The 69731-nt window shown below is 36.9% G+C and overlaps 15 protein-coding genes across 17 annotated transcripts; 9 read left to right on the top strand and 6 right to left on the bottom strand.

Moving 5' to 3' along the window:
- Positions 1 to 5022: 5022 nt before the first annotated feature.
- LOC129808138 (zinc finger protein 700-like) lies at positions 5023 to 6892 on the top strand. The gene is made up of 2 exons (XM_055857894.1): positions 5023 to 5105; positions 5167 to 6892. Exon 2 carries the CDS (start codon positions 5192 to 5194, stop codon positions 6410 to 6412), a length of 1221 nt encoding a protein of 406 aa, XP_055713869.1. The 5' UTR covers positions 5023 to 5105; positions 5167 to 5191; the 3' UTR covers positions 6413 to 6892.
- Positions 6893 to 11284: 4392 nt separating this feature from the next.
- LOC129808134 (zinc finger protein 117-like) lies at positions 11285 to 12812 on the top strand. Of its 3 annotated transcripts, none has more exons than XM_055857890.1 (2): positions 11285 to 11370; positions 11426 to 12812. In XM_055857890.1, exon 2 carries the CDS (start codon positions 11451 to 11453, stop codon positions 12699 to 12701), a length of 1251 nt encoding a protein of 416 aa, XP_055713865.1. In that variant the 5' UTR covers positions 11285 to 11370; positions 11426 to 11450; the 3' UTR covers positions 12702 to 12812. The 3 variants fall into 3 exon arrangements, with proteins under 3 accessions (XP_055713865.1, XP_055713863.1, XP_055713862.1); XM_055857888.1 differs by having other exon boundaries at positions 11291 to 11370; positions 11445 to 12812; XM_055857887.1 differs by having other exon boundaries at positions 11291 to 11370; positions 11436 to 12812.
- Positions 12813 to 24667: 11855 nt separating this feature from the next.
- On the bottom strand, positions 24668 to 25904 carry LOC129808143 (putative zinc finger protein 730). The gene has a single exon (XM_055857900.1). The coding sequence runs from the start codon at positions 25780 to 25782 to the stop codon at positions 24730 to 24732; it is 1053 nt and encodes a 350-aa protein (XP_055713875.1). The 5' UTR covers positions 25783 to 25904; the 3' UTR covers positions 24668 to 24729.
- Positions 25905 to 26250: 346 nt separating this feature from the next.
- On the bottom strand, positions 26251 to 26736 carry LOC129808157 (histone H2A). The gene has a single exon (XM_055857920.1). It carries the CDS (start codon positions 26662 to 26664, stop codon positions 26290 to 26292), a length of 375 nt encoding a protein of 124 aa, XP_055713895.1. The 5' UTR covers positions 26665 to 26736; the 3' UTR covers positions 26251 to 26289.
- A 222-nt stretch (positions 26737 to 26958) lies between these two features.
- On the top strand, positions 26959 to 27377 carry LOC129808159 (histone H2B). The gene has a single exon (XM_055857924.1). It carries the CDS (start codon positions 26990 to 26992, stop codon positions 27359 to 27361), a length of 372 nt encoding a protein of 123 aa, XP_055713899.1. The 5' UTR covers positions 26959 to 26989; the 3' UTR covers positions 27362 to 27377.
- Positions 27378 to 28228: 851 nt separating this feature from the next.
- On the bottom strand, positions 28229 to 49231 carry LOC129808165 (histone H3-like). The gene is made up of 2 exons (XM_055857932.1): positions 48811 to 49231; positions 28229 to 28585 (listed from the first exon to the last, which is right to left on the bottom strand). Exons 1-2 carry the CDS (start codon positions 49157 to 49159, stop codon positions 28269 to 28271), a joined length of 666 nt encoding a protein of 221 aa, XP_055713907.1. The 5' UTR covers positions 49160 to 49231; the 3' UTR covers positions 28229 to 28268.
- LOC129808164 (histone H3-like) lies at positions 28904 to 49897 on the top strand. Its single transcript, XM_055857931.1, has 2 exons — positions 28904 to 29316; positions 49541 to 49897. Exons 1-2 carry the CDS (start codon positions 28968 to 28970, stop codon positions 49855 to 49857), a joined length of 666 nt encoding a protein of 221 aa, XP_055713906.1. The 5' UTR covers positions 28904 to 28967; the 3' UTR covers positions 49858 to 49897.
- Positions 30017 to 30531, bottom strand: LOC129808160 (histone H2B). The gene has a single exon (XM_055857925.1). It carries the CDS (start codon positions 30478 to 30480, stop codon positions 30109 to 30111), a length of 372 nt encoding a protein of 123 aa, XP_055713900.1. The 5' UTR covers positions 30481 to 30531; the 3' UTR covers positions 30017 to 30108.
- On the top strand, positions 30726 to 31180 carry LOC129808156 (histone H2A). The gene has a single exon (XM_055857919.1). The coding sequence runs from the start codon at positions 30806 to 30808 to the stop codon at positions 31178 to 31180; it is 375 nt and encodes a 124-aa protein (XP_055713894.1). The 5' UTR covers positions 30726 to 30805.
- Positions 32435 to 33191, top strand: LOC129808151 (histone H1-II-like). The gene has a single exon (XM_055857913.1). The coding sequence runs from the start codon at positions 32465 to 32467 to the stop codon at positions 33113 to 33115; it is 651 nt and encodes a 216-aa protein (XP_055713888.1). The 5' UTR covers positions 32435 to 32464; the 3' UTR covers positions 33116 to 33191.
- On the bottom strand, positions 42978 to 43724 carry LOC129808152 (histone H1-II-like). The gene has a single exon (XM_055857915.1). The coding sequence runs from the start codon at positions 43702 to 43704 to the stop codon at positions 43054 to 43056; it is 651 nt and encodes a 216-aa protein (XP_055713890.1). The 5' UTR covers positions 43705 to 43724; the 3' UTR covers positions 42978 to 43053.
- LOC129808163 (histone H2A) lies at positions 45420 to 46016 on the bottom strand. The gene has a single exon (XM_055857929.1). The coding sequence runs from the start codon at positions 46008 to 46010 to the stop codon at positions 45636 to 45638; it is 375 nt and encodes a 124-aa protein (XP_055713904.1). The 5' UTR covers positions 46011 to 46016; the 3' UTR covers positions 45420 to 45635.
- Positions 47409 to 47842, top strand: LOC129808158 (histone H2B). Its single transcript, XM_055857923.1, has one exon. It carries the CDS (start codon positions 47435 to 47437, stop codon positions 47804 to 47806), a length of 372 nt encoding a protein of 123 aa, XP_055713898.1. The 5' UTR covers positions 47409 to 47434; the 3' UTR covers positions 47807 to 47842.
- An 11087-nt stretch (positions 49898 to 60984) lies between the features above and the next one.
- On the top strand, positions 60985 to 61359 carry LOC129808155 (histone H2A-like). Its single transcript, XM_055857918.1, has one exon. The coding sequence runs from the start codon at positions 60985 to 60987 to the stop codon at positions 61357 to 61359; it is 375 nt and encodes a 124-aa protein (XP_055713893.1).
- Positions 61360 to 61384: 25 nt separating this feature from the next.
- On the top strand, positions 61385 to 63936 carry LOC129808150 (histone H1-II-like). The gene has a single exon (XM_055857912.1). It carries the CDS (start codon positions 63208 to 63210, stop codon positions 63856 to 63858), a length of 651 nt encoding a protein of 216 aa, XP_055713887.1. The 5' UTR covers positions 61385 to 63207; the 3' UTR covers positions 63859 to 63936.
- The last annotated feature ends 5795 nt before the right edge of the window (positions 63937 to 69731 follow it).

The following is a 69731-nucleotide window of genomic DNA, read 5'->3' as shown; positions in this document are numbered from 1 at the left end:
TATTTATATAGAGCAGTTTAAAAAGAGAACCAAAAAAAAGAAATGAACATTTTTGGAACGCCAGAATTTTCATCAAGAAATTTCCTTTGTAAATAGATATTAACTTTTTTCGGACCGCACGCAGCATATGCTGCAAGTCAATTTCATAATTTTTTAATCAAAAATATCTAAGCTCAGAAAATAATTGAGGTCCTACAAAAAATATCTTACATTTTGACATTATTATAGTTTGTAAATCATCCACAAGAATCGGATTTTTCTCAGTTCTAAATAATAATAAAAAAAAAACATTGTTTTTCACAGAACATTCATATGCTGCTTTGGGTCCCAAAAGAGACGAAAGAGTTAAGGAGACCCCTTAAAGAATTCCAATTGATAGTTGGTATGTTCTTAAATTTGTAGGATAACTCAATAGCTTTCCAACAAGCCCTCATTGATTAATTTCTGATCACTAGAACATGAATTAGAAGCGAATATGTGAGTTGGTACATTTTAATTTCTGAACATTTTGAACTTAGGGGAGACCGGGGCAAAATTAGCCACGTATAGTATTAGATAGTGGTATCTCATAGTTTACCTTCGAAGGAATATTGAGGAAACCACTCTTTATTCTAAATATATACTTCCCTTACTATTCATTGAAATATTTATCAACCTCATACAAACATTTTTTGTACAAATTATACGCAATGATAAATTTCACTTGGTGGCTAATTCTACCCCGGTCTCCCCTACCAATTTTTTTTTTAAATCTATTTCTTATCCGATTTCAATGAAATTTTGCAAAAACATTGTCCACTAAATGAGCAATGTTCCTCTAAAATATTGAGAAGAAATTCTCAATAGTCTTCCGCAGAGAAATTTATTCCTGGCGAATTTGTGAATTTTCGTGATTTTTCACTACAAAGATTGCCGTTGAGGAACCTCTAAACAGCGTCCAAACTTATTCTTGTCTAAGAAGCATTTTATTGTCTCATCATATAGAACAATTTTCCGGCCGGGCCAAAAGAATCTATTTTTTTTGAAACACCCTACTGACCAGCTACCTAACTTCCAAATACATACAAAATGGGGATTCTGGAAGTTGGGATGAGGATCTGGGAGACTTTGACGGTTGACTGGGAATTCTCATGTGGTGCACCAGATTCGGTATCTATCCCACTATCATCCTGCATTAAAATCATTGAGTAAGTTTTTGCTGGTGCTGACCAGCTACCTAACTTCCAAAATGCTTACATACAAAATGGGGATTCTGGAAGTTGGGATGAGGATCTGGGAGACTTTGACGGTTGACTGGGAATTCTCATGTGGTGCACCAGATTCGGTATCTATCCCACTATCATCCTGCATTAAAATCATTGAGTAAGTTTTTGCTGGTGCTGACCAGCTACCTAACTTCCAAATACATACAAAATGGGGATTCTGGAAGTTGGGATGAGGATCTGGGAGACTTTCACGGGTGACTGGGAATTCTCATGTGGTGCACCAAATTCGGTATCTATCCCACTATCATCCTGCATTAAAATCATTGAGTAAGTTTTTGCTGGTGCTGACCAGCTACCTAACTTCCAAATACATACAAAATGGGGATTCTGGAAGTTGGGATGAGGATCTGGGAGACTTTGACGGTTGACTGGGAATTCTCATGTGGTGCACCAGATTCGGTATCTATCCAACTATCATCCTGCATTAAAATCATTGAGTAAGTTTTTGCTGGTGCTGACCAGCTACCTAACTTCCAAAATGCTTACATACAAAATGGGGATTCTGGAAGTTGGGATGAGGATCTGGGAGACTTTGACGGTTGACTGGGAATTCTCATGTGGTGCACCAGATTCGGTATCTATCCCACTATCATCCTGCATTAAAATCATTGAGTAAGTTTTTGCTGGTGCTGACCAGCTACCTAACTTCCAAAATGCTTACATACAAAATGGGGATTCTGGAAGTTGGGATGAGGATCTGGGAGACTTTGACGGTTGACTGGGAATTCTCATGTGGTGCACCAGATTCGGTATCTATCCCACTATCATCCTGCATTAAAATCATTGAGTAAGTTTTTGCTGGTGCTGACCAGCTACCTAACTTCCAAAATGCTTACATACAAAATGGGGATTCTGGAAGTTGGGATGAGGATCTGGGAGACTTTGACGGTTGACTGGGAATTCTCATGTGGTGCACCAGATTCGGTATCTATCCCACTATCATCCTGCATTAAAATCATTGAGTAAGTTTTTGCTGGTGCTGACCAGCTACCTAACTTCCAAATACATACAAAATGGGGATTCTGGAAGTTGGGATGAGGATCTGGGAGACTTTGACGGTTGACTGGGAATTCTCATGTGGTGCACCAGATTCGGTATCTATCCCACTATCATCCTGCATTAAAATCATTGAGTAAGTTTTTGCTGGTGCTGACCAGCTACCTAACTTCCAAATACATACAAAATGGGGATTCTGGAAGTTGGGATCTATCATCCTGCATTAAAATCATTGAGTAAGTTTTTGCTGGTGCTGACCAGCTACCTAACTTCCAAAATGCTTACATGCAAAATGGGGATTCTGGAAGTTGGGATGAGGATCTGGGAGACTTTGACGGTTGACTGGGAATTCTCATGTGGTGCACCAGATTCGGTATCTATCCCACTATCATCTTGCATTAAAATCATTGAGTAAGTTTTTGCTGGTGCTGACCAGCTACCTAACTTCCAAAATGCTTACATGCAAAATGGGGATTCTGGAAGTTGGGATGAGGATCTGGGAGACTTTGACGGTTGACTGGAAATTCTCATGTGGTACACCAGATTCGGTATCTATCCCACTATCATCCTGCACTGAAATCATTGAGTAAGTTTTTGCTGGTGCTGACCAGCTACCTAACTTCCAAATACATACAAAATGGGGATTCTGGAAGTTGGGATGAGGATCTGGGAGACTTTCACGGGTGACTGGGAATTCTCATGTGGTGCACCAGATTCGGTATCTATCCCACTATCATCCTGCATTAAAATCATTGAGTAAGTTTTTGCTGGTGCTGACCAGCTACCTAACTTCCAAAATGCTTACATGCAAAATGGGGATTCTGGAAGTTGGGATGAGGATCTGGGAGACTTTGACGGTTGACTGGGAATTCTCATGTGGTGCACCAGATTCGGTATCTATCCCACTATCATCCTGCATTAAAATCATTGAGTAAGTTTTTGCTGGTGCTGACCAGCTACCTAACTTCCAAAATGCTTACATACAAAATGGGGATTCTGGAAGTTGGGATGAGGATCTGGGAGACTTTGACGGTTGACTGGGAATTCTCATGTGGTGCACCAGATTCGGTATCTATCCCACTATCATCCTGCATTAAAATCATTGAGTAAGTTTTTGCTGGTGCTGACCAGCTACCTAACTTCCAAATACATACAAAATGGGGATTCTGGAAGTTGGGATGAGGATCTGGGAGACTTTCACGGGTGACTGGGAATTCTCATGTGGTGCACCAGATTCGGTATCTATCCCACTATCATCCTGCATTAAAATCATTGAGTAAGTTTTTGCTGGTGCTGACCAGCTACCTAACTTCCAAATACATACAAAATGGGGATTCTGGAAGTTGGGATGAGGATCTGGGAGACTTTGACGGTTGACTGGGAATTCTCATGTGGTGCACCAGATTCGGTATCTATCCAACTATCATCCTGCATTAAAATCATTGAGTAAGTTTTTGCTGGTGCTGACCAGCTACCTAACTTCCAAAATGCTTACATACAAAATGGGGATTCTGGAAGTTGGGATGAGGATCTGGGAGACTTTGACGGTTGACTGGGAATTCTCATGTGGTGCACCAGATTCGGTATCTATCCCACTATCATCCTGCACTGAAATCATTGAGTAAGTTTTTGCTGGTGCTGACCAGCTACCTAACTTCCAAAATGCTTACATACAAAATGGGGATTCTGGAAGTTGGGATGAGGATCTGGGAGACTTTGACGGTTGACTGGGAATTCTCATGTGGTGCACCAGATTCGGTATCTATCCCACTATCATCCTGCATTAAAATCATTGAGTAAGTTTTTGCTGGTGCTGACCAGCTACCTAACTTCCAAATACATACAAAATGGGGATTCTGGAAGTTGGGATGAGGATCTGGGAGACTTTGACGGTTGACTGGGAATTCTCATGTGGTGCACCAGATTCGGTATCTATCCCACTATCATCCTGCATTAAAATCATTGAGTAAGTTTTTGCTGGTGCTGACCAGCTACCTAACTTCCAAATACATACAAAATGGGGATTCTGGAAGTTGGGATGAGGATCTGGGAGACTTTGACGGTTGACTGGGAATTCTCATGTGGTGCACCAGATTCGGTATCTATCCAACTATCATCCTGCATTAAAATCATTGAGTAAGTTTTTGCTGGTGCTGACCAGCTACCTAACTTCCAAAATGCTTACATGCAAAATGGGGATTCTGGAAGTTGGGATGAGGATCTGGGAGACTTTGACGGTTGACTGGGAATTCTCATGTGGTGCACCAGATTCGGTATCTATCCCACTATCATCTTGCATTAAAATCATTGAGTAAGTTTTTGCTGGTGCTGACCAGCTACCTAACTTCCAAAATGCTTACATGCAAAATGGGGATTCTGGAAGTTGGGATGAGGATCTGGGAGACTTTGACGGTTGACTGGAAATTCTCATGTGGTACACCAGATTCGGTATCTATCCCACTATCATCCTGCACTGAAATCATTGAGTAAGTTTTTACGGTTCGTGGTCAAACCCCCAACTTCCATTTTGCCTGCATACCAAATAAACTTCCTAGAGCAAATATTATATATAAAATTCTCAAAATTGTGGTCTGGATCAATTTTTTTATTCCCTAATATTTATTCTTATATTTTTTTAAAGTATTTTAATTATATTATGAAATTAAATATCTTTTTTCACTTCTTTTTGTGGAGGTATTTTATTCTGTATTAACTGTCATTTTGAAATTGCTCAGTTGTGCTCTTTTTGGGTATGATTTTTGAGTTGGGTAAAAATTTCAGGGTAGTAAAAATAATTTGTAATTGCAAAAGTAAAATTGATTTGAGATACAATTTTTGAAAAAAGTGAATATGACTGTAAATTTTTATGAATATTCACATATTAATATTTATTTATAATTTTTAGGGTTAAACTGTGGATAACATAAAAAATGGATGAATGGTCAGTCTGCAGGCTCTGTCTGCAATCCAATGAAGATACTCTGAAACGATTCCCGGAAGGGGCATACAACATGGTTCCATATTTGAACATCTTTTTTGAACTAGTCGGGGTTACACTGAGAGAATACCCATCTTTCCCCGCATTAATATGTTCTACATGTGAGAATCAAATGGTTCAGGCATACAAATTCCGGGAGAAATGCATTGAGACTGAGGATAAATTGAGGAATATGTTGGATGAGAGGACTGGAGAAATGGATACATTTGAGTTCATAACAGATGCGAAGCAAAATACTTCACTGGAAACTAAGTTAGTCGTCCAAGATGATGGTAATGTAAGTGAGAATCAGAAACTTATTGAATATTGCCAGAGGAGGTACATAAACTTTGAGAAGAAATTTGCTCCAGAGAAGATAGAGAAGCTGAAGAAAAAAACCATTCAGTGCAAAAGATGCAATGGATTCTACAAGGGTATAGATCTCTTTAAGTTTCACAAATGTTTTGAAAATCCCAGTGAAAGTATCAAACCGAAGAAAACTTTACCAATTGCCGAACAAGAATCCGAAGAAGCCAAGGCTGAGGGAAGAAAGAGGGCCCAGTATGAAGCTTCAAAGAAAATCTACAAATGTGACCAATGTGATGAGACATTTAATCATGTAAGCACCTTCCAAATGCACAAAGATAGGCATGAAAATTACCTAAGATATGCCTGTGAATATTGCGACAAGAGATTCATTTCATGGATTCAGCGGAGGACTCATACCTACAAAAAGCATCTCAAGAAATTCTACTGCACATGTGCCCATTGCGGCAAAGGATACTACACAACATATTCACTAAAGCTGCACATTGAGAGGAAACATATTGTCAATACCTATCAATGTGAATTGTGCGGAAAAACATTAATTACGCGAAAAGGACTTAAGAATCACAGATTGACTCATAATAACACGACAAAATTCACATGCGAAATGTGTGGAAAGGAGCTCAAGAGTCATCTTACTCTGAAGCAACACATCAAAACCCATTCTGGAGAGAAGAATTACATTTGTCCTGTCTGTTCTCGAGGATTCACCTGCAATTTCTCTCTGAAGACGCACGTTAGGAAGCTACATCCGGATAAAGTGCATCTCCTGCCACCTGATGGAACAATTGCTAACCAGAAATATTTGAAAAAACTCGCCGAAGAGCAAGAAAATGATAGTGATTAAAAAACTACGAAAAAATAAACTTTGAAATCCCTAAACGCCTTAAGGCCGGATCACAGATCTTCTACATAATTTTATTTATTGTTAGAAATTTTCTGGTAATGGCAAATCCTTAAGGAGCAAGGACAAAGTGTTATTACTCGAAATATTCAACCATTAAAGAACACAGCAAATTCCTTCAGCATTGTAATAGGGTGGCGGCATTACTGTGCCCTTTGTCTTTACTTATGGCCTCCTCGCAAAAAACTTTACAATGGCACAAAATGATTTCGAAAAATCTCAAGATTAAACATATTTAATGTGTTATGATGGAGAAAAATTACGACAAAGCCATAAGTTTAGTCGCCACCCTAAGTTTTCGATATTTATAGCAAAATAATCGAAAATTAAATTTACATCAAAATTATTGCAATTTATGAAATGTGAGAAAATATGAATTCCTAAAAATTAACTGGAGAATAGTAATTTGGTTTAACTACGAAAGACGCAACGTTGTTTTAATTCATATTTGGCTTATTGAATAAACTTCACTCTGAAATACTTTTAAGTCACACCCAGTGGCGTTATCTAGATACTTATGCGGGGGGTACAGTTGTACGCGAAGGCGCCCTTACCACGGTAAAAATTGTTCGAGCGGGGGGTTTTACTTTTATTCCTTGAAAAATGTAACTTTTAATTTTGAGTTTAACAGGTTTAATTTTGGAAATGCAGTGAAATTTTGAGTATTTTTAATATTAAACGCAAAAGTGGAAGCTCTCCTTTTCAAGAAATGTAGTACTCAATATTGATCAACAGTAAAAATCAAAATTTTGAAGAATAGTATTTTGATGAAGATTATTTTGAAAACATGTACAGCTTAAGCATGAAATGGTTAATGTTGTACTGAAAACATGCACAGCGGTTAGACTTCTTAAAACAAATGGTGCTCGTCAAAACCTGCTATTTTTCACGTTTTTTTTTTGTTGATTGATATGGTTCGTTATTAAATAGATTGCCAAGTCTCACAGGGTTTCCCACCTGTGAGAACTGATGAGGGATTGATAGAGGGAAAACAGGGGTGGAATGATAACTTTTCGACACTATCGAATCGATAGTATCGATAAATCTATATTTGTTATATTAAGTGAATGTCGACTTTTTGCGCATTGCCAATCCATTCATTGTGACATTCTTAAAAGAATTTGGCTGTTGATAAATATCTATATTAGTCACAGGAAGCACAGCTATCGTTTAAATATTCCAGAATCGACAGTCGATAGTATCGAAAATAGGTCATCATGTCAGCCCAGATTCCGTATCTATTTTTAAGTTAAATCGATTTAGAACTGAAGTTGGGGGACGCCATTCAGTTAAATTAAATCAAATTCGTGAAATTATACAAATTTTGTATTTAAACCAAAATATCAAAGATTCGGATGGACTGACAGAAAAGTGATATATGGGTGAAATGTAGACCAGAATGTTCTCTATAATTTTCCCATAGAACATGATCTCATCGATTAATCAGAAGCCGAGATAATCGAGGTTGTTTGTTTCTCAACTCGTTTTTTCGACCAGATTGCCCCAAGTGTTGATTTGGTCAATTTCAACTATATGAAATAATTATTGTATTTTGTGAGACTTTCCATTTAAAACCCTATTTTAAAAAATCAATTTTTTCACACTTAAACGACAAAATCGGACAGATTCCATTATCTGATCGAAAAATGTTGTATGGACGAAATATAGACATAAAAGTCCTCTACAATTATGTCGAAGTAATCATCAAGATCGGTAAGGCACATGTCGAGATAATTGAGTTTATGAGATATTAAAATTGGTTTTTGGATTGTGGCGCCTCTGGTGTTCATCTCACAAAATTCAAATGTTCTAGAAAGTTGTTGCATTTTATTAGATCTTTCGTTTCAGCCCTCACTCATCAAAATCGGTCAAATAGAACCGAAGATATGATTTTTTGAATTTCGTGAACTTTGACCCCTTATATCTCCGGTTCTATTTTAACCACAGCAAACTCACGCCACTTTTTTGAAACGTCATAAACTTGATTACAACACTCTAAAATCTGACTAACTCGCACAAAAGAATTTTTGAGAAAAATGAGTTTGAATTTTGATGAATTTTGACTCTATCGCAGCGCCACATGTGGTGACTTTTTGAACTTCCATCTGAAAATGCTCATCGAGACGAAACCAAAAACCAAAATTTAGCTCGAAATGTTAATTAGAACCGGAGATATAGGTCGGTCAATTTTCGAACTTTGACCAATTATATATATAGCTCGGGTCAGGGTTATCGATCGACTTAAGTATTTTTTTTTTGTTTGATAGGTATAATGTGCGGCTACAACATACTAAAATCTCAGCCCGATGCACAAAGGAATTTTTGAGTTATTTAACTAAGAATAATTGAAACTTGAAACATTTTCTTTTTAATAGTAGTGCCCTTTTCAGAGCTTTCCAAAACGCCCTCACTTTTCAAATTCTGACAATTAGAACCGGAGTTATGGGCATTTTAAGAAATTTTATTTGGACCCTTATAGCTCGGGTCAGGGGGGTCAGGGAATCTTAAGTTTGGTACTGATACAAAGCTTTAAGACCCAGCTATAACATACTAAAATTTGAGCCCAATCGATGCCATAGGGATGGAGCTATTGAGAAAACAAAAAAAAAGAAGGGTATCAAAATGGCGGTAGGAGGGGTGGGGTGGGGGTCAATACACAAAGTTGCAATTTTCACCCGATGTAGGGTAGCGGCATTACTTATGGCCACATTAAGGACATATTTGCTCACAGCTTCTTTTCTTTTTGACCATATAAGATAAAATTTTAACTGTAATTTCTTTAAAGTACCTCCTTTCGATATATCCCGGTGAATGTATTAGGAAATTTCCTTAAGCCTCAGAAAAAGTATGATTTTTTCAAAAATGTAAAATTCATAACTTGTGGCCACTTTTACGAACTTATGGCCGCTCGTGGAATGACTTATGGCCACAATGTAAAATGATGCAAAATAAACTTAGAAATAAAATATTTTAAGTGCAAAAGAAAAGAAAAATATTTTAGGTAGTTTCATAAATTTTTATTATTTTTTTCTTAAGTTTTTATAGTTTTTATTCATGATTGTAGCACTGCACTATTAATTGCTTCTCATACTTCTATTCACTGAAGCCAACAATCCGTTTTTCATTACGAAAAATGCATATTTGACTGAATGAAAAACCCATCTCATAATTCCCTCTGTCTACTTTTGTAAGGACATTGGGAAAGCCTTCGTGGTCTGATATTTCTTCCGGATCCTTCCCGGAGATTTTATTGAGGAGAGTTGTGAGAGGAATGTGATACACCTGAAATACTCTGGTCGCGGTCATTGCATTATCAATGCTTGTGAGTTGAATATTGAGGCTCTTTTTAGTTTCTTTATATTTTTTTACTGGTATCATTGTCCTAAAAGAGTGAAAAAGAAAAGTTTGGTTATCTGTAACAAAATACAAATTCATGAGATAAATCTGCAACTCTCGAGGAATCTTGAAATCAGATTTTACACCTCATTTATTTATAAACAATTTTATATTACAATTCCATTACTTACTTTAAATTTCATTAAATGTTTGCCATAAAACACTGAACTATTGAATAAAAACAATACAATTGACAATTCTCCAAATCAAAATAGTGTCACATATGGTGTGAGGGCGCCACACGTGAAATACCGTGGCCACAAGTCCGTAGTCCTATCAATTTGGTCATAACTTATGGCCTCATCTTAATTTTATATTTATTGTTTAAAAATTTATCAAAATTTAATAGTAAAAGAACATATAGTTATTAAGGAAAGAAGTTTTGAAAATTAGTACTAAATATTTTCGATTGAAGATACAATATTTAGTTGTTAAAATTCTTGAGATCGTTATTAAATTTCTTAACGATTTGACATATTTTTAATCGTAATCCGCATCAGTAAAATATTTTCCTTAAATTGTTTATTATTTTACCGAAATATTAAAGTAAATCAATTTAAAATTTTCATTTAATGATAGCACATCGATTATTGGTAATTTTGTGGTCCTTTGAAATTATTTTGTGAGAAAAAATTGAAGATTTTTGCGAAGAGGCCACAAGTATAGACTGACCATAAGTAATGCCACCACCCTATAACCTTTCAATTGATCAGCAATTGTTACTTCCTTATCGCCTCGTCAGCAGTTGGTGTACAGTGTATGTAATTTTATGTTGTTAGAAGTGCTGATGGAGCGATGAGGAAGTTACGACAATTGCTGATCCGACTTACGATCTTTCTTAGATTGATAAGCTCCAAAGAACGGCCGGACGGACGGACGAGAACAGTTTTTAGCCATCCATTTACCTTGAATTGTGAAAATCTGGAAAAGCTGTCTTGATTAGTCTGGCAGTACACGAGAGAATGTCGATCTGCTCAAAGGACCAAAGCAAAGATAACGTCTATGATTTTTTATGAACTTTTCACTCTTATCACATTGTGGTTTATTATAATTAATATACTTAATTCGCTTAATAATCCTTTTTGGAACCGGTCATCTTGAACTATAAACTTCTCTAGTTCTGACTGCTTTCCACTAATTCCGTTCAGCACTCTACCCTCTACCCGTCCGGCTGTTTAAGGACACTATCCATTACTTTCTTTCGTCGTTTTGAAGAGAATAACTCTCAATTTCAAAGTTTTATTGCTTCACACTGCACACCTGTGCTGGTCAGAGCTAAGCACAAAATTATAAATTTTACTTATTTTTCTTGCTTGTAACGTGTTTCTGTCCGTTTATTAGAGCTTTTTCATTTGTTCTCCTGTGAATCGGGAAACTGGAAAGCGGCAGACTTTCCAGTAGTATTGCCAGATATGACATGAAATGTCAAACAAAAAAAAACAAAAAAGCTTTTGCTAGGTGTCTATTGTTTTGCTGCCTATTTTCCCACAAAATTCTCAAAATAGGTGGGTATTTGTAGTATTTTCTGTAGAGAATCCTAAATAATAATGTTCAATGAAGAATTTTAAAGTATTTTCAGTGCAGAATGGAAGATTGGACTGTGTGCCGATTATGTTTACAATCCAGCGAAGATCCGCTTAAATCCTTTCCGGACGAGATGTTTGAGTCAATACCCTTCTACAATATTTACTTTGAGATTGTTGGAATAACTCTGGGCGACTATGATGCATTTCCAAATAAGATCTGCCTTGTTTGCGAGGAAGAAATGATCCGAGCATACAAATTCCGTCAGAAGTGTCTGGAGACTGAGGAGAAGTTGCGGGATTTACCGGGAAAGAGGGATGAAAGGATTGAATTTGTTGCACCTGTGGATCAAGGCTCATCGTCGCAGGGAGAATTTAAAGGGCTGGATATTGCAGTGTATGAGAAATTTATGCAGGTGAAGAGAGAATTGGCTGGAAGTACGGAATTATCCAGTCCCCGGACAACTTCGAGTGTAAAGAAGGAGGGTTCAGCGGAGAAGATAAGATGCAAACACTGTCGAATAGTTTTTCCCGGACTTGAGCCATTTTATGAGCATAAATGCTATGATATTGCAAATGTAGAGGTACCTGTGGATGATCGCAAGGATCCAGAAAAAACACCTAAGCCTGAACCCCGTCGCATGTTCAAGTGCAACGAATGTGGTCAGACGTTCCAGATGCGTTCAAGTATCCTCAGTCACATTGAGAAGCACAATAAGTCCAAGAAATATGAATGTCAGTACTGCAAGAGGCGCTTCTACAAAGCCTCCATTCGCAAGGCTCACATCTACAGATTCCACTTGAAGCGCACGTTGGAGTTCAAGTGCCCACAGTGCCCCAATGAGTATAATAAGAACAGCGAACTGAAGCAGCACATCAAGGAAGTACACAAGGAAGAGATCACGTTTCAGTGTGATCGCTGCGGGAAGAATTTCAAGAGCTGTTCCATCCTCACCAGTCACATGAAGATCCACTCGGATAAGGTCACTTGTGCCCAATGTGGCAAGGAACTGAAGAATCTCCGTACTCTCGAACGTCACATGGAGATCCATTCGGGTCAGAAGAATTATATCTGCCCTGTGTGCTCGCGGAGTTTTACGTGCAACTTCTCGGTGAAAAATCATGTGAGGAAGATTCATCCGGATGATGTACATCTCCTGCCGCCAGATGGAACTGTCGTGAATAAGCGATATCTCGATCGGATGGCTGCCAGTCACAAGCGCAAAGAAGAGGATAAACCCGATGAAAGCCAACATCTTGATGGATGTTCAAGCGATGCCATTAATCCCATTAATCCTATCATTAACACTTAAGTTTAACAGGATTGATCCTAGAGGACAGAATGTCCCAAGAGCATAGACTTTACTTATTTACGATTTGTGTGGCAATTTTCAGTAATAAAATGATGGTATTTCTAGTAGAAATTTCAATTATCTCTCTTTAGGATTGAAAGATTTCGTGAAATTCACGTCCTCAAAGATAAAAAAGAACATTTTTAATATCAAAGGGAAAAAAGGGACAGATAATCCTAACCGGCTTATGTAGGTGAGATTCTTAACGTGAGCTAGCTCGGAGTGCATGCAAATTCGATTTAGAGCTGAAGTTGGGAGACGCCATTCAGTTATCATGAATCAAATTCCTGAAATTATACAAATTTTGTATTTAAACTAAAATATCAAAGATTTGGATGGAGTGACAGAAAAGTGATACAGTGCCCGCTTCGTTATCCGGATGATTGGGGGACAATATGACAGATGTCCGCTTCGTAATCCGGATGGATTTTTTGAATTCGTTCAACGTCTTGAAAATATAATGCAAGTTTTTTTTGTAGAATTAGAATAAAAGTGTTAAAGAAGATTAAAAACATAATTAGAGAATTTTATACTATTATACTTCATTTATTAAACAAAAATATCACAGGATATTCATTTGATTCATTTTCATTGCTGAACACACATGCATACATGACCTCAAAATTATTTGAAATGTAACCGTCGATAACTTGTCCGGATTACGCCGATCCGGATTAGAGAGCGGGCACTGTATATGGGTGAAATGTAGACCAGAATGTTCTCTATAATTTTGCTGTAGAACTTGATCTCATCGATTAATCAGAAGCCGAGATAATCGATGTTGTTTGTTTCTGAACTCGTTTTTTCGATCAGAGCGCTCCAAGTGTTCATTTGATGAACTTCAACTATATCAAAGAATTGTTGTATTTTGTGAGACTCCATTTAAAACCCTATTTTAAGTGTCTTGATCGAGTAGAAGCAGTCAAATTGGCATCTGAGTAGTTTCAAAGAGTTATTAATGGGAAAAATCAAGTTTTTTCACACTTAAACGACAAAATCGGGCAGATCGCATTATCTGATCGAAAAATGATGTATGGACGAAATGTAGACACGAATGTTTGCTACAATTATGTCGAAGTAATCATCAAAATCGGTTCAGCGACCGTCGATATAATTGAGGATATGTGATATTGAAATTGGTTTCTCGTCTGTGGCGCCCCTAGTGTTGGTCCCACGAAGTTCAAGTGTTCTAGAAAGTTGTAGAATTTGGTGAGTTCTTTCGTTTAAGCCCTCACTCATCAAAATCGGTCAAATAGAACCGGAGATATGATTTTTTGAATTTCGTGAACTTTGACCCCTCATATCTCCGGTTCTATTACAACCACAGCGCACTTACGTCCCATTTTGGAAACGCCCTAGACTGGACTACAACACTCTAAAATTTCATTAACTTGCACAAAGGAATTTTTGAGAAAAATGAGTTTGAATTTCGATGAATTTTGACGCTATCGCAGCGCCACCTGTGGTGACTTTTTGAACTTCCATCTGAAAATGCTCATTGAGAAGAAACCAAAAACCCAAAATTTAGCTCGATATGTTAATTAGAACCGGAGATAGAGGCCGGTCAATATTCGAACTTTGACCCCTTATAGCTCGGGTCAGGGGTTATGGATCGACTTAAGTATTTTTTTGTTTGATAGGTATAATCAAGGGCTACAACATACTCAAATTTCAGTCCGATGCATAAAGGAATTTTTGAGTTATTTAACTTAGAAAATTGAAAAATCTTCTTTTTAAAATTTTATGTTTGTACTAGTAATTGATAAATTTAACACGATAGTAGAATATTTTATTTAATTAACTCATAAATTCTACATCCTGTGGTCCAAAAAAAATCATATGTTTGGGCAAAAGTTGGAAATTAAGGAATAATTTTACAGAATATTTTTATTATTAGTATAAGTATCTTAATTGAAAATTACTATCCATGATAATATTGAGGTCCATTTATGATGTTAAGATAAGGAAATGGTGTCTTAAAGATTTCTTTTTCACTTTTTTGTTACAAGAGCTCCGGTAGATAATTGTTGAAAATTCTGATGCAATTAACGTTATTAATTAGAATTTATTTTAAACTTTATTGTATGAAGGAATAGATTGATAGTTGTTCTTTTCCTTATGAGATGACTATGGCTCTAAACTTCACAAAAAGGGTAATAAAACCAATTTTCCTCATTTTCCTCTTATTCTGAAAAATGGGCGCTAAATGGTTAGAGATATCTACTTGGAGTCTTTAGATGACCCCCTATTAAGTCAACCTAGGGATTATTATTATGACCCTCATTTCCTCCCTACCCTTCCTCTTCTCACCAAAATGGTTTTTGTGCGTATATGGGAAAACACGTCATACGGGATCATAGGGCTTAATCAAAAAATCTTAAGCAAGAGAACTTTCAATCGGTCAAGTCGCTTAAAAAGAAATATTTTCAAAAGCTATTATTTGTGTTAAATAAAACATCAAGCCTTGCATTAAGCATTGGGGATTTCAGTGGCGTAAGTTTGGTATTGGTACTTTTTTTATTTATTTACGCCATATCGAGCTTTATATCCAAAATATTTCAGAGAGATGCAGAGGAATAGAATAACTTAATTTCATAATATTTGTGTATTTTTGTCTCTCATATACAAAATTCAACGTTGAATTTCAATCGTTATTTTACGACCAAGTGGAGCTGAGTTTCTGTGAACTCTTGATAAAGAATCACAGCTGATTGCTAACATTATACACACTTGCACAAGACTTGAACAATATATCAACCAATACATTGGCGCATGTGACGTAGAAATAGGCATAAAATATCTGAGGTATTATGGTAGCCTGGTGCCAGTGGAGTACAAATTGATGCAATAGTAGTCAGTCACCATTTTGTTGGAATGTGACCACGGGAAGAAGCCAGCTATTGGCCATTTTCGAAATCGACACTGTCTATTCGCTACTCGAAAAATCCCTCGGATTGGTGCTGCTCACAAATAATTCCACAAAATATCCCCGGCAATCATAAGAAATTGCATTTCATCTAGAATTTTTGAGTTAGAACTATTTGCAGAATATACATTTTTTGTAAAACATTTGTCCTATGTCCTACGAATGAATTTACTAAACTATTCTACAGTAAAGTTTCAACCAGGGCATTTTATAATAAATATTTAATGTTTTCAATATTCATGAAATGTACCCAAAATATGAGAGATTTTGGTGAAATTTTGCCGTTTTTTGAAATTTAAAAATCCGGCATTTCCGCTCGTGAAATTGCCAGAATTGTCCCCGGATATTTTAAGCATCTATCCCTGAGTTTCATTGAGACGGATAGACCAATTTTGTGATTTATTAAGAGGATAGCAGGAAACAGCTGGTTTTACATTTCAAATACTTAACAGGGTGCGTAGTATTAAATGCTAAATTAACACTGAAAAATCATTCTTAATACAAAATAGTATGGTGAGATTGTTATGAATCTCACCTTATAAATGTAAAACTCATGCGAAATTTACCTTTTCTGTTCAAAATAATTACAAACATATCTGTTTTTATAAATTGTTTGGCTAAAGCTCCATCGCTGACCATATTTTTTTAATTTTTTTTTAAATATGACTGTACGCAATAAAAATAATAGTTTTTTTTATTAAGGTAGAAAAGATTTGAAATACAGTAGACTCTTCGTTATCCGGCTGACTGGGGGACAAAATGACATTTAGGTTTTTTGAATGATCAACGGTTTTTCTATTTTGTGCAGTGTGAATTTATTTTCTGTCTCACAAAGAAAAAGAGAATTTTCTTCATGGTGTGCTTATGTTTCATTTTTTATCACAATTATGTATTAAAAACTTCGATACAATGATAATAATACTTTAATTCACTCTGGACAAACTTCATGTTTAGTGAAAATAATTTTGAATATATCAACCGCCAGTGTTTGGCAGCTGTCACCCGGATAACGAAGTACCGGATATCGAAGAGTCTACTGTATTTATTAACTACAAATCTTTATCTTCAAAGTTTTTAGTTAACTTTAATAAACATGCATATACCATTGTACATGAGAGATCAGGTTCATAAAAGTTCAGCAATAAAACCCAGTTTACAATACTTACAAACCTTTACCTCCAAGTTTATGACTGAATAACTAAACAAAAAGTTAGCTGAAATTTTATAATCACGTAACGACTAACAAAAATTGTTGCAAACGAAGAAAACAACAAAAGCGGATTTGCGGAAGAACTAATATTGTGAAGGCCTTACTCTGACAAATCAGTTTGTACACACTTACTATATCAACAAACCTTTTCTGCAAAGCTTGAATCGAATAAAAGGAGTTTGGCAAACTATAAAAGCAATACATTCTATTTGTAATCCACTTTAATCAAACTAATGGTCTTTTCAGACCTGAGGCTTATACAGTACAAGCTTCAGACCATTCATCCATAGGTTCATCCATATAGCCTAACTATTCTTGTCAATTGTAAAACACAAATTTTCACTAAACATGGTATTAAGGCAGAGGTATGCAAGAGCCGTTTGAAACCGAATAAACGTCAAAGTAAGTTTGTTAGTAGCGTTTTGACCATTGACGTACAAGTTTCATTTGACGTTTGTTTGGTTTCAAACGATTATGCACACCACTGTATTAAGCGGTATTAAGGTTAATTTGGTCCCTATTATATTTTCAAAAATCAGTGCAAGTGCTTGTTGTTTAGAAATTATTAAATTTCAGAAACTATGGACTAAACTTCTTACTTGAAGAACTCTTTTATTTTCAATCTATTATTTAGAATGAAAATGAAACAATAATAGTAAATAAACTTAGCGCGCGAAGCTTGAAAGCTTTCCCCTACAGCCTTAATTTTAGGAAATATTGGCCTAAATTCTGAGACCAATATCAGGATCAAGATCAAGAAAATTTAAAGATTTTGGCATTCTGAAATCAAAAAATCAAGATCAAGTTGTCAAATGTCTAGGAATTTTGAAGTCCAAGACACAAACCGTGTAGATATCAAGATTAGCAATTCCGGAACCAATATTTCAAGATTTCAAGACGTCAAATTTATTGTTTTCTTCAAATAATTCCAAGAACCTCTTGGAGGTGCTTGGAATTTCAAGATACAATAGAAGTAGAATCTCGCTAATTCGGCTCTCTTAAGATCGAGCTAATTTTTAATTCGAGCAGCAGTTAAATACGAAAAAAGTTTGTTGACATTTTTCAAGTTTGATTATGATTATCGAATGAAGCAAATATCCTTAAATTTACCATGGTTTGTCTTAGTTTTGATGTGATTTTGCATTGTTAGTAGATTTTCATGAAATTTACAATATATCTGAGAATGTAAACTTAATATGTGCATGCAGATGAACAAAAAATCGTTGCATTTTAAAAAATTTGTTGCCCAAATTTCTCCCTAATTCGGGTGACATTTCGGTCCCAAAAATGACCGAATTTGAGAGAGTCTACTGTACTAACAATTTGAAGAGTTTCGTACGAAAATAACTATTGATGAGGAATATGTCTTATAGAGATGTTGTACAAAAAGAGAATTACTTTGAAAAATACTGTGTTTGATCTTGTAATTTAATCGAAATGGTACGTATTTCTAGATGTACACATTGAAGTACACCAACTTGAGTACCTGCAAAATAATCACATTTTGCATAAGCATTTCTTGGTTTATCACAGGTCACAAGTTTGGTTTGCACTTCCTGTACTCCCGTTTAGGGTCTCTCATTTATTCTTTAATACGTCCTATAATGTTCTTAATTTATATGACGAAATCTCAACAGAAATGAAGATATTTGTCAGAAGTGACGTTTGGTTAAGAAAAATCTTGAAATATTGGTTCTTATCTAACAAGGGAAGTACTCGAGTCATCAAATTCAGAAAAATCTGAAACTTTGCTCAACTACGCATAAAGGCATCAAATTAAACGTGGTATATTCAAAAAGTGCGAAATCGGGTTAATTTTTTTTTAAAAATTCCCCAAAGTTGAAAATGACACCTTACGCAGCACATAATAAAGAAAATTCGTATGGGACTGCATGCGGCGCTGGCTCAGCGGTAGCGCACCGGGCGTTCAACGGGAGTGCCGCATGCAGTCCCATACGAATTTTCTTTATTATGTGCTGCGTAAGGTGTCATTTTCAACTTTGGGGAATTTTTAAAAAAAAATTAACCCGATTTCGCACTTTTTGAATATACCACGTTTAATTTGATGCCTTTATGCGTAGTTGAGCAAAGTTTCAGATTTTTCTGAATTTGATGACTCGAGTACTTTAAGACATTTTAAGTTCCATATAAATACTTCGCGTCAGAATACGAAATCTTGATTTTGGAAATATTTGACAGTTTGAAATTTTGATCTTGATTTTGGTCTCAGGTCATTGTATCCTTTATTATGCATAAATAAATTTGAAATTGAATTGAATTGATATCTTCAGAAACAGAAGTGAGCTTTTAAAAGCCATGAGTCCAATATGTATAACTTTCTAATTCGGATTTATCATCGAACTAACCGAATTCGTAAAAGTCCTATAAATTACAAATCTATTTATCAAATTTATAAAGCACTTATAAACGAAAACAAAATTTCTGAAGCCTTTGAAATTTGAATTACAAAGTTTTCCACTTTTTTAGCAATCAGAATTTTCGGACTTGCGAAAGCCATATGCAAACCAATTTGTAAAACTTACAAACTTTTAACAACCCTCCCCCCAATATTTGTTAAGTCACAAATTTATCTCAATTTTTCAATAAAAACACTTTGTGTAATATCATTTTCCGTTTTCAAATGAATTTTGAATCAGTTTGAAGTTTGAATTACTTGGAAATTATAGTCACAGAATTTTTTTGAATTACTATGAAGTCTTTGTGTTTTTTCTTAATATTGTTATTAAAATATGTGCATTAAAATAAATAAAATTAATTCATAAAACTAATAGATATAAATTCCCTTTTAGGAACTGAAACTTATTTAATAATCTTTTTCAAGTTAATGTGGTAACATTTTAGTTAACGCACCCTGTGCATTTTATTTCCTTGATTGCTGAAAAATTGATTTGCTGATTTTTCCAACAATTCTGTAAATTCAAAATGCTGAAAAATGGAAGAGCAGTCGCGAGCGATGAAATTTTCGACGCGCAAGATTTCAAATGAAGTCTTTCGCAACTGGGAAGTCATAAGTTCCCTATTTCTTTTTCCCCCAATTGAAAGCCAAAAATGAATTAATTGATGAAATTCCCGCACTTCAGACACTACCCCGCATGTGCTGGTTTTTCCGAGGGAAAATGGGAAAATGCTCTCGTTAGAATCATTGCCGCCGGATAATTACGTGAGCTACACGGGAGTATTAATTAGTACTTCCCCATTTGGTGACGCTAAAATTTTTAATTACCTCTTTTTTTTTTGCTCCACACTCTCTGGACTCTGTGCCTCTGATATGATTAATTCTAAGAACGGAGTGATATAAATTATGTCGCAAGACGCGTTTTGCAGTGGGCAAAAATAACAAGAAAAGAACCTCACAGTAGCACCAGGTGCTCAAAATTGGGAAAAACATCTTTATTCCTGAAGAGGACGCACTGGCTGAAATCTCTGTTCTACTTGTACATTCTAAAGCTCAGAGGCTGGCCATCCAGACTATCCCGTGGTCAAAACTCCCTCAACACAGCATACAAAATACATTTATTATTCAATTCACATAGTGGATTTATTTGTGATCCATATTTATGGAATCTTTGTATGATTGAATTCAAAAATACAATCTCATGCGGTCACATGAAATTTCAACTCTTTGAATTTTGTGGCGAAAATATCGTTACTCTGCAATCCTGTTCATTTTTCACATCTTCCTCATTTTACCTCGAGTCACACCTTTAATTTCAACTTCTTAAATTTGATTCAAAACCACCAATGTGAACTAAAGGGAATCGAGAAGTTTATTTTTACGAAAACGAAATTAAATTTCTCTCAATACTTTTTTTTTATTTTTTAAAGTCACTTCAATTTCTATAAAATATTTATTTTTTTATCAGTATATTTTTGTTATTCGATTAAATGAAATTGTATTATTATTAAACGGGTCAAGGCATAAAATTTACACATGTCTTGAGAAATACCGGGTCACGTCACGTGTGTTTTTTTTTCTGACACTCAATTTTAGCGTCGTGGTGGAAGGATCAGTCAGTCCCCGGGGACTGTCCATATCCATGAGCACCGATTTAATTCCGAAAAAAGCTCTAAAAATACATGTAGAGGTTCCTTCCTTGCTCCCAATGAAATTCTAATCCAAACAAATTATTTAAGAAGCAGAAAAAATACTGAGCGGACGATTAGCAAATTGATAAATCTTCTCGAAGATCAGAAAGACTCTGTTTGAGGTTTTATTCGCGTCTGGATTATGCATCTATTGGAATTATGCAAACACTACTATGTATGCATATTTAGCTATCATTCCGAAATAGGAGAGATTGGGGTAAAAAGTCACAAAACGGATATTTTATTTTTTTACAAGCTACCCTAGTGCCCCAGAAATTTCTAATTAGTGCAGTTTTATATGAAATTTATTGCTCTACAACTTTGTGAAAGTAATTTTCCTCTATTTTGTAAGGAAATACGTTTATTGAGCCGATTTCTAAACGGTAATTTTGTGACCATTTTCAAAAATGCTGGGGCAAATAGTACCAGGTATGGGATATTATCATATTTTGTTTTGCTTTTTTACGGGCTTTCGTAAATTTAAAAAAATAGCTAGGTGACATATTTTTATAGAAAATTTATTCCTCTACATGTTTTTAAAACACAGTTTTCTCTATCTGAACGAGAAAAGCGTTTTTCAAGCTATTTTAGAAAAAAAACACACAAGAGACTGCTAATCGTTTGACCTATGCAAATAAAAAGCGGCGAGATGCGGAAATGATATTTCTTCTCGCCGTGGAACATCAGAAATTGTTTAGGTTTTTATTACTTTTTGCTCCATACCTTTTGTTACTTTTTACCCCAAGTGGTCATTTTTAATAAAAGGATTTCTGGAGAAAAAAATCTTTGTAAAATTCTAAAATAGATAGTGGTTTCGTATGCAAAGAGTCCAAATCATTTAGGAAATATTTACCAGTGCATCAATTTTGGAAAATAAGTAGGTCAAAATTGATATCTGCTGTAAGGAAAACATTTTAAAAATAGGGCTAAAAATTTCAATATTTTTTATTTTCAGAAACCCTTGTTCGAATTCTAAGAAACTTACGATTTTGTAGAAGGTCTATGGAGGCCATCTATGGAAAAAAAAATTTAAGCCGCTACCTCTTTTATCTTGGAAGATATTGAATTTACAAATTTTCAATTTGTGACTTTTTGCCCTATCCTTAAGTTCTACACTCTCAGAAAAATTTAGTATCAAAAACCTCATATACAGTTATGGAAACTACAAAATATAGTAAGCATAGACCCATCCATATATTTAACTAGGATAACTAAATGAAATTAATAGTTGACCAATATTAGTTACAGTATCTTTTTCATTTAGTTATCATAACTAAATTAGATTAGTAACGAGTACTATAACATATTAGTTCCAATAACTAAATAAATGGGGTTGATACCCATCATATTGGCTGTAATAACTATATCTTATTAGTTGTGGTTACTATAGCATTCATTGTGACGTCTATATCTTATTAGGTATGTAGACTAATTCGTAATACAGTAGACTCTCGCTGATTCGACTCTTTTAAGATCGGGCTACTTTTTAATTCGGGCAGCAGTTAAATTTGAAATAAGTTTGCTGACATTTTTCAAGTTTGATTACGATTATCAAATGAAGCAAATATGCTCAAATTTGCCATGGTTTAACTTAGGTTTGATGTGATTTTGCATTATTAAGGGATTTTCGTGATATTTACAATATATTTGAGTACGTAAACTCAATATGTGTATGCAAATGAATAAAAAATCGTTGCATTTCAAAAAGTTTGTCACCCGAATTTTCCTCTGATTCGGATGACATTTTGGTCCCAAATGCCCGAATTTGAGAGAGTCTACTGTAGTTGTTTTCTTTTAGAATTCTCAAAATTATTTTATTCTATTCATATTCATGTTCCATTTTCTTAAATATAAATTCATGTTATAAGAGCATAAGCATCCAACAGAAGTTTGCAGATAAAATTATGCACAATATCACTCTGTGATGGACAATCTATAATTTATAAGCCAAATTATTTCAAAATCTATTTATCACAAGCGATAAATGGATTTTAGAAAATATTCACCTGAGAGTCTCGCTGATTACACAAGAAGAAGATGGCATAGTGTAAGTGTGTCAAATTTCGGCATAGTTGCACGCAAGCGCCAAAGTCTCACGTTTGAAATGTAATATATTTAATAAAAATTACTTTTTTTATTCCTTCTACTTAAGGAGAGTTGCTTAAAACCTTGTAGACAGTTTATCGTCTTTATTTACTTTAAAATCATTCTTATTACATTTTAAAGTGAATAAAAATGAAGACATTGCTTTGGTGCCCTATTTCGGCCACCTTCATTGTCATAGTTCCTTGCCCTTCGAGAATTCTTCAAATGTCTTTTTCGCGTCATCTCGTTTGTCGAAGCTACATTTCTTGTTATTCTTTTGCATTGTATAATCTCGAGTATGTAAACACTAAAAATTCATGAAAATTCGAGAAACAGAAAAGGTGGCCGGAATTGCAAGTTGGCCGGAGTTTGGCACACTTACCCTATTAAGTATAAAATCTCTTTAAGATAGTGGGACTTGAAAGACGCGATATCCTTTCACGTGCACGTCTTTCGTAAGACTGAAGCACGGTGGCTGCTTGAAACTCGAAAAAGCTTCAACACATAACTAAAAAAAAACACTCTTTTCTATTGAAAAGGTTGTCAGAACTTTATGAAAATATAGGCCCATTTATTTGCATTAGTTGTGAGAACTAATAGGGTTTAGTGACCAATATTAGTTGGGATAATAATTAATGAAACCATTATGAAATAATTGCCGCAACTTATCTACGTAAATATTGCCTTATGTTCTCACTACTAGGGGAAAGTACTCTCCCTTCGAACGTTCATGCCTTCGAATATTGTGGATTTCTTATGGTTTTCGTAAGAGATTTACACTAAATTATCACGGAATTATCAACAATTGATGATAAGCCAACTAATATTTGATATAAATGTGTTAGTCTCTTAGGAAAACTAAAAGAAAAATCACATTATTCGAAGGCATGAACGTTCCAAGGGGGAGTACTTTCCCCTAATAAATTTATTATGAGTAAAATGTTTTAGGATTATAAGAACTTATTAAATAGATTTGATAATAATAACCCGATCAACTAATTTTCATTAGTAATGATGTCTAAACTTTTCTAAAAGTGTACCCTACCTACCATGGTCAGCTATTGACCGAGTGCGTTAGCAAAAACAAGCAAAAAAAATCGGTAGCTTTAATTAATAAGATTTTATTATATTAAAAAAAATACGTTTGCTATAGGAGTATTACCTAATTAAAAGACAAAAAGATAAAGAGAAAAATCTGTGATCTTGTTCACAATTGTCATATTTTGTTAAATTATTAACAATTTTATAATATTGCACGTGCACCATCAACCTGCTTTCCATGAACAATGGCTCTGGACCAATTTCTGCATCATTCTGGGCTCCTATGCAGAATAGCTTGAAAATAGCGAATGGCTTTCACTGGTTCAAGAGCACTTCATTTCTCACCAATAAACTCACTCAATAACCCAGAGGAATCGGTATTCCTGAAACGCACGAAATGAGAAGTTCGAGAAGACTCACTTTCTTGAACCGGAGCACAGAAGTATGCTTTATTGAATCACAACGTTACTTGTGGATGCGCGAGCGGACTCGCGGGCTTTGCATGTGACTTTTGTTTTGGATTTATTAAATTTTGTAAAAAAAAAGATATTTTACAAAGGTTTATGATTAAATTAATTTATTGAATAAAATGCAAAATACATAAATCAATGAATGCGCTTTTAGCTTATTTTTGGACCTGGAAAGAGATGCATCTGGTCTGGATGCATTTTCTTAAAATGACTCCGCAGGATTGAAATAGTTCTCAGTGTCTTTGAGCAGATTGGGCAATCTGCCTTCTCCCTATTCCCATGGATTTTCAGATGCTTGATCAATCGAAGGCGATTGTTGTAGATCTTACCGCAATAGTTACAAACTCCACCCTCAACATGGGTCAGCAAATGCTTCTTCAATGATCTCTCCACTTTAAATTCCTTCCCGCACTTCTCACACTGATAGTCTGGATTGTCAGAATGCAATTGCTTTATGTGGATATTCATCTGGCCAGTGATGTAGAATTCCTTTGGGCAGTAGGGACACTTGCAGACTTTCTTCTTCAGATGTTCCTTGTAGATGTGCGTCCGACGGGCTGTCCACCAGTAAAATTTCTCCCCACAGTATTCGCATTCATAGCGCTTGATCCCATTGTGATAATCCATGTGCTGCACATAGTGAGATCCCTTGATCTCCTTCCCGCAAATATTGCAGGGTTTGGTCTCCTTTGGCTTAATCGACTGGATTTTTCTCTCTTTGCGACATTTGTGCTTTCTAAATGTCTCAAATCCCCTGAACACCAATTTGCAGCGTTTGCAGAGAATCTTACGGGCTTCCTGCTCTTCTCTGAACTCTGCCTCCTGCTCATTTCTAAAATCTTCAGTAGCATCCAGACAATCAACATTTTCATCTCTCTCATGGAGCTCATGAACTTTCTCCTCCAAAGATTTCCCAGCAATGTCCAAGTTAACTTCAGGAATCACCATATTCCACGACTCCAATTCCCTCAGTTTCTCTTCTGTCTCCAGGCATTTTTCCCTGAAGGAGTACGCATTGATCATGTTCTCCTCGCATCTCGTGCAAATTTGTGTGGGAAAAGACTTGTAGTCAGTCAGGGATATTCCAATCACAGTGAAGTAAATGCTCCTGTACGGAAGAGAGTTGTGCAGAGTTCCGGAAACATATTTCAATGGTTCTTCACGCGATTGGAGACACAATCTACACACTGACCACTCTTCCATCTCAATAAAACTTTTGTTAGTCGAATTTTATGTTAGCAAAAATGCACTAGAAATGTCAGGTTATGCTGATGGTGAAACATTTTTCAATGACAACCACTAGTTGCGTGAAACATCATTGAAACATTTTGGGCTTGTGGAAGGGCACAGGTAAATAGGAAAAATTTAGTCATGAGATATGAAGCTTGGGATCGTGCAAAGCATAGGTACTTTCTCCTAATTCCTCGATTCGCCTTCCAGCTTCCACTCCCGGAAATGGATTTTGACAACAAATCTTCGCAGAGACGATAATATAGAAATGTAACGCTATTGTCCATCTGGATTAACAAATAATAAGCCTATTAAATCAAAATTTGTTAATTAATCCCTGAAATTGCAAATCTTAGGAAGTTCTTTATAATAAATCAATACAATTTTAAGATTTCTATTAACTCTTTATGAATAGATTTAGTCGCCCTCAAAAGGGCGTTTTTATTGATGCTTTTAGAATGTCCCGGGTATTTGGAGAATTTATGTCTTCTTCTCGGTCTTCTTGGGCAGGAGAACTGCCTGGATGTTGGGCAGAACACCGCCTTGGGCAATTGTGACTCCGGACAGCAATTTGTTCAATTCCTCGTCATTGCGGATGGCCAATTGAAGATGACGTGGAATGATCCTGGTCTTCTTGTTGTCACGGGCAGCATTGCCGGCCAACTCAAGAACTTCAGCAGCCAGATATTCCATGACGGCAGCCAAGTAAACCGGAGCTCCAGCACCGACTCTCTCAGCGTAATTTCCCTTTCGCAGGAGACGATGGATACGTCCCACGGGAAACTGGAGCCCAGCACGATTGGAACGAGTCTTCGCCTTTCCCTTCACTTTTCCTCCCTTTCCACGTCCAGACATTTCAGATGATTATTCTGTAGATTGATGTCACACGAAATACACTCAGCAAGAGCAGTCAATTGACTATTAAAAAATCAACACTAACTCTCAGTATTTATGCGTTTAGTTGCCTGAAAAAGTAAAGCCTCACCTTTCGCACACTAACTCATTTCCCCCTCCATTCGTAGTCATTCCCATTGAATGAACAGATGTTCAATAGTGTGAATCATGAATGTGTGAGTAGCCGACCTGAAATGTTTAGGGTTACCAAGTCCATAAATACTGTGAAAATGAACCAAATGCTTTTAGTATTGATTGTGAATTCACTGAGAATACTTAATCTACAATGGCCCCGAAGACTAGTGGAAAGGCTGCCAAGAAGGCTGGAAAAGCCCAAAAGAATATCTCGAAGACGGACAAGAAGAAGAAGCGCAAGCGTAAGGAGAGCTATGCCATCTACATCTACAAAGTGCTGAAGCAGGTTCATCCTGACACTGGCATCAGCAGCAAAGCCATGAGTATCATGAACAGCTTCGTGAATGATATTTTTGAGCGCATTGCTGCAGAGGCTTCTCGTCTGGCCCATTACAACAAGCGCTCGACCATCACGAGTCGCGAGATCCAGACTGCCGTGCGTCTCCTGCTGCCCGGTGAATTGGCCAAGCACGCCGTGAGTGAAGGCACCAAAGCCGTCACCAAGTACACCAGCTCCAAGTAAATCTTTTGATTTGCAACGGAAAACGGCCCTTTTGAGGGCCACAAAATACATTACGTAAAGAGTTTTGATTATTCTTAAATGACTGGAATATAAAATGATCTCGCTGAGAACGACACGATAGCGTTTCGATTTGAATGTCTTCTCCAACTTAATCACAATAACATTAATGATACATTATTTGCAAGAAGTGAAAAACCAAATCACAGTAGCTTTTTTATTTATTGCAAAGTTGAATGTCGTTAAATGTTCAGAAGATTACTTCGACGTTTCATTCCAATTAAAAGAAACCGTTGAAATTTGCGTTTTCCTAGAATGTTTGTCTGCTTTGCAATTCTCTGAAAGAAAAGCGCAACGAAATGCGGCCTTTTCAATTTTGTTATAAAAGAATTTAATACTTTTTATACTCAATACTTTAACTCAATTCAATTAATTGAAATTTGAGATTTTTTAAGCTATGCAAGTCATTGTGAGAAGGTATCGACCTCGAGGCAGCCTAGGACGAGGTGGCTGAATCAAATTTAGAATCTTGCCTTGGGATCGAACCCAAACATCTTCCTGAAGTGGCGGAGGAACGACAAAAGTGGGCTGCTAATTTGGATGTCATGGGCCCGCGACCCCAATAGGGATAAGCGGTTGAAAATGAATGAATAATACAGAATTTAACTACAGAAATGCTTCGGATTATAGTCAAAATAACAAAACCTACCAGATTCCATTCAGGAACGTCTTCCCCGTAATTTAGACGTTTCTTTCATGTTCCCAAAATTGACCAAATTATTGTTTCTAAACAAAAGCAATTAAAAGAATAAACTAAAATTAAAGACTTATTATTGCAAACTCTTTAAATATTGTTTTGTGGCCCTGAAAAGGGCCGTTTTTTGTTGGGTTAGAGGATTATCTACAGCATTTAACCTCCAAAACCGTACAGAGTGCGACCTTGGCGCTTGAGGGCATAGACAACGTCCATGGCAGTGACTGTCTTCCTCTTGGCGTGTTCAGTGTAAGTCACAGCATCACGGATAACATTCTCCAAAAAGACCTTGAGGACACCGCGGGTCTCCTCGTAGATCAGTCCAGAGATACGCTTCACGCCACCGCGACGAGCCAAACGACGGATGGCTGGCTTCGTGATGCCCTGGATGTTGTCACGCAACACCTTCCTGTGCCTCTTTGCGCCTCCTTTACCAAGTCCCTTGCCTCCTTTGCCACGTCCAGTCATTTTTCCTGATTGATTGCGTTAGCACGATGTACTTCCAAAGAGGGTTCAACACGAACTCATGTCGTTTGGTTCGAAAATTCGACTTTTGTTAACTAAACCACGCCCATTTTCAATAAATTTTCTATTTTTTTTGTGTAAATTACATAAATTCAATGTACATTTTTACTAAAACAGAAAGGAAATACTTTTTATTAAAATATTTATTGCTTTCGAATAATAAATTCTATCAAAATTAATAAAATGTTACAATATCCCCCACTACTTGACAGAGAAATTTCCCCCTCCACGACCAAAAGCAATCGCATAAAAGGCCTGAAAACGCAGTAACAGAAAATTTTTTCTGTCAAACACTCACAGCGTTAGCATCGTCAGAGAATTTATAGAAAAATGGCCCGTACGAAGCAGACTGCCCGTAAATCAACTGGTGGAAAAGCTCCTCGCAAGCAGCTGGCCACCAAGGCTGCTCGCAAGAGTGCCCCAGCAACTGGCGGAGTCAAGAAACCCCATCGCTACCGCCCAGGAACAGTGGCTCTCCGTGAGATCCGTCGTTACCAGAAGAGCACAGAATTGCTCATCCGCAAGCTGCCCTTCCAGCGTCTCGTCCGTGAGATTGCTCAGGATTTCAAGACTGACTTGAGATTCCAGAGCTCTGCCGTGATGGCTCTCCAGGAGGCAAGTGAGGCTTACCTCGTTGGCTTGTTTGAGGACACGAACCTGTGTGCCATCCATGCCAAGCGTGTCACAATCATGCCCAAGGACATCCAGCTGGCTCGTCGTATTCGTGGGGAGCGTGCTTAAATTTCCTATAACCTCAAAAAACGGCCCTTTTCAGGGCCACAATTCTATATTATAAAGAGTTCACTTAAATCTGCTAGAACTTGAAATATTTTCATGAACAGAATTTGTTTAGAAAACTGCAGAGCACACAAAATCGTTTTACATTTTTCTTAATATTGCTTTTGTCCAACGAATCCTTCCGTACTCAACAGGTCAATTTTAAAGGCATAAAAATATACCGTCTGCCCAATTCTTATTACATGAGTCAAATTGTAAAGCACAATTTATCATAGGAAATTTAATAGTTCCGACAGCTCCAAGTAATTACCCCGAGATGTTATTTCTGGAACTCAGAATGTGAAAATTTGATAGTCATCGGACGCATGGGTAGCGAGATTCAATTTTTCCCAAAAATAAATACACGGGCAGCATAGGAAAAATGCATTTCTCCTAGAATGTCATTCTGAGTGGAATCGTCATTTCGTTTAATAATTCTGAACAAGCATTAAGTATATTTTCTAATTATTTCTTAAGTATATTTTTAATTTACATTTCCTTTGCAATAAGTAAAAGTCACTTACATACATGACATTTTTCATGATTGTTGGAGAAGACATTCAAATCGAAACGCTATCGTGTCGTTCTCAGCGAGATCATTTTATATTCCAGTCATTTAAGAATAATCAAAACTCTTTATGAAATGTATTTTGTGGCCCTCAAAAGGGCCGTTTTTCGTTGCAAATCAAAAGATTTACTTTGAGCTGGTGTACTTGGTGACGGCTTTGGTGCCTTCACTCACGGCGTGCTTGGCCAATTCACCGGGCAGCAGGAGACGCACGGCAGTCTGGATCTCGCGACTCGTGATGGTCGAGCGCTTGTTGTAATGGGCCAGACGAGAAGCCTCTGCAGCAATACGCTCAAAAATATCATTCACGAAGCTGTTCATGATACTCATGGCTTTGCTGCTGATGCCAGTGTCAGGATGAACCTGCTTCAGCACTTTGTAGATGTAGATGGCATAGCTCTCCTTACGCTTGCGCTTCTTCTTCTTGTCCGTCTTCGAGATATTCTTTTGGGCTTTTCCAGCCTTCTTGGCAGCCTTTCCACTAGTCTTCGGGGCCATTGTAGATTAAGTATTCTCAGTGAATTCACAATCGATACTAAAAGCATTTGGTTCATTTTCACAGTATTTATGGACTTGGCAACCCTAAACATTTCAGGTCGGCTACTCACACATTCATGACTCACACTATTGAACATCTGTTCATTCAATGGGAATAGCTACGAATGGAGGGGGAAATGAGTTAGTGTGCGAAAGGTGAGGCTTTACTTTTTCAGGCAACTAAACGCATAAATACTGAGAGTTAGTGTTGATTTTTTAATAGTCAATCGACTGCTCTTGCTGAGTGTATTTCGTGTGACATCAATCTACAGAATAATCATCTGAAATGTCTGGACGTGGAAAGGGAGGAAAAGTGAAGGGAAAGGCGAAGACTCGTTCCAATCGTGCTGGACTCCAGTTTCCCGTGGGACGTATCCATCGTCTCCTGCGAAAGGGAAATTACGCTGAGAGAGTCGGTGCTGGAGCTCCGGTTTACTTGGCTGCCGTCATGGAATATCTGGCTGCTGAAGTTCTTGAGTTGGCCGGCAATGCTGCCCGTGACAACAAGAAGACCAGGATCATTCCACGTCATCTTCAATTGGCCATCCGCAATGACGAGGAATTGAACAAATTGCTGTCCGGAGTCACAATTGCCCAAGGCGGTGTTCTGCCCAACATCCAGGCAGTTCTCCTGCCCAAGAAAACCGAGAAGAAGACATGAATTCCCTAATTGTCCAGGACATTCCAAACACATCAACAAAAACGCCCTTTTGAGGGCGACTAAATCTATTCATAAAGAGTTAATAGAAATCTTAAAATTGTATTGATTTATTATAAAGAACTTCCAAAGATTTGCAATTTCAGGCATTAATTAACGAATTTTGATTTAATGGGCTTATTTTATGTTAATCCTCATATGTGCCCTTTGAGGATCAAACCACACAACAAAGATCCATTTGGTTTAGATTATTTGAATGTATGAATTTATATAATATTTTTCAACCTGAGCTACCTCAATAATACTGAATTAGTAGAAGATTAATGTAACATTTAGTTTGAAGTCATTTTTACAATATTTCTTTTGTAAAAATATACAAATAACACATTTTTTACTATGAATTATCTAACAAAAAAAAAGAAATAATTTTCACATGAGATCTTGGAGGCAGGATATCACCTAATTTTTCCTGCACATAGAAAACTAATGTTTAAGTTATTATTAACATAATGTTGCATCATTATTTAAATATCTCCTCATTAACTTTTATTTTCCATTTTTTATAAATTTAAAATATATCGCGTTTTCTGGAAGAAATAAATATCTTAACAACTAACGGAATTAAGAACGCATCGAAGTTGCAAAAGTATTTTTACCACTTTTATGTTTTCTCAATTTTTAGCACTTTTATAAAATTATAATGTGAAATGTATCTAGTTGTATTTAATTATCTGAAATGTTATAAATAAAGTGATTTTTTCAACACAAAATGATCGAATATATTGTTTGAAGAAGACCCTCAAATTGAATTCATGGTGAGGGTAATTTTTAACTTTAAAATACGTCAAATTCAGTTTATAAATCTAGTTTCTTCTAGTCTATCATTTCTGAAAATATATTTTGTTATAATTTGGAAAAGTTAAATAAAAAATTCGACAATTTAATTATGGAAAATAAACAACATTTTCAAATGGTATTAGTTTTCGCCAATATTTATGAGTGACTTTGTCGTTGCAATTTTGTGATTATTTTCGAAAATATTAGAATAGGATGGATGTATTTTTATAATATATTTAATAGACATTTGGTCTTTCTATATGACTAAGTATGGAGAAGTTAAATTTAGAAAAAAATAAGTTTTTTTCAAAGTCTTGCAAATAGATGGAAAAATTGAGTGCAGATCAAAGCCAAATTCCGGTTCCAATAAATAGGTTACCTTTTCAAGTAAGGTAAAATGTGGTGTTTTCTGGTAATTTTCTTGAGATATCTACCCAGAAATCGTATAGAATGGCAGAAGAGACATCCGTGGAAGTAGCCCCAGCAGTATCCCCATCCGGGAAGAAGGCTAAGGCCTCCAAAAGTGCTGGCCCAAAGAAACCTCGAGTGAAGCCAACGCACCCGAAGACATCTGAAATGGTTAACAATGCCATTAAAGATCTGAAGGAGCGTGGTGGATCATCCCTGCAGGCCATCAAAAAGTTTGTGGCAGCCCACTACAAGGTTGATGCTGAGAAATTGGCCCCGTTCATCAGACGCTACCTGAAATCCGCCGTGACAAGTGGAGCTCTGGTTCAGACCAAAGGAAAGGGAGCGTCTGGCTCATTCAAGTTGGCCGGATCAGCAAAAGGCGAAAAGTCAGCGACAAAGAAGCCCCGTGTGAAGAAAGCTTCTGGAGAGAAGAAAGTGAAGAAGGCTGCATCGCCCAAGAAGAAAGCAACTACTGCAGCCAAGAAGGCAGTCGCAGCGAAGAAGCCAAGTGGTGAGAAAAAGAAGGCAGCTGCACCAAAGAAAGCTGCAGTAAAGAAGTCTGCCCCCAAGCAGAAATCCACAAAGGCATCTTCGAAATCAGCAGGAACAAAGCCAAAAGTTCCCAAGCCGAAGAAGACTGGATCACCGAAGAAAGCTGCACCAAAGAAGACAGCAGCCAAGAAGAAGTAACTTTCTTCAACTTTCCATTACTTCTCTTCCCACATTGGGAAAAATCAATCAAACAGCCCTTTTTAGGGCTATCAAACTATTACATAAAGAGTTGAGTAAATCTTATCAGACAATACACATTAATATTAAAGCTTGAAAAGCAAATAGTATATTTTAAGATCACGACAAACGAATGATAATATTGTTACTAACCTTGATTAAATTCCCATCAGTTTCCCACAGTCATTTCTCGGCTTCGCGTCCCACTTTTATTCAGCAGATGAATTCATGTAAAATTGAGTTTTTCCTAATGCTTTATGATCAAATATAATAGTTCAGTGAGGAAAAAAATTTTCCATTTCGTGAAAACTCGGAAAAACTCCGGGTCATATATGACCCTGTTGTACTCAAGGGAAGTGTACATACCATTTTCAAAATCTATATTACGGGCTTTCTGAGAGTTTTTTTGCTTGAAGTTGTTAATTTGGCCAAAACCATGGCAAACTGGATTGCTTTGATGAAAACTGTACTCCTGGTGTTCAAGGAATCTTCCTGGAAATCCCTTGAACAGTCACTGTCACAATATTTTGAGTGGTATTTGGCAAAAATAAACTTATCCACATATTTATTCACACACAATACAATTGTACAATATGAGACGCTTGCAGAATACTCTAAAATATTGCAAAATATGTTATAATTCATCAGATATAAGATGAAATGTCCAGGAGCAAGATGTCCCACCTGAATTTCACGAAGAAAAACAATGTCCCAACTACATTTCGCTATAGCTTTGGGACGAAAACACTGTTACCCTTGGCGACCACAGGGTCATATATGACCCGGAAAATTCTACATGCTTTTCTGGAAAATTGAGAGTAGTTTATTATATCAAAATATGCAATATACAATCTTTGGATATTCTATTTTGTGTTACTAAAGAACTTTTTGCTGAAAAAACTAAATTAATATAAAAAAAATTTGAAAAAGAAAAGTCATTTCACAAAGTTCGAAATTAGTGATTTTTGATCTCAAATATTTTCTTTTCCTGAATATCTAGAGTCTTGAGAAAATTAGGCAAGAATCTTACATCCTTGTATTATGATGTCGTGCACAATCCGATAGATTTCAATTAATGCAAATAGTAAAAAAAAATTGTTTTTTCCCCGGGGTCATTTATGACCCTAATGACGCGAAAGAGTTAAGCCAAAGAACGGATTAGTCAGAAACTAATTGATCCCAATCATTATTTTAAACCGACTAAATTGAGCATATTATAAACCACTATAATTAATTTTGGAGACAGCAGATTTTAATTTACATTCAATATTAAAAAAATATTAAATATTCCTTGTTGAATATTGTGTTGAAATGCCCAGAGAAACAAAGGAGCATCATCTACGCACGAGATGTAGTGAGCAAAGCCTTACTAACCCTTTAAGGACGAAAAGGGTAAAAATTGAGGGTCAGTAAAAGAGTAATTTTTTCTAACTTTAGAGCAAAACACAGTTTTAGAAGGCCGTAGGAAAAATTTCATTTTTGGGTCACGGGTGACCCAATCGTTCCTAAAGGGTTGAAAGGCTCCCGGAAAGGCCAAGAAATGCGCCAATCCGCACGTACTTGGAATACCGAAGTCAATTCATTTTAATTTGATATAGAAAGTTTCCGGACTTCTTGTGGCATTCTATGGCTCTCTTACCTAAACAGAAAGACGACTTGGTAAGATTGGTTCTTGGAATGGAGAACAATGAACATCCTATTGAGGCGGATTAGCTATCTAAATATCCAACCAAGGTATCCAAAATTTGAGTCAAATTCACCTCTACATATCAATTTATTTTTAAACGTATTAAACTTAATTTTTGTGAAAACAAAGACTTGCCAAGTTTCTTAATAATTTTTCTGAAAAGAGAGTAACAACAAAAAATATCAATTGGTATTGAAAATATCGCACTTAAAACTTGAAACATTGATGCTTATAAGCACGCTGTCCAATATGAGGCCTTGCCCTTACCCTATTAGTACTTTTTAAGCTAAAAAATGACGAATTTTTAAATTTTCATATTGAAAATTGATTTTAATTATTTTTTATACTTCGAATTTTTTTTAATCAAAACTCTTCGAAATAAAAACTAACAATACTTCAAAATAATTACTTTTCTTTAGTGAAAATTTATTATCAGTCATTGCTGTTATCAGAAAAATTACTTAAATTTTTGTTAATGAAATAAAAGTAATATAATAACATCTAAGTAATTAAAATAGCATACAAAAATCACTATATTATCGATATTTAAGCATTAAATATTATAATAAGGGTTTGTATTGCCTAATCGATAGGTAAAAAAATATTAACACCCAAAATTGTGAAGGTTTTCTCTAGTTGGCTAAAAGTGCTCTATTTTCGTTTGAAGTTTGAATTCATTGTGAATATTGTCCTCTGTTTTAATATTTAATAGCTATGTATATCTAGGACAAATAAGGCCATATGAGGATGCATTCTTAATTTCTATTCCTTTAAAAAAATTAAAATCAGCATAGGCGTAAAAGAGCTTTTAAAACGCTACTTTAGTTAAACATTCATATTAGGAGTATATTACAGTGCAAAGCAAATATTGCTATATTAATGATAAAACAAAACGGTCAGTGATTATAAAAATACGATAAATAAATGTATATTATTAAAAAAAAATATATGAATAAAAAAATAAATAAAAAATAAAACGACGCTAAGCAAGAATCGAACTCGAGACCTTTGTGTTATAAACATCGTCAACTTGCCCGCTGCGCCACTGCTGCATCTGTTGGTTCTAGGATTTTATTTATCATATACAGTTTTGCATGCAATCATTCTGGACGCTTTTCTTAAAGGGAAAAAAAAATTAGCACTTTTTGAGTATGACACAATCCTTATGATGCCCATTCCCGTCTATGTTCTTAATATGAAGCCAATCAAAATTTGATGACTCGATGACCTCCCTTGTGAGTGAAAAGTTGCACATGGATGAAAATGTAACTAATAAAGTTCTCTATCAAACCCACAAAACAGATTGTTAGGGACAGTCCTAGTTTTAGAGATATTTTAGATTAAAGTAGCAAAAAAGTTAGATTTTTCCATGTTTTCTGACATATATGAGACTACAGCTCCCCTGGTGTCAGTTGTACGAACTCCATCTGTCCAAAGGATTATCAGGCATGTAAAGGAGAACAAATGTTCCCATATAAAGAAATAAATCGGTTCAGCAGAATCGGAGATATAGCTACCTAAGTATCAGAAAACGGCAAAAACGGTTTTGCTTAGATTCCAGGCGCAAAAACAAAATGAAATCAAAATTATAAGTATTTTCGTAAATCATTTGACCCTAGCAATAGAAAAAAATAGCATGAGAACCCAGGGACAAAAAAAAAGTTTAAAATTGTTGCACAGTAGTGTTATTAATCGTGTCGAGATATTGTAATACAAGGTAATCATTTTTACAATGTCCATATCCCGTGTTGGAAGAATCTGATAAGTCCATTATAGACCGCCCAGGAGCGCCTTCTCCGCTGTGTGGATGTTTCTTCCGCTCCCGGAGTTGTTGGGCGTAGGCGGTGCATTATATTGCGGTATTATTGCATATGAAAATTGTCTAAATTAGACATTGAGATTTTTGCACCGGGCGGGACCGCGGGACTCGAACTCACAACAGTAAGTCGAGCCAGAGAATCGATCCACCCAAGAGCCAATGGTCTTGCCTATTGCGCCACTGATTCACAAAATTAGCTTATCACCACTTATTCTCGAAGACTTTATACTTTACTTTATTCTTCTTCTTGTGATACACTTCACAAACCGAAAACCTTACAATTACTTATCCTATATATACAATATAGACATTATATGTATACATATAGGATTTGGGAAAGGGGGATATCGAGGGAAAACTCTCCTTTTAATTTAATAAATGGTTTAATTCAGTACTATGCAACTTCATCACGTCTCCTCCCTTGAACAGAACTCTATAATACTATTTGTTCTACTGATCGGGTACTACGTTCCCAGTGAAATCATTCCAAATTCCAAATTCATTCCCACACGGCCCTTCCTGACAATAAGTTGACCCCCGGACAACTTCAGAGTCAATCCTCATTAAACTTTTATCATCATCAAGAGCAATCATTGAGTCTCCAGCGTTGCATGGTGTTACAGCAATTCCCAAGCATGAAAAGATCACTCCCCACTTCTTCTTTCGTCTTCTGTCCATTTTGGTAATGTTTAACGGTCTTGTGTCCTTTCGGTAGATTACTTGTCTTGTATCCTTCCTTCTTGAAATATTCAAAGTTTCTCCATTCTTTCGCTGTTTCGTCTTCAGTATCTTCTTTGAGATGTCCTTTCGCTCGCATCTTCTTTTTCTTGGTCTCGTCTTCTTTGGTAAACATGAGGCGATCTCGTCTTCAACTTCTGCATGTAATTTTTGCACTACTTCAAACTCATATTCTTCGCATGGTATCAGTTTGATCCAATTTTCATCTTCAGAGTCGTCTTTTTTCGTCATTTCCGTCTTATTAATTTCATCTTCACACTCTTCGTAGACATCTTTAGCTTCATCTTCATCAACCAATTTCTCCTTATCATTCACATATTCGTCACATCGAATCTGCATAATCCAATTGTCATCATCAAAGATTTTTTCCTTCGTATTTTCCATATTTGGAGTTTCGTCTTCATCCTTGTCCTGAACCAACATTTGAAGCATCCTTGGGGCACCCTTTTCTTTATTGATCTTTAGTTCACTCTTCTGGAAATCAATTAAAGCTTCATCATGTTGCACAATGCGCAGTGCAAGCTCTTCTTCTTTTCCATGACAAGACAAATTTCTCTTCACGCATTGATTGATAAGTCCTTTCTTCGTCAAAAAGTCCAATAATTCGTCGTATTGCACAATTCGTCGTGCAAGATCCTTTTTCTTCCCATTGCAAGGCAAATTTCTCTTCTCACATTCTTTCACAAGTCCACACTTGGTAAGGCAAGTAACCAATTCCTTAAAGCTTCTCATCTTTCGTCATTCGTTCTACAGTTATCGTCTTTCGTGTTCTTGTAACTCTTTTGCCGTTACTATCCTTCGTCTTCTTGTACCTCTTCAGCAGATACCGTCTTTCATCTTCTTGCAACTCTTCAGCAGTTGCCGTCTTTCGTCTTCGTAACTCTTCCGCAGTTACGGTCTTTCGTCTTCTTGTAACTCTTCAGCAGTTACTATCCTTCGTCTTCTTGTACCTCTTCAGTAGATACCGTCTTTCGTCTTCTTGCAACTCTTCAGCAGTTACCGTCTTTCGTCTTCTTGTAACTCTTCAGCAGTTGCCGTCTTTCGTCTTCGTAACTCTTCCGCAGTTACGGTCTTTCGTCTTCTTGTAACTCTTCGTTCTCACTTCTTGTTCTTTTTACGTCTTCTACTTCATATCACGTCTTTTCATTAATTTTTCATCGTTTTTCTCCACACATTTTTTTATCGGCCTCCTCAAAATTCCACGTCGTTTTTATTTTTCCCAGCAATATTCTACCCCCATCCCGGTTGAGCCCCCATGTAGGATTTGGGAAAGGGGGATATCGAGGGAAAACTCTCCTTTTAATTTAATAAATGGTTTAATTCAGTACTATGCAACTTCATCACGTCTCCTCCCTTGAACAGAACTCTATAATATTATTTGTTCTACTGATCGGGTACTACGTTCCCAGTGAAATCATTCCAAATTCCAAATTCATTCCCACATACATATCAGATACCTTTCTCACAAAATAACTCGTCGCCTTAATTCTTCGTAAAACACATCCATACTGGATGGCTGCTTCACTTGAAATGACTTGATAGTGTTCCATACATTGCTCAGTTTCCTCAGTTTTTAAATTGAGTAAAAATTAATCTTGTTCTGAGTCTTTTTTTTATGTAGTTCGAGCAGAAAAACTAAAGAGAATTAATATTTACTGTAACCATATTTAAATTTATGCTACAATAAATATAATTTGATCAATTGTAATAACTTCCCCCTCCACTGAGCATAGAAAACTTCCCCGCCGCAGTCCAAAGCGAGTGCATAAAAGGCCTGAAAATGTACTAAATGCTACAGATTCCGCTCTTGTCAGTCAGCAAGTTCAGAAGTGTTTTATAGAAGTGCTTTATCAGTAAGGCGACGAGTTATACAAAGTGAAAACTGAAGATCTTCATTGAAGAACAGTGTTATATCAAGCTTCCAAGCAAACAACGAAGTCGAGCTCAAGCTTAACCAATATCAACTCCAAGGAGTGTTGGAGTAGGACCACCAGAAATTCTCATTGTGTCACCAACATGCCTCTAACTCCTGATTTTGGAGAAGTCATGCAGATCCCCAACTATATCATAAATCTGATGGACGACGCCAAAACAACAGAAGAACGTGGGGCAATATTGGCCTACTTCTGGCTCTTTGGCAGCTCTCATTGTAGTGCCTACAAAGCTAGTCATCCACAGCTGGAAAACAGCACCCAACCCCATCAGGTGAATTTCAGCGCATCCCCGACTATTAATTCTGGATTTAGGACTGAAACAAACCAAACACCGTTAGCATCAACATCAGCCGTGCAGAAGAGTATTCCACTCAGACAATCAGTCAACAGTGACCAAGGAAATGCAGCGCCGAAAGTTGAGATTCGCAGAACACCTCACTACCCATTTTCTCAGGAAATTCATGACTGGGTCAAATATAGAAATTATGTAAGGAAGAGATATAAGCAAACCGGGAAGTCTTCCTACAAACTCAAGATGAAAACAGCTCAAGCTCAAATCCAAATGAGAGTAAAGGATTTGAAGGCTAATATGGCACAGGAAGCCTTGCTCTCGGAGAAGTTTTCCACGCTCAGTGTGTAGGAGGAATTGATTATAATTTAATGTTAGTTTAAGGTTGAAATGTGGTAATAAAAAATGTTCTTTCTAATTTTGGTTTTTTGTATTTTAACTGCTCGACCTCCGAAAAAACAACTTCACTATCCTGGCTTCCAAACTGCGATATTTGTAATCCTAGATCCCATGGTATCGAATTTCCACTACTGCTCCAACAGATCAAACTCAACTGCCAGTCTCTCCACGATCAAAGTTTAACCATCCTGGAGCGACTAGCTCTTAACCGATTTGGTGAAATTTGAAGTTTTAGCTGAGATTTTGAAAGGTTATCGCTTAGCGGGTTTCATATTTTTTTTTTACTTTGAATTCCTCTCCTGGTTATAGCATAATCTAACTGGATCGGATCATAAGTGTTCTGGCCGATAGGAAAAATGTTTTTTGGGTCACCTTGTGACACAATCGTTTGAAAGGGTTAAATTCAGTGTTCGAAAAATTTTCTACACTAGAGGCGCTGCGTTCACTGAGTTCCAGAGATTCAAAAGCAATAAAGGGGTCACATTGACATATTCAATGCTTTTCGAAAAGCAGTTAAAAAAGCCCAGACTATTTACTGTAATGCCGGCATCTGACCTAAAGGTTTAGCCCAGTTCCCGAGGGTTTCAAAATTCGAAATAGCAACCAAAATTTTAATTGATTTTTTAAGTTATAATTCTCCATTAAATCTTGATTGATAAGAAATTAGAGAAGGCAAGCCTGAAGCCCGTATAACTGAGCACTAAAAATCAATGGGATTTAACATTTATTAATTTTTATACTTAATAGTTGCGATACTGAGCAAAAGTTTTATTTCACATCCTGAAGTTCTGAAAAAGTAACTTCAAACTTTGTATATATACAGTAGAGTCTCGCTATAGTCCATATTTGGTTTCAAATTTGACACTTGGGTCGCACTATAGTCCATGTAATTTTTTAAAATTATCAACGATTTTTAGTATTGAAATTGCTCGACGGCTTCCACTTTCTTTGCGATTGTGGTACTTGTCCTTGCTTTCTTCATTGTGGATCACAACTATCACAACTACCCAGCAAAACTTCGTTCTGCAATTCCGCAATTTTTCTTCTTCTTCCTTTTTTAACGGGCATCATTCAAAAACCGCATTAGCGATCGGAACGGCAAATAACCAAAGCTATCAAAATTTGTCTCGAATAAGCAAAGTCTCACACCCGTTACCTAATGGCTGCTTCAGAGACGGTTATTTCAAATTTATACATTTTATTGGAAAAATTGACGAAAATATACTTATTGAAATGAAAAGAATATTTTTTTCATAAATAATAAATAATTTTAAAGGCCTCAGCTGAAAATCACATCGTAAAATTTTTTTTTTGTTCTCAAGAAAATTCTTGTACAATTTATCAAAAAAATGCAGAATTTTCGGTCGGGAGTCTGTTTAATACTGCTATTTAATCCTTCTCTATAGACAGCATGCCCTCGCAGTATTTATTATATAAAATATACCATGAAAATCGTGATTATAAATTCTACCAAGTTGATAAATAATTTCAGAAAAAATATTCCAAGTCCATTTTGACAGAACGACATCTTGAGGAAAGTGCCGAAAATTCATAAAATTTTCTGTAGAAATTCTGCAGAAAATTCTGCAGAATTTTCATACAACGATCGGATCCACCCTTAGAACAAAATTCTGCAGAATTTTCGGCAGTTATATTTTCAAATCTGACGAATTTCTGCAGAATTCTGCAGAATTTGCCGGGTGGGTACTTAATAAAGTTTGCGAAAAATATTAAAATAATTATGCATGTCGCATACTAAAAAACATAACCTAACTTAAAATCAGTTTTTTGAAATCAACGGTCAATAAATTGTGGACTATAGAGCGATGGCCTATAGCGAGACTACTGTATTTTAATCTAATAGAGAATGCTTCAAATGAATTATTCTAGTCAGATCAGATACAAATATTTAGAGAATTTCAGGAATTATCAAAAACTCTTTATGAAATGTATTTGTGGCCCTCAAAGCAATTAACCCTCTAACGGGTAAGACCGCCTCCAGGCGGTCATTCTATAAAACGCATTTACTATAACTATACTATTTTCTATAAAACGCATTTAATCGAGAAGAAGACATAAATTCCCTAATTCTCCAGGGCATTCCAAACACATCAAAAACCGCCCTTTTGAGGGCGACCAAAACGATTCATAAAGATTTCTATCTATAATCTTAAACTTATTGCTATGAAAAGAAGCTGCATTAAAAGAAATAACGTCGTAATTTACGAAATGCTTTTCTTTTTTTTTACCTTTTAACGACGACATTTTCGCTGAGCGATAATCAGTAATGAATTGATATTTAGAGGTGAATTTGACTCAAATTTTGGATACCTTGGTTGGATATTTAGATAGCTAATCCGCCTCAATAGGATGTTCATTGTTCTCCATTCCAAGAACCAATCTTACCAAGTCGTCTTTCTGTTTAGGTAAGAGAGCCATAGAATGCCACAAGAAGTCCGGAAACTTTCTATATCAAATTAAAATGAATTGACTTCGATATTCCAAGTACGTGCGGATTGGCGCATTTCTTGGCCTTTCCGGGAGCCTTTTAACTCTTTAGGAACGATTGGGTCACCCGTGACCCAAAAATGAAATTTTTCCTATGGCCTTCTAAAACTGTATTTTGCTCTAAAGTTAGAAAAAATTAAAAAAATATTTAATAATTTTTTTTTAATATTGAATGTAAATTAAAATTGCTGTCTTCAAAATTAATTACAGTTTGTAATATGCTCAATCTAGTCGGCTTAAAATAATGATTGGATCAATTAGTTATTGACTAATCCGTTCTTTGGTTTAAGCCGAGAAATGACTCAGTGGGAAACTGATGGGAATTTAATCAAGGTTAGTAACAATATTATCATTCGTTTGTCGTGATCTTAAAATATACTATTTGCTTCTCAAGCTTTAATATTAATGTGTATTGTCTGATAAGATTTGCTCAACTCTTTATGTAATAGTTTGATAGCCCTAAAAAGGGCTGTTTGATTTATTTTTCCCAATGTGGGAAGAGAAGTAATGGAAAGTTGAAGAAAGTTACTTCTTCTTGGCTGCTGTCTTCTTTGGTGCAGCTTTCTTCGGTGATCCAGTCTTCTTCGGCTTGGGAACTTTTGGCTTTGTTCCTGCTGATTTCGAAGATGCCTTTGTGGATTTCTGCTTGGGGGCAGACTTCTTTACTGCAGTTTTCTTTGGTGCAGCTGCCTTCTTTTTCTCACCACTTGGCTTCTTCGCTGCGACTGCCTTCTTGGTTGCAGTAGTTGCCTTCTTCTTGGGCGATGCAGCTTTCTTCACTTTCTTCTCTCCAGAAGCTTTCTTCACACGGGGCTTCTTTGTCGCTGACTTTTCGCCTCTTGCTGATCCGGCCAACTTGAATGAGCCAGACGCTCCCTTTCCTTTGGTCTGAACCAGAGCTCCACTTGTCACGGCGGATTTCAGGTAGCGTCTGATGAATGGGGCCAATTTCTCAGCATCAACCTTGTAGTGGGCTGTCACAAACTTTTTGATGGCCTGCAGGGATGATCCACCACGCTCCTTCAGATCTTTAATGGCATTGTTAACCATTTCAGATGTCTTCGGGTGCGTTGGCTTCACTCGAGGTTTCTTTGGGCCGACACTTTTGGAGGCCTTAACCTTCTTCCCGGATGGGGATACTGCTGGGGCTACTTCCACGGATGTCTCTTCTGCCATTCTATACGATTTCTGGGTAGATATCTGTGGAGAATTACCTGTGGTAAACAATAATTTCTCTGTGATAGGATTCTGTGATATCTAATACCCTCTTCTTCCTGCCCAGTTTCCCTATAAATATATTGTGGTGTTATAAATCTGTCAGGGACTGTGTGTTTCTTGGGCTTCCTTCTACCGTTTGTGATATTCACGTACCTAGAAATATATATTCCTTTAGTAAATGTCTTCAACAGTGATCCGGAACGTAGGCGGCTGGATTTTCCAGAAGACGTTTCCTCGATGACCGCCAAATGCCCTTCACGAAATCCACTGAGGCAGTGAAACACAATTATCACCTTCACCAATTATTTTATTTACAAGTATTCTCCTCTTAGATTTCACTGAACACGTTTAACTCTACGTCACGTAAATTTTTCTGTAGTTTGAACTAATATTTAATTTATAATTCACAAAATAAACTTATAACTTTCTCTCCTCACGTTTCTTTGCAAAATCAAGTCTTCTTACGTAACTTTTCAGACTGGTTACCGCTCATTCCCCTACTTTCTTTCCAGCTGATCTTTTTCACCACTTTTTCCTCCTTCTCTCTCCCTCCATACATGTTCAAAATCCAACCGTCTTTTGTCTCTTATTTTTAAGAGATCTTATAGAATGGAAATTCTATACAATATCTCAAGAAAATTACCAGAAAACACCCCATTTTACCTTACTTGAAAAGGTAACCTATTTATTGGAACCGGAATTTGGCTTTGATCTGCACTCAATTTTTCCATCTATTTGCAAGACTTTGAAAAAAACTTAATTAATTCTAAATTTAACTTCTCCCTACTTAGTCATATAGAAAGACCAAATGTCTATTAAATATATTATAAAAATACATCCATCCTATTCTAATATTTTCGAAAATAATCACAAAATTGCAACGACAAAGTCACTCATAAATATTGGCGAAAACTAATACCATTTGAAAATGTTGTTTATTTTCCCTAATTAAATTGTCGAATTTTTGATTTAATTTTTCCAAATTATAATAAAATATATTTGCAGAAATGATAGACTAGAAGAAACTAGATTTATAAACTGAATTTGACGTATTTTTAAGTTAAAAATTACCCTCACCATGAATTCAATTTGAGGGTCTTCTTCAAACAATATATTCGACCATTTTGTGTTGAAAAAATCAGTTTATTTATAACATTTCAGATAATTAAATACAACTAGATACATTTCACATTATAATTTTATAAAAGTGCTAAAAATTGAGAAAACATAAAAGTGATAAAAATTCCTTTGCAACTTCGATGCGTTCTTAATTCCGTTAGCTGTGAAGATATTTATTTCTTCCAGAAAACGCGATATATTTTAAATTTATAAAAAATGGAAAATAAAAGTTAATGAGGAAATATTTAAATAATGATGCAAAATTATGTTAATAATAACTTAAACATTAGTTTTCTATGTGCAGGAAAAATTAGTTAACATTCTGCCTCCAAGAGCTCATGTGAAAATTATTTCTTTTTTTTTGTTAGATAATTCATAGTAAAAAATGTGTCATTTGTATATTTTTACAAAAGAAATATTGTAAAAATGACTTCAAACTAAATGTTACATTAATCTTCTACTAATTCAGTATTATTGAGGTAGCTCAGGTTGAAAAATATTATATAAATTCATACATTCAAATAATCTAAACCAAATGGATCTTTGTTGTGTGGTTTGATCCTCAAAGGGCACATATGAGGATTAACATAAAATAAGCCCATTAAATCAAAATTCGTTAATTAATGCCTGAAATTGCAAATCTTAGGAAGTTCTTTATAATAAATCAATAGAATTTTAAGATTTTTATTAACTCTTTATGAATGGATTTAGTCGCCCTCAAAAGGGCGTTTTTGTTGATGTGTTTGGAATGTCCTGGACAATTAGGGAATTTATGTCTTCTTCTCGGTTTTCTTGGGCAGGAGAACTGCCTGGATGTTGGGCAGAACACCGCCTTGGGCAATTGTGACTCCGGACAGCAATTTGTTCAATTCCTCGTCATTGCGGATGGCCAATTGAAGATGACGTGGAATGATCCTGGTCTTCTTGTTGTCACGGGCAGCATTGCCGGCCAACTCAAGAACTTCAGCAGCCAGATATTCCATGACGGCAGCCAAGTAAACCGGAGCTCCAGCACCGACTCTCTCAGCGTAATTTCCCTTTCGCAGGAGACGATGGATACGTCCCACGGGAAACTGGAGTCCAGCACGATTGGAACGAGTCTTCGCCTTTCCCTTCACTTTTCCTCCCTTTCCACGTCCAGACATTTCAGATGATTATTCTGTAGATTGATGTCACACGAAATACACTCAGCAAGAGCAGTCGATTGACTATTAAAAAATCAATTTTCGATTTCAAAAGTCTATATTTTCTCCTATTGGTTATAATTCTACCTTAAAAGCTAACATGGTTTGGTTTAATTTCTGAGTACTAGGTACCCTTTGTGGAACCTTCGTTGTACATTTTAAAATGACGTGCTAGAAGCACTGTATCTGTCTTTGCTGATCTTTTAAAAGTTAAAATAAATTGTGTTAAACACAGGAAAAAGAGTAAAACCTGCATTTTTGTCATGGTGATTTTTATCTTAAAACTACCTTAAACTACCTTAAATCTAATATCACATTTACATATTTACAGAGTTGGGCAATGCTCTTAAATCGAGCCTGGGCAGCCCTAAATCATTTTTGGCCCTCCTTATTCTATTGATTAGGGGGTTTCTGTGCAAAGTGCACTTCTTTAAAATATTCTTTCCTAATTTTCTAATGAATTTTTTGAGCAATGGAATGTCACCAACTCGATGCAGCTCCTCTATCCGAGTATCTCTGGGAAGACGTAGGGCCATTCTGATGCACTTGTTTTGCACAATCTGGAGTTTCTTGAGATATGAGGGAGTCCCATGTCTCCAAACAATAGACCCGTAGGTCATTTGTGGTCTGATTATGGCTTTATATAAAAGTAATTTATTCTTTTTGCTGAGGGCTGACCATGGATTAATCAAGTGCATCAGGGACCACACTGAATTCTTGGCCTTCTTATGGACGGCCTTAATATGGCCAGAAAAGGTTAATTTTTGGTCAATATCGACCCCTAAATATTTGACTGACTTTTTCCAATCTATCGCGTGACGATTTATAGAGACTGACCTCTTCATGATATTTTTCCTGGATTTTGCCTTGCGGCAAAAAACAATGGCTTCCGTTTTAGCGGCGTTGGTCTTGATTTTCCATTTGGAAAAATAGTCATGAATTTGGTCAAGTCCCTTGTCCAGGGCTTTAATCGCTCTGGGTACCCGGGAAGTGAAGTCGCTGACGTACACTGCCGTGTCATCAGCAAACATGGCGACATTACACTTCTCGGGCACGGGGATATCTTGGGTATAGATGTTGAAAAGGGTAGGAGAGAGACAACTCCCCTGAGGGACTCCAGCAGGGATTAAAAAATCAACACTAACTCTCAGTATTTATGCGTTTAGTTGCCTGAAAAAGTAAAGCCTCACCTTTCGCACACTAACTCATTTCCCCCTCCATTCGTAGCTATTCCCATTGAATGAACAGATGTTCAATAGAGTGAGTCATGAATGTGTGAGTAGCCGACCTGAAATGTTTAGGGTTGCCAAGTCCATAAATACTGTGAAAATGAACCAAATGCTTTTAGTATCGATTGTGAATTCACTGAGAATACTTCATCTACAATGGCCCCGAAGACTAGTGGAAAGGCTGCCAAGAAGGCTGGAAAAGCCCAAAAGAATATCTCGAAGACGGACAAGAAGAAGAAGCGCAAGCGTAAGGAGAGCTATGCCATCTACATCTACAAAGTGCTGAAGCAGGTTCATCCTGACACTGGCATCAGCAGCAAAGCCATGAGTATCATGAACAGCTTCGTGAATGATATTTTTGAGCGCATTGCTGCAGAGGCTTCTCGTCTGGCCCATTACAACAAGCGCTCGACCATCACGAGTCGCGAGATCCAGACTGCCGTGCGTCTCCTGCTGCCCGGTGAATTGGCCAAGCACGCCGTGAGTGAAGGCACCAAAGCCGTCACCAAGTACACCAGCTCCAAGTAAATCTTTTGATTTGCAACGAAAAACGGCCCTTTTGAGGGCCACAAAATACATTACGTAAAGAGTTTTGATTATTCTTAAATGACTGGAAGATAAAATGATCTCGCTGAGCACGACACGATAGCGTTTCGATTTGAATGTCTTCTCCAACAATCATGAAAAATGTCATGTATGTAAGTGACTTTTACTTATTGCAAAGGAAATGTAATATACTTAATGCTTGTTCAGAATTATTAAACGAAATGACGATTCCACTCAGAATGACATTCTAGGAGAAATGCATTTTTCCTATGCTGCCCATGTATTTATTTTTGGGAAAAATTGAATCTCGCTACCCATGCGTCCGATGACTATCAAATTTTCACATTCTGAGTTCCAGAAATAACATCTCGGGGTAATTACTTGGAGCTGTCGGAACTATTAAATTTCCTATGATAAATTGTGCTTTACAATTTGACTCATGTAATAAGAATTGGGCAGACGGTATATTTTTATGCCTTTAAAATTGACCTAAAATTGAGTACGGAAGGATTCGTCGGGCAAAAGCAATATTAATGGCGTTGGCACACCTTTCAATTGAATAAAATTCAATTGATTGAAATTTCACCTCTTACTCTTTCAAACTAAAAAAAGATATGTTTATCTCTTTCTGTCAAATGAAAATTGAAATTCCAATTTCATTTGAGGAAAAGAGATAAACATATCTTATTTTAGTTTGAAAGAGGTGAAATTGCAAACGATTGAATTTTACTCAACTGAAAAGGTGTGCCAGTGCCATAAGAAATGAAATGTAAAACGATTTTTAGAGATTGGAGTGCAGTGCACTGCAGTTTTCTAAACAAATTCTGTTCATGAGAATATTTCAAGTTCTAGCAGATTTAAGTGAACTCTTTATAATATAGAATTGTGGCCCTGAAAAGGGCCGTTTTTTGAGGTTGAAGGAATTTAAGCACGCTCCCCACGAATACGACGAGCCAGCTGGATGTCCTTGGGCATGATTGTGACACGCTTGGCATGGATGGCACACAGGTTCGTGTCCTCAAACAAGCCAACGAGGTAAGCCTCACTTGCCTCCTGGAGAGCCATCACGGCAGAGCTCTGGAATCTCAAGTCAGTCTTGAAATCCTGAGCAATCTCACGGACGAGACGCTGGAAGGGCAGCTTGCGGATGAGCAATTCTGTGCTCTTCTGGTAACGACGGATCTCACGGAGAGCCACTGTTCCTGGGCGGTAGCGATGGGGTTTCTTGACTCCGCCAGTTGCTGGGGCACTCTTGCGAGCAGCCTTGGTGGCCAGCTGCTTGCGAGGAGCTTTTCCACCAGTTGATTTACGGGCAGTCTGCTTCGTACGGGCCATTTTTCTATAAATTCTCTGACGATGCTAACGCTGTGAGTGTTTGACAGAAAAAATTTTCTGTTACTGCGTTTTCAGGCCTTTTATGCGATTGCTTTTGGTCGTGGAGGGGGAAATTTCTCTGTCAAGTAGTGGGGGATATTGTAACATTTTATTAATTTTGATAGAATTTATTATTCGAAAGCAATAAATATTTTAATAAAAAGTATTTCCTTTCTGTTTTAGTAAAAATGTACATTGAATTTATGTAATTTACACAAAAAAATAGAAAATTTATTGAAAATGGGCGTGGTTTAGTTAACAAAAGTCGAATTTTCGAACCAAACGGCATGAGTTCGTGTTGAACCCTCTTTGGAAGTACATCGTGCTAACGCAATCAATCAGAAATAATGACTGGACGTGGAAAAGGAGGCAAGGGACTTGGTAAAGGAGGCGCAAAGAGGCACAGGAAGGTGTTGCGTGATAACATCCAGGGCATCACGAAGCCAGCCATCCGTCGTTTGGCTCGTCGCGGTGGCGTGAAGCGTATCTCTGGACTGATCTACGAGGAGACCCGCGGTGTCCTCAAGGTCTTTTTGGAGAATGTTATCCGTGATGCTGTGACTTACACTGAACACGCCAAGAGGAAGACAGTCACTGCCATGGACGTTGTCTATGCCCTCAAGCGCCAAGGTCGCACTCTGTACGGTTTTGGAGGTTAAATGCTGTAGATAATCCTCTAACCCAACAAAAAACGGCCCTTTTCAGGGCCACAAAACAATATTTAAAGAGTTTGCAATAATAAGTCTTTAATTTTAGTTTGTTGTTCTTTTAATTGCTTTTGCTTAGAAACAATAAACTTGTGATATTACCGCCTGCCTTTTTGGTCAATTTTGGGAACATGGAAGAAACGTCTAAATTACGGGGAAGACGTTCCTGAATGGAATCTGGCAGGTTTTGTTATTTTGACTATAATCCGAAGCATTTCTGTAGTTAAATTCTGTATTATTCATTAATTTTCAACCGCTTATCTCTATTGGGGTCGCGGGCCCATGACATCCAAATTAGCAGCCCACGCTTGTCGATCCTCCGCTACTTCAGGAAGATGTTTGGGTTCGATCCCAAGGCAAGATTCTGAATTTGATTCAGCCACCTCGTCCTAGGCTGCCTCGAGGTCGATACCTTCTCACAATGGCTTGCATAGCTTAAGAAATCTCAAATTTCAATTAATTGAATTGTTAGATTTAAGTACAAAAAATCCAAGAAGAAATGCAGGTTTTACAAAATTTTCATGTGAAAACTAAAATCCCAAGAATCAATTAAAACCGTCATAGTAAATACTTAGCAAATGGCATGTCAAATCAAAAATGCGCTAAAGGTTTATATAATGTACCTAGCATATAGAAATAAGACAATATCCATCTTTTGTTAGAAATAAGATCATGGACGAACAAAGATATTTGAAATCGAATCGATTGATAAAGATAAAAATCACCATGACAAAAATGCAGGTTTTACTCTTTTTCCTGTGTTTAACACAATTTATTTTTTAACTTTTAAAAGATCAGCAAAGATAGAGACAGGAGACAGTGCTTCTAGCACGTCATTTTAAAATGTACAGCGAAGGTTCCACAAAGGGTACCTAGTACTCATAAATTAAACGCCATGTTAGCTTTTAAGGTAGAATTATAACCAATAGGAGAAAATATAGACTTTTGAAATCGATGATTTTTTTTTTAAAAGATTCCATGCGAAGCAGCCATCCAGTACGGACGTGTTTTGCAAAGAATATTACGGCGACGAGTATTTAGTGAGAAAGTATCTTTTGTCTCTCCGAAGACCAGTCTTCGAGAACAAGTGATAAGTTAGTTTAGTGAGCATGGCGACGCAGGCCAGCGGGTCTACTGCTTTAGGGAAGAGGAAGCTCCACGCTCCTGCCCCGGTGCCGACGTATTACGGTCACTTTCAAACTTTAATCTATTTTATTTCAACTCGGGTGTCAAGTAATTTCCCACTCTAATTATTCGGGAAGGATCCCGTTGGATTGTCGATGTGTGTGCAATTTCTGTGCTGTCCGGCGTCCAATTTCTTTCCTATCCCATCACTTTGTGATTAGTCTCCAGAAAGTGCGCACTTCGTGTCGTGTTTTGTGTGAGAGATGGGAGAAAAAGGCTCCTCTGGGCTTGGCTCTGGGGCTACCTCCGGAAGATGGTGAGGATCCTTTGCCTTGAGAACGGGCCCCAACGGAACATCCTCCGGGGGACGTCTCGTCGCCAACGCGGGAGGCCTGCTGCCCCTTAGGGGGATATCGTCGGGGGAGCACCACTGTCCATTGAACATTGCATTGGAGGAAAAAGAAACCCTCAGCGCATTCAGCCCAATGGATTTGAGGGAAAATATGATCTAGGATCGGACAAGAGCCAATTTCCTGGCCAATTCTCCTTACTGGCTGTAAATCTGTATGTAATAGGCCCCTCAATCCTTTTACTTCGTTTAAAATTAAAACATTTCCGGCCCAGCTATTAACTTAAAAATTTAAATCTAACCTAATCAATTACAAAGTCTCTTATGTTATCAAAAATCAGTTTTTACCTAATAAAGTTAGTTATATTTGGCGCCCAACTAGCTGTTAAATTACCCACGACCCTAGCATTTTTTCTCTATTTCTAATAGATTTGCACACTCCTTGTGCATTCTCTTTTTTTCTTTTTATTTCTTTTCGACCCACGTTTAATCATTTTTTTTTCTTTTTTTTGTGAAGTGAGAGAAGGGTCACTCTCGTGATTTTTGTTAACCATAAAGTAACTTTTCTAATTGAGGAGCATTTTTGGGACGAATGGAAGGAATTGTGTTTGATTTTTCTTCGGACATCTCCTTTCCCCAAGGATCTTCTTATCAATGAACTCCGGACGAATGTGAATAGCAAAATGATGCTCTCACCCTGAGGAATTTGATTTTTTTTATTTTTAAAAGATTCGGTATCTCTATCAATTTAATTTTTCTTTACCCTAAAATTAATTCTTGACGCATTTTTCCGGTATTTAATATAATTAATTATGAAATTTTTCGGTTAAAAATCGGATGATTAACTTTTTCGATTTACTTTTCCTAAATCTGGCATTTTCTTGTGTTCCGGACGCCAGTAGAAAAGTCATGCTGGACCCTTTTATGTTTTATGTTGTGTGTGTACCTCATCGATAATCGGGATCCTCTTAGAGTTGAAATATCCGTGATACAGTTTTCCTAAATTCTCCCAAGAAACTATGCATTGTGGGAAAATTGGGGGGAATAAAAATGAAATCTTTGGATTTTTCTTACTCCACGTGCCCAAAAATTATCTGCACATGGTAACCGCATGGTTTCTCTGGGGAAGCTTTATCATCATGGTTCAGTGCTCTAAAAAGACTTCACCGTTAATCCTACGCTTTTGTTTAAAATATTTAATTTCAATATCGGTTTTCCTTTCTTTCAATTTATATTGCAATTTGAATATGAGATTAATTTTTTCGGATTTCTATAGGATCGGACTTCGACTTCATTTTTTTTCCTTTATCTTTTTTTTTTATACATTTCACCGTTTAATTTGCTTCGGTTTTTTCTTTTTTCCAATACCTCGAGACAGCTTCTTTTAGAAGCATTGCCATCAGTTTTTCGGGGTGCCCAAAAACTTTTTCCTACCCTTTCGGTATCGATACCCATTGGACAGCTTCTTTGGGAAGCATGGGCATCTGCCTTTCATGGGATTGAGATCCATTTCCTTCGGAATTTCGGTTTTTATGCTCTTAGAAGCATTGACTTAGCCTCTCAGGAAGTCGGCCTAAAACACTCGGTTCTTTGGACGGCTTCTATCGGAGGCATTGGCTTCGGCCATTCAGGGTTTTTGTCGGTGAGATGATGTCGCGGGATATCTCTCTTTCGGAAATTACCCTTGTTGGTCGTGCACGGCTGCTTGGGTGATGTCGGTAAGGTTTTCGGATTCTTCGGTCGGTATCGGTTATAGGCGCTCAGGGGTTCAATATCCTACTCCAGAGCCAATTATCGTTCCGCAAGGGAAGTGCTCTTGGAGAGGATTGAAACTTCTCGGCTCTAATTTTCGGTTGCAATTGACGAAGGATGTTTTCGGTTATTCCTGATTTACTTCTTTCCTTTTCCTTATCCTCTAAATTCCTGTCGGTTCCTTTTCTAAATCTTTTTAAATAATTTTCCCTTTTCAATTTCGAGGTTTCTTCGGTTAAGACAACCTTTCTCACTTCCTTTTTGCTCGGTAGTCTTGTTGTTATTTATCGGGATGAAGAAGGTATTTTCTGAGAATTCTCCTTTATTCTTTGCTCTCGGAGGAATGGATTCATTTTCTCTTCCATTTAGTTTGATCCTATTCCCATCCTAAAGATTTACATTATCCTTTTTTATTTAAGGAACAAGTCTCATATTTCTAAACTTATAAATATTATTTTTAAATTTATCGGTTTGCCGGATAAACCTTTTGAAATGAGTTTATATTTTTTTGTTAACTACTGTTCCTCTTTGACACTTATCAATGAAAATCGTGTCATTCAGATATTTGCTATCTCTTTTATATCCTCTTGAATGCTCTAAGGGACTTCCAGATAGTTCGGCCTGGATCCTATCGGAACATGAGCACTCCATCACGTTCCCTGTCGTGTTTAGTGTCCACTTCGACGGTTTTGGGGAGATCCTACCTATAGCACCAAAAACTTTCATTCAGGAAGGTTCTATCATTTACAACCTTAGCCTCCGGGATTGAAATCCGCACATACGGAGCCACCTTGAAGGTAATCGCCGGAATCCAAGCATATCGTTAGGCGATAAATAGTGCGGTCTTGATGGAGGTGACTACTGGGCTTCCGTTCTGGTAATGGGGGGACCTGGCGAAATGCTGGAAGATCTCGAGTGGCATACTAAGCACATAAATTACAACAACAAAACTATCAAAATGTATTTTTAAAATGAATTGAAGATAAGGACGAGGTAGAGAGAGAAAAGCGAATTTAGATTCCAGATTATCTTGCTTAAAATTCAGAGATTCTCCCTAGCTGCCGAAGTGCATTGCACTTCTGTGGGTGCCTGTGGAGGCGAGTGACGTCGTTGGGCTCCTCGTAAGAATTCTTTGGATACCCATTTTTGATTAAGTTTGAGTCTGACAACAGTAGTTTGCTTTTCATTCTTTTTCTTTTTATTAAACTATCTCTTAATTCCCTTCAGGAACATTGGTTTATAAGTAAAAGGGTTGAGCAGGATTGCCTGAATAAGGTGATACTGTCTCTGACCAAAGCTGAGGTATCTGAATAAGACGCTTTGGCTTTATAATTTGACTCCAGTTAAGCTTAAATTCAAAACTTTTCAGTTGCAGTAACAACCGGGAATACTTGGTGTCTTATCTTTTTGAAAGTTTTCCGGAACTCTTATCCTTATCGAGCCTATCCTGTATTCTCCTAATTCTGAGATTTGGAATCATTCCGTCGGGGAAGGAGTGAAGAGATATTTGTTTCGGAAAAATGTTAACCCGGTTCTATTTTTTTCTTCTCAATATTATTTTTAATATTTTTATTTCATTTTTTTTTCTTTTAAAATTTTTTCTTATTCATGAATAGAAGTATTTTTGGAGATTTTCAGTTTTCTTTTCCTTCTTTTGACCATCAGCCTACATTATCGGTTCTTTTAATCCAGTTCCTTCGAATTTCCACCGTACTCATTTCATTTTTCTTTCTCATCGAAAACTGCCTTCGAATTTCGGACATCATGAGTCTACGCTTTAAATCCTCCTCTTTAGTCTTGGTGATACTTGGGCTAGGGAGTTGGGAATACAGTAAATGGGAATGAACGGTGGTGGATAACGGTAAGGGTGCGGGAGGTGGAAGACTGGTAAGGCCTGGGATAGTGGGTCTTATTCAGCAGCCTATCAGCAAATTAGGAAATTATTTTTTTTTCTTCTCCGGAACGGTTCGATCGGAGCTCCACAGGGATCGGTTAAATGCTCTGCCATTCATGAGTAGGGTACACTTCTGGAGATCCATTCGGGTAAACCTTTTACTCGGAAGAGTCTGAATTTTCGGTCACTATCTTTCCAATTTTGAAGTCGGTCCATAATTAATTTTCTATTTCGGTTTAAATACTTAATGTTTTACTTCTCCTTCGGTATTAAATTTTTTTTGTTGATCTCAACCTTACAGTTTTTCGATTTTTGATTTTAGGATCCGGTTCTTTTATTTCCAAGTTTTTTAAACTTGGTGGCGCCCAGGTCAAATCATTTTTTTTCTTTACTTTTTTTTATATGAAAGAGGAGATATTACGGTCACTTTCAAACTTTAATCTATTTTATTTCAACTCGGGTGTCAAGTAATTTCCCACTCTAATTATTCGGGAAGGATCCCGTTGGATTGTCGATGTGTGTGCAATTTCTGTGCTGTCCGGCGTCCAATTTCTTTCCTATCCCATCACTTTGTGATTAGTCTCCAGAAAGTGCGCACTTCGTGTCGTGTTTTGTGTTAAGTGTTTTGTGTGAGAGATGGGAGAAAAAGGCTCCTCTGGGCTTGGCTCTGGGGCTACCTCCGGAAGATGGTGAAGATGGTGAGGATCCTTTGCCTTGAGAACGGGCCCCAACGGAACATCCTCCGGGGGACGTCTCGTCGCCAACGCGGGAGGCCTGCTGCCCCTTAGGGGGATATCGTCGGGGGAGCACCACTGTCCATTGAACATTGCATTGGAGGAAAAAGAAACCCTCAGCGCATTCAGCCCAATGGATTTGAGGGAAAATATGATCTAGCATCGGACAAGAGCCAATTTCCTGGCCAACTCTCCTTACTGGCTGTAAATCTGTATGTAATAGGCCCCTCAATCCTTTTACTTTGTTTAAAATTAAAACATTTCCGGCCCAGCTATTAACTTAAAAATTTAAATCTAACCTAATCAATTACAAAGTCTCTTATGTTATCAAAAATCAGTTTTTACCTAATAAAGTTAGTTATAGACGGCCAACCGATTCGGCCCATTGTCAGACGATGATGAAACTGACAACGAGGATTTGACGACAGAAGTCAAGAAAGTTAAAGGCAACGAGAAACGGGTACCACCCATCATTGTTACGCATCAAAGTGCCAGGAAGCTGAAGGAATCCATTTCCAACTGCATCCGTGGGTTCCAGATCACCGTCAATAAGCAAGACACAAGCAAAATCACCATCAAGTGCAAAACCATCGAAGACCACCGTGTTTTGCTCCAAAACCTCCGACTTGCCGGAAACATCCCGTTTCACTCCTTCATGCCAGAGGAGGAAAAATCGTTCAAAGCCTACTTATCCGGAATCTACGGATACAATGCAGAGGAGATCAAGCAACTCCTAGTCAGCCAGGGAGTAAAACTCCAGAAAGTGGTGCAGTTCACCAGCAACCACACCAAGGATGGTGCCTACATAGTGCACTTCAGGAAAGGAGAAACCACCATTCAAGTTCTCAACCAGAAAATCCACGGGCTTGATGGATTCTCAGTCCGTTGGTCCAGGTTCCTGAAGAAGAAGGGAAACCTCACTCAATGTTTCAACTGCCAGCAGTTTGGACACGCATCTTCGAATTGTGGACACAAATCCAGATGTGTCAAGTGCCTCGCCGAGCATCTGCGTGGTGAATGCCCCAGGACGACCCGAGAAGGTACCGCAAAATGCGTGAACTGTGAGGGGGATCACGCCGCCAACTACAAGGGATGCCCGAAATACAAAGAATACAAAGCCAATCGACTGAGGATGATCCAGAATGCTAAGGCACGTCAATCTGGCCAACAACAGCAAAAGTTCGTCCCAGGACCAGCTCCTGCCACCAATGCTTGGACCAGAAATATGCAAGGCACAGCTCCTGCACCTACTCCAGCCCCGAGAAATGCTCCAGCTCCGCCATCATCAAACCCCAATTCGTGGTTAACCGAGAAATCATTGAGCGGAAGGTATTCTGACTGGGATGCAGCCATGAAGATTGCCGACGAAATCGTCAACCAGTTGGACAGTGCCAGGTCTACAGAAGAACGTGGTGAAATGATCGCCCATCTCCGAGTCTTCGGAAACTTCAAGAACTACAGACCTCATCATGATTAAGGTACTAAATAGCTTAAGAATCCTTATTTGGAACGCCCGATCAATTTCCAAACACCTTGTAGAATTCCAGAACTTTCTAGAATGTCACAAACCCCATGTAGTTCTTCTTTCCGAGACCCTTCTAAAGCCAGATTCAAAATTTAGCTGTCCAAATTTTTCAATCTATCGCAAAGACAAATCAAGTTGCGAACATAGTCGGGGTGTCGCAATCTTGGTCCATAACTCTATCCCTCATGTCCCTATTCCTTCAGTAAATCTCTCACGTCTTGAAAATGTTGGCATCACACTGAATCTTCCCTCCAAAGTCCTGAACATTTTTTTCAATTTACAACAGTCCCTCAAATCCCAATGTTTGAAACACCATTGCGGATATTGAGGTCCTAAAGAGTTGGCCAGGAAACACCCTTATGGGTGGGGACTGGAATGCTAGGCACATGTCCTGGAACTGTGCCAGCAACAACGCTTTAGGAAATGCCATTTTCAAATATAGTTTAAAACCTACTTTCTTCATCCATACCCCAGATGAACCCACTAGATTTAGCCATAGACAGAAACCCTCTACGCTTGACTTTATTATTAGTAAAAACCCTGTCTCATTTTCCGAAATAATAGTCAACAATGATCTGTCCTCAGACCATTTCCCCGTCTCTTTTCATTTAAGCTCCAAAATCCCTGTAGAACATCAGTTCTTTTTTGACTATGCCAAAGCAGACTGGGGAAAGTATAGAAATGTTATTAACGCCTCTTTAAAATCCAATCCCCATATGAACCCCCAAATCCATTATTGAAATTGACCAGGCAATTTCAGCCTTAAATTCGGTTATTAGCAGTGCCCAGGAGGCTGCAGTGCCGAAAGTTGAGTCTCACAAGAAACCCTCCCTTTTCCCAAGAAGTAAAGGACTTGGTTAAATATAGGAACCTCGTTAGGAAGAGATATCACCAAACGGGGAAAGCTTCCTATAAAGCCAAGATGAAAGCCGCCCAAGCCCAAATCCAAGTCAAAATAGCAGAATTAAAAGACTCGGTGTGGCACAAGAAGCTCACCGAGATTAAACCAAATCAAATGTGGAAATTGGCTTCCACCAAAAAGTCGACCACCTTTCCCTGTTTTCAGATGGATGATAAAAACCTTTCCACAGATCCAGAGAAGGCCAATGCACTAGCGGACGTTTTCTCTAGGTCACACACCCTCACCCAAGACTTTTCAGATCCCACAACCATTGATTCAGTAAATGCCACATTATCTTCCCTTCACTCGTCAGAGTCACACTCCTCATTTGTAAAAATCCCCGAAATCAAGCTCATAATCAAGTCCCTTCCCAAAAAGAAAGCTCCTGATCACGATAAAGTCACAGCGACCCTTGTCAAAGAACTTCCTAAGTTAGCCATCCTTCAAATAGTTAATATCTTCAATGCCTGTCTCCGTAATGCATATTTCCCCACGAGCTGGAAAATTGCGAACATCATCCCCATCAAGAAGCCCGGCAAGCCAGCTAACAACCCCTCAAATTACCGTCCCATTAGCCTCCTCCCCTTAATGGGTAAGATGTTTGAAAAGGTCATCCTTAGCAGCATGAGACTCCACATTGAGGAACATAACATCCTCCCAGATTTCCAATTTGGCTTCAGGACTGGCCACAACCCCCAATATCAGCTCGCCAGAGTAGTGGCTGATGTTACCAACAATGCCAAGAGGCAAAAATTCACCACCATGGTCACGTTGGACATTGAAAAAGCCTTTGATACCGTATGGCATCAAGGGCTTATTCACAAAATGTCCATACTAAAATTCCCAACTTACCTCATAAAACTTGTGTTGTCTTTCCTCAGTGAAAGACAGTTTCAAGTTTTGGTAAAAAAGGCCACGTCCTCGCCAAGACCCATCCCTGCTGGAGTCCCTCAGGGGAGTTGTCTCTCCCCTACCCTTTTCAACATCTATACCCAAGATATCCCTGTACCCGAGAAGTGTAATGTCGCCATGTTTGCCGATGACACGGCAGTGTACGTCAGTGACTTCACTTTTCGGGTACCCAGAGCGATTAAAGCCCTGGACAAGGGACTTGACTAAATTCATGACTATTTTTCCAAATGGAAAATCAAGACAAACGCCGCCAAGACGGAAGCCATAGTCTTTTGCCGCAAGGCAAAATCCAGGAAAAATATCATGAAGAGGTCAGTCTCTTTAAACCGTCATGCGATAGATTGGAAAAAGTCAGTTAAATATTTAGGGGTCGATATTGACCATAAATTAACATTTTCTGGCCACATCAAGGCCATTCACAAGAAAGTCAAGACTACAATGCTATCTCTGATGCACTTGTTAAATTCATGGTCAGCCCTCAGCAAGAAAAATAAGTTGCTTCTTTACAAAGCCATAATCAGGCCTCAAATGACCTACGGGTCTATTGTTTGGAGACATGGGACTCCCTCATATCTCAAGAAACTCCAGATTGTGCAAAACAAGTGTATCAGAATGGCTTTACGCATTCCCAGGGATACTTGGATAGAGGAGCTACATAGGGAATGTGACATTCCTTTCCTTAGTAAATTTACTAGGAAATTAACCAAAAATTTGTTAAAGAAGTGCAGTCTGCACAGAAACCCCCTAGACAATAGGATTAAGAGGGCCAAAAATGACTTAGGGCTACCCAGGCTCGATATCAGAGCAATGCCCATCTTGTAAATATGTAAATGTGATATTAGATTTAAGGTAGTTTTAAGTTAAAAAAAAATTATCATGACAAAAATGCAGGTTTTTCACTTTTTCCCTGTGTTTAACACAATTCATTTTTAACATTTAAAGATTAGCCAAGACAGACACAGTGCTCTACTAGCACATCAACATAAAAATGTACAACGAAGGTACCACAAAGGGTACCTAGTACTCAAAATACGAAAAAAAACCATGTTAGTACTTAAGTTAGAATTATAACCAATAGGAGAAAATATTCATTATTTTCATCCGCTTATCCCTATTGGGGTCGCGGGCCCATGACACCAAGGTTAACAGCCCACGCCTGTCGGTCCTCCGCCACTTCATGAAGATGTTCGATTTCGATCCCAAGGCTCTCCCACGCAAGATCCTGAATTTGATTCAGCCACCTTGTCCTAGGCCTGCCTCGAGGTCGAGGTCTTCTCACAATGGCTTGCATAGCTTTTCTGGGGAATCTTTCTTCGTTCATGCGTTGAACATGTCCATACCATCGAAGTTGTGATCTCTCGACCCGAAGAAGCAGCTCCTCGACTCTTAGTTCCTCACGAACGGCTACGTTCCTTACTCGATCTCGACGAGTGATTCCCTTAACCGCCCGGAGGTACCTCATCTCGGCAGCTTGTACTCGCGATCTTACCCTTTCGGTCATTACCCAAATCTCATGACCATAGGTGAGAATAGGAATGAACACAGCTTTGAAAACCGATAATTTAGCCGATCGACTAAGCTCGGCCTTCCTCAACACGCTTCTGCCAAGCTCCCTCATAACTGCAGAAGCCTGACCGATTCGTGACGAGAGTTCTGCCTCCATCCTACCGTCACTCGTGAATAACACCCCGAGATACTTGAACTTCTCCACCTGTTTCAATGAGACTATGAGAAAATATAGACTTTTGAAATCGAAAAATCGGCTTTACTTTTTCAGGCAACTAAACGCATAAATACTGAGAGTTAGTGTTGATTTTTTAATAGTCAATTGACTGCTCTTGCTGAGTGTATTTCGTGTGACATCAATCTACAGAATAATCATCTGAAATGTCTGGACGCGGAAAAGGAGGAAAAGTGAAGGGAAAGACGAAGACTCGTTCCAATCGTGCTGGACTCCAGTTTCCCGTGGGACGTATCCATCGTCTCCTGCGAAAGGGAAATTACGCTGAGAGAGTCGGTGCTGGAGCTCCTGTTTACTTGGCTGCCGTCATGGAATATCTGGCTGCTGAAGTTCTTGAGTTGGCCGGCAATGCTGCCCGTGACAACAAGAAGACCAGGATCATTCCACGTCATCTTCAATTGGCCATCCGCAATGACGAGGAATTGAACAAATTGCTGTCCGGAGTCACAATTGCCCAAGGCGGTTTTCTGCCCAACATCCAGGCAGTTCTCCTGTCCAAGAAAACCGAGAAGAAGACATAAATTCTCCAAATACCCGGGACATTCTAAAAGCATCAATAAAAACGCCCTTTTGAGGGCGACTAAATCTATTACATAAAGAGTTAACTAAAATCTTGAGAGAATGTAAAACTGTATTTTTTTTTTTTTTGTAAAAACATTTTTCATTTAAATTGAATTTTAATTTAGCACCTTTTTTATTATTCCTATTCTTCATTTTGGTTTACCCTCGGGTTTAACTCACTTAAAATTAAGTTGAGAAGTATTAGAACAATTCAAATGTGGCTCAGATGTGACATTAATTACGTTTTTAATGGAGTTTTAAACATAAATTTAAGACAATTTTCGCTGACCGAAAATCATCAATAAAAATTAAACCGATAAACAAAACTTGTGACACGTCTTATATCTAACCTTCGAAAAGCCAACGCAGAATCTGATTTGGTGTAATTTTTTGTTTCTATGAACGATAGGGGCAAAAATAGCCCAAAAATTTAAATAATTTTTCTGACAATACCAATGACAGATAATTTTCACTCTAAAGGAAAATATTACGTTTGAGTATTGTAGTTTCTTGTTCTAAAACGGTTTTGCTTAAAAAAGATTGGAAGTATAAAAAATAATTAAAATCAATTTTCAATATGAGAATTTAAAAATTTGCCATTTTTTGAGCTTAAAAATTTACTATATAGCAAATAGTTGGAGACTTGCAAAAAATATCTTGACATTCCTTCAACCTTCTACTTTGCAATTATATACAAACATAAGAAAAAAATAACTTCAGGTTTTCAGGAAAAAATATTTTCTATATGGGACACCGGTGTTCCTATCGTCCTTAAAGGGTTAACCCTAGAATGATAGACTAACGGATGAAGCATTTTAATTCATAAATGATATATTTTTCTTAAATTCTTTATAATTTTTAAACCTTAGATCCCACAAAAATAAATATAACATGAAATGGTATCCACATTACCATATACAGAGAATATATTTTTATTGTATTTAAAATTTTACTGGTGTTACAAATAGAACAATTGTAAGAAAAATTTAAAAAAAAAATGCGAAAATATGCGACAATTAAAACCACAAATGAAAAAGTCTCTTTCAACATTTTTATATCCATAAATATTTTTTTCCTTCAAATCCAAACAAAATATTTTTCTAGAAATATATATTAAAAAAAAAAGCATTTGAAGTAGTCTTTAAAGCTAACGGAATTGGTAATTACCCATCGAGTTGCAATAGATATTACTTTAATTGAGACATGCTACTAAAACTCTTTCAATTTTTTAATATATTGATAAGATTTTAATGTAAAACATTTCTCATTGTGTTTGAGTAACTTTGATTTTTCGGCTTAAAATGTTTGAAAATATTCTAAAAAGACCATGATTTTGGATTCACAGCGAATGTCAGTTTTGACACAAAAATACGATATATTTTTTTTATAAATTTAATTATAGGTATCGAAATATTGTTGAAAATATATTTAATTATATACTAGTACAATTGAAAATTTGTGAATTTATTTACGCAGAATGATCATCATATTCAAATGCTGTTACTTTTCATCAATATTTGTGATCGACATTGTCGTTGCAATTTTGTGATTATTTTCGAAAATATTAGAATAGGCGGATGTATTTTTAAAATATGCTTAATTGACATTTAGTTTTTCGAATTGCTTAAGTAGGAAATACTTATTTGTTGATTTAATTAAGTTTTTTCAAAGTCTTGCGAATACGATGAAAAAATGAGTGCAGATCAAAGCCAAATTCCGGTTCCAATAAATAGGTTACCTTTTCAAGTAAGGTAAAATGTTGCAATTTCTGCTAATTTTCTTGAAAAATCTACCCAGTATTCGCAAGAATGGCAGAAGAGACATCCGTGGAAGTAGCCCCAGCAGTATCCCCATCCGGGAAGAAGGCTAAGGCCTCCAAAAGTGCCGGCCCAAAGAAACCTCGAGTGAAGCCAACGCACCCGAAGACATCTGAAATGGTTAACAATGCCATTAAAGATCTGAAGGAGCGTGGTGGATCATCCCTGCAGGCCATCAAAAAGTTTGTGGCAGCCCACTACAAGGTTGATGCTGAGAAATTGGCCCCATTCATCAGACGCTACCTGAAATCCGCCGTGACAAGTGGAGCTCTGGTTCAGACCAAAGGAAAGGGAGCGTCTGGCTCATTCAAGTTGGCCGGATCAGCAAAAGGCGAAAAGTCAGCGACAAAGAAGCCCCGTGTGAAGAAAGCTTCTGGAGAGAAGAAAGTGAAGAAAGCTGCATCGCCCAAGAAGAAGGCAACTACTGCAGCCAAGAAGGCAGTCGCAGCGAAGAAGCCAAGTGGTGAGAAAAAGAAGGCAGCTGCACCAAAGAAAACTGCAGTAAAGAAGTCTGCCCCCAAGCAGAAATCCACAAAGGCATCTTCGAAATCAGCAGGAACAAAGCCAAAAGTTCCCAAGCCGAAGAAGACTGGATCACCGAAGAAAGCTGCACCAAAGAAGACAGCAGCCAAGAAGAAGTAACTTTCTTCAACTTTCCATTACTTCTCTTCCCACATTGGGAAAAATCAATCAAACAGCCCTTTTTAGGGCTACCAAACTGTTACATATATAGAGTTAAAAAAAATCTAAAATACAAAACATGAATTTTTTAACTTGTGCAACTCGAATAGGTAATCGCTCTTTCGATTTAAAAAATAATTATTAGATTGTTATACGACTTTTTCGCCTATTTCTAAATTAAGCTTGTCCTTATAATTATTTTGTCTATCCAGGTTACATAATGTGAACCCTTTAAGGACGAGGGTCAAAAATCGGGGATCAGAAAATCACTTTTGATGAAAATAAACTGAACTGAACTTTTTCTGACTAGAGAAAAACAGACCTTTAGACGGTCGTAGGAAAAATTTCATTTTTGGGTCACCGGTGACCCAATCGTCTTTAAAGGGTTAAAACCCAGTTTCCATTAGAAATATGCGAAAAAATCGTATAACAATGTAGCCCCACCTCCCTCAATATTCATTCAATATTTTTATCCATCGAAATCACATTTTTTCTTAATTTTACGTACGTACAATTCATGCAGATCAATTAAATCTGATAAGTCTGAAAAGTGCAAATAAAACATTTCGTGCTCCTGTACGTGTACAGGCTTAACATAAGAAACGCTGTAACAAATTAGAAATTGCTTGTAAGTTGGATTGTGAGAAATTCCAAATCCTAAACCTAAACAAGCCTAAACACAACCTCTTTCGGCTTAAAAATACGCTCTCTAAAAAGCCTTTTACCTTTAACACTTGAAGCACGAATGGGACAATGGTGTCCTAAAAGCAATTTTTTTTTTGACTGAAGGGGAAAGTGCCCTGCACAGTGCACATGCTCTACGCATGGTCCCAAGCTTTACAATGAATAAATTTTTCGTATGTTTTTCAATAAATGTGACTCACATGCTCCTTATTTTAAAAACTAAGGGAAAGTGTCTCGTTTTTAAAATATATTGCCAAGTCTTCAGAAAAATAGGAAAAATTTAGTCATTATAGAGCTTGGGACTATATACAAAGCATGGACCAGGGGCATAACGTTTCCTATGTTTCCCATATCGTCGGTTCCGAAGAAGACAATTGTAAGTCCAAAATGTAAACTTTACAGGAAAGAGGTTTAAAGTTTGATAGCTAAAATTTATTTTCATTAATTTCACTGCAATTAGTATACTTTCAGCTTTTGAAACTATTTTATCATACTTACGCATTGAATATCTTCTAGTTAACACTACTTTTAAATTAATTATAGCAAAATTGTGGGCAAAAAACTCAATAATTGGGCACGCTGATTTTAAGTTTTTTTTCTTGTAACTTTTGCAGGAATATCTTAATCAACATAAAATTTTGTGGGGATATAGATCTAAGATTTCTGCATCCATTGATACCATCTTTTTATACTATTGTAAGTAGACTTACAATAGTCTTCTTCGGAACCGACGGTATGTAGAGTGATATCTAGAGTGTCGAAAAAACTTTTGAGTTTATTAGCTATTTTCTATCATTGTAGAGTGAATTAGTAAAAAATACAAATACAAAATAAAAGCCATTTTAATATAGAATAGTCAACGGAAAACCCCAAATTGGCAACCTACATAGTTTTGAAGACATCGCGTGAAATGTGTCCGAAAACAGGAAAAAATTACACTAAAACTGGTCGCATTTTTCAGAGCTAATGTCATCCCCCTGGCATGGACACTTTTCCCCAGAAACTTATTTTGTCCTCTAAATCCTTCGAAAATTTAGTGTTTCTTTTTGGGACACCAGTGTTCCATTCGTCCTTAAAAAAATTACTCCAGTTCTACTGCTCGTCGCGGAGCACCTAAAAAAAGAATTGACTCTCAGTCCTCTCACTGCCGTGCCGCCATTTTGTATTCAATTCAGTTCTTGAAGGGAGATAAGGTAAAGCGCCTTCAAGTTGACCGGTTCCTCAATTCGACCGGTAGAGTTATTTATTAAATTTTTTTTTTATATTTGCACTAATATTTGGCGTATGATCTAACATTAAAAGGTCAATTATTCCATAAATAAAAACGAATCAGTGACAATTTTATAGAAATTCACCATTAAAACATTCAAATATTGACCACCGGTCGACTCGAGGGCACTTTACCTTACAAGGACGTTTTACAGTGCCTTCGTGGAATGTTGTGCCAGCATTATTATTATTATTACTATAGTGAAATCCAAATTCCAAATTCGGAAATCGTCGGTTCCGAAGAAGACTATTGTAAGTCTAAAATGCAACTTTTCAGGAGAGAAGTTTAAAGTTTGAGATACAATATTAAGCTATAAAAATTTTACTGCAATTAGTTTACATATACTTTTTGCAATACATCGTAGAAAAATGTAAGTTCTTCCGCATGAAACATGTTCCACGATAGTAGTTTTAATGGAAAATATAAAAAAAAGTGTCCATTTATTAGTGTTTTTTGGAAAATTTAACAAAGTCAGAAAAATCTGTAATGTATCTCGACTTATCATAATCTAGCGCGGAATTTTTAACAAGATGCATGTGATAAGTCGACATACAATACTATAATTTGGAAAAAACATAAGAACTCGGTAATTTAAAATGGACTAAGTATTATTTATATTGAATTTGATATACCGATTTTTTAAAAATATAAATAGAGCGTAGTTTACTTGGGAAATAATTTAAGAATTTATATAAAGAAATGGATGAAATAATTATAAATTTCAGTTACATACATACCTTTTGTCAAGACTCTTTGTTTCAGGTCATTCTACGAGTTTAACTTTGAGGTTTATTTGTAAATTTACTGTAGAAAATTGCCGTGTAGATGATAGATGTGTTATCGGAGAGGGAAACTCCGTCCGGATGCTGCAACACTGTTTATAGAGTTTTCAACTCAAGATCAAAAACTACCTCTTCTTCAGAGCTTTCGACACACTCTATCTGCATGTCTTCCTCAGTGATCGAATGTTGTCAGAGATCTGTGGGTTTCATTGGGTAGGGGGCGTTTTGCATTGGTGGGAAGGTTCCAGGATTTTCACAAAAGACTTCAATGGATGCATCAGACACTCTTTGGTCATTCGGAGAATTTGTGCCTCGATCACTGAGGAAGACACGAAGCGTGCCGAAAGCTCTGAAGAAGAGGTAGTTTTTGATCTTGAATTGATAATTCCACAACAATGTTGCCGCATCCGGACGGAGTTCCCCTCTCCGATAACTTACTTTTATTTTTTTGTCGTGTGTATTCGTCCATTCATCTCCACTTTACACTTTGTTTTTCTTTTAAATTTTTTTTTGAGAAGTTTGACAATTTTAATTAACTTTATTATTTACTACAAACAAGATTAAAACATAGATCATTATGAAAGTTTGCCAAAAGATCACTTTTTTTCACTAAAAATCACATCTCACTGTAATAATTTAATTTTTTTTCATTAAATATAGCTTTTTCCACTAAAAATAATTTTTTTCACTAACAATCAATGTTTACTAAAAATCTATTTTCAACTGAAATAACTTTTTTTTTACATAAATACCCTTTTTCACCGAAAAATTGTTTTTTATGAAACACTTAAGCCAATAATGCAGTAACATCCGAACACTTTGAAGGTTTATTCGAAAGTCACCACATCATCCTTCAGAAAATGTAAAGGACCGCAGCAAAAATTGTTAGAGAAGGGATTCGAAGTTATCGCCAGAGTTAAGAAAGGGAAATGTGGAAGGGGTAAATATTCTTTATGGGTATTCATTAGGCCAAGTAGGGGAAAGTACTCTCCCTTCGAACGTTCATGCCTTCGAATAATGTGAATTTCTTTTATTTTTCCTAAAACACTTAGTGTAAGGGCTCATAATTCTGCCCAGTCTGCTTATAAGCATCGATGTTCCAAGTTTGAAGTGCGATATTTTCAATACTAATTGACATTTCTTGTTACTCTCTTTTCAGAAGGGTTGTTTCGAAACTTGACAAGCTATTTATCGTATTATTTGTACTAAAATTAGTTTTAATACGTTTAAAAATGAATTGATATGTAGAGGTGAATTTGGCTCTTATTTTGGACAACTTGTTTATTAATTTGGACAACTTGTCTGTAAATTTGGACAGCTAATCGGCCTCAACAGGATGCCCATTGTTCTTCATTTCATGAACCAATCTTACCAAGTCCTCTTCCTGTTCATGTAAGGGAACCGTAGAATGTCAGAAGAAGCCAGGAAACTTTCCATATCATTCATTAAAGTGAGTTGACTTGGGTAATCCAAGTACGTGCGGATTTACTCATTCCCTGGCCTTTATGGGAGCCTTTCAAGGCATTTCTCGCTACATCTCTTTCGTAGAGATGATGATCCTTTGTTTATCCAGGGATTTGTCCAACTTAGTCATCACAAAAGCTAAAACTTCACGAAATTTCGTGAGAAAAACACCTGCCCAAAATAAGGAGTATCACCTCACTGGTAAATGCAGGGGCATGACATTTCCTATGTTTCCCATATGTTTCTAGCGAGCCTAAAAACTTTTTGAGTTTATTACCTGTTTTCTGTCATTGTATAATGAATTAGCAAAAAATACTAATACAAAATAAAAGCCAATTTATAAACGAAGAGGCAACCGAAGACCCTAAATTAGCAACCTACGTAGTTTCGGAGATATCTCGTGAAATCTGTACGAAAACAGGGAAAAAATTACACTAAAACTGGTCGCATTTTTCAGAGCTAATGTCACCCGTCTAAAAAAAAAAATCCCATTTTTCACACGAAAAATCTAATTCACAAGGCAAATCTCACTTCAGGTTAAATTTACAAATCACTATTAACGTGAATCAACAAAATATTCAATGAATATTCAATAATATCACTCAAAAAAAGCGAAGAAATATTGTTAGTACTTCACCAAAACTAAATAAGACTGAAGTAAGCCACGAAGTTCTGTCATATTTCTCGTAAGCAATTGCTCACACTGAATTTTTAACAAAGCAATTTTAACACAAATCATATTCAAAATTTAACGTATTTAGTATTAAAATCTTCCAAAAAGAACAAATATTTAGATAGAATTCATTATTCATCAAATATTGGAATAAAAATTCATTATTTTAATCATTTTATTTTTAGTGTCCAATTTTATCCTCAAAGTGTCCAAAATAAGAAACTGGACAAAATTATGAGCCTTTCCCCTATACATAATTATTAATGATTAATCATACATAAGCTAATTAAAATTTAATAAAAATATGTAAGTCTCTTAAGATAAAATAAAAGAAAATTCACATTATTCGAAGGCATGAACGTTAGAAGGGAGTATACTTTCCCCTAGTAAAGTATACCCTCCCCTAGTAAAGTTTCCCGAGATTTAGTGGGGAAGACACGGAAAACAACATGCAAATACGACAAACAAGGTGTGAAGGATGATTAATAAATGATGGATAAAGCCAAAGCAACTCAAACGTGTGATCTTGAACCTCTCAATCGAACTCCGCAGAAAATTGCTTCATGCTAAAAATAGGAAAATATCGAAAATATAACTGTCAAGTTAAGAATGATTTCATTTGGAAAATTCTGATAAAAAAATCTTCAATCTGATGGGGAAAACTGTTGCTGCCCACTTCCCCAAACAATTCATTCGAAAAGCGAAAAATAGAAAATTGATTGGATGTGTTAATGTATTTTTGTATATTTTTTTCATGAGGTAACAATTGACAAAAATGATTATAGATGCACTTATTTATACCATTTTTTCGGTCTCTTTTTTTTTGTATTTTTGTCCAATCTACTTCATATTACACAAAAATAAGTACGTATTACACACTTTCGGTATAGCTTTAATATTGCTCAAACTCAACGAGAGAGCAATGTAATTTTCTATGGCTATCAAATGAGATGGAAACATA

Source organism: Phlebotomus papatasi, chromosome 3 (assembly GCF_024763615.1).
Source record: "Phlebotomus papatasi isolate M1 chromosome 3, Ppap_2.1, whole genome shotgun sequence".
NCBI lineage: Eukaryota > Metazoa > Arthropoda > Insecta > Diptera > Psychodidae > Phlebotomus > Phlebotomus papatasi.
This window is presented reverse-complemented; position numbering and strand designations above follow the sequence as displayed.

Coding starts and splice junctions, on each gene's coding strand:
- LOC129808156 (XM_055857919.1), top strand. CDS start 30,806: ATGTCTGGACGTGGAAAGGGAGGAAAAGTGAAGGGAAAGGCGAAGACT.
- LOC129808163 (XM_055857929.1), bottom strand. CDS start 46,010: ATGTCTGGACGTGGAAAGGGAGGAAAAGTGAAGGGAAAGGCGAAGACT.
- LOC129808138 (XM_055857894.1), top strand. CDS start 5,192: ATGGATGAATGGTCAGTCTGCAGGCTCTGTCTGCAATCCAATGAAGAT.
- LOC129808158 (XM_055857923.1), top strand. CDS start 47,435: ATGGCCCCGAAGACTAGTGGAAAGGCTGCCAAGAAGGCTGGAAAAGCC.
- LOC129808143 (XM_055857900.1), bottom strand. CDS start 25,782: ATGGAAGAGTGGTCAGTGTGTAGATTGTGTCTCCAATCGCGTGAAGAA.
- LOC129808155 (XM_055857918.1), top strand. CDS start 60,985: ATGTCTGGACGCGGAAAAGGAGGAAAAGTGAAGGGAAAGACGAAGACT.
- LOC129808165 (XM_055857932.1), bottom strand. CDS start 49,159: ATGGCCCGTACGAAGCAGACTGCCCGTAAATCAACTGGTGGAAAAGCT. Junction 28,586..48,810: donor GTGTGCCATCCATGCCAAGC/GTGTCACAATCA, acceptor GCAATCAATCAG/GAAAAATGACTGGACGTGGC.
- LOC129808150 (XM_055857912.1), top strand. CDS start 63,208: ATGGCAGAAGAGACATCCGTGGAAGTAGCCCCAGCAGTATCCCCATCC.
- LOC129808134 (XM_055857890.1), top strand. CDS start 11,451: ATGGAAGATTGGACTGTGTGCCGATTATGTTTACAATCCAGCGAAGAT.
- LOC129808159 (XM_055857924.1), top strand. CDS start 26,990: ATGGCCCCGAAGACTAGTGGAAAGGCTGCCAAGAAGGCTGGAAAAGCC.
- LOC129808157 (XM_055857920.1), bottom strand. CDS start 26,664: ATGTCTGGACGTGGAAAGGGAGGAAAAGTGAAGGGAAAGGCGAAGACT.
- LOC129808160 (XM_055857925.1), bottom strand. CDS start 30,480: ATGGCCCCGAAGACTAGTGGAAAGGCTGCCAAGAAGGCTGGAAAAGCC.
- LOC129808152 (XM_055857915.1), bottom strand. CDS start 43,704: ATGGCAGAAGAGACATCCGTGGAAGTAGCCCCAGCAGTATCCCCATCC.
- LOC129808151 (XM_055857913.1), top strand. CDS start 32,465: ATGGCAGAAGAGACATCCGTGGAAGTAGCCCCAGCAGTATCCCCATCC.
- LOC129808164 (XM_055857931.1), top strand. CDS start 28,968: ATGGCCCGTACGAAGCAGACTGCCCGTAAATCAACTGGTGGAAAAGCT. Junction 29,317..49,540: donor GTGTGCCATCCATGCCAAGC/GTGTCACAATCA, acceptor GCAATCAATCAG/AAATAATGACTGGACGTGGA.